The sequence below is a fragment of the Arvicanthis niloticus genome, chromosome 6 (genome assembly GCF_011762505.2).
Source record: "Arvicanthis niloticus isolate mArvNil1 chromosome 6, mArvNil1.pat.X, whole genome shotgun sequence".
Classification (NCBI taxonomy): domain Eukaryota; kingdom Metazoa; phylum Chordata; class Mammalia; order Rodentia; family Muridae; genus Arvicanthis; species Arvicanthis niloticus.
In genome coordinates, this window is record NC_047663.1 from 62,155,172 (window position 1) to 62,219,312 (window position 64,141).

The 64,141-nt window shown below is 49.7% G+C and overlaps 1 protein-coding gene across 1 annotated transcript; it reads left to right on the top strand.

Moving 5' to 3' along the window:
- Nucleotides 1–9,124: 9,124 nt before the first annotated feature.
- On the top strand, nt 9,125–53,463 carry Wnt3a (Wnt family member 3A). The gene is made up of 4 exons (XM_034506434.2): nt 9,125–9,336; nt 24,443–24,684; nt 42,988–43,253; nt 49,800–53,463. Exons 1-4 carry the CDS (start codon nt 9,266–9,268, stop codon nt 50,277–50,279), a joined length of 1,059 nt encoding a protein of 352 aa, XP_034362325.1. The 5' UTR covers nt 9,125–9,265; the 3' UTR covers nt 50,280–53,463.
- The last annotated feature ends 10,678 nt before the right edge of the window (nt 53,464–64,141 follow it).

The window sequence follows — 64,141 nt, forward strand, 5'->3', positions numbered from 1 at the left end:
CTCAAAAATATGTGGGTTTTTTTTTTCACCTTTCTTGGTGGCACAACCTTTAATCCAGCACCCAGAAGGCAAATTCAGCCTGCCCTACATAGTGAGTTCCAGGGCAGCAGAACTGTATGGTGAGACCCTTCCTCAAGAAAAAAATATGAGGTCAAGTGGAAGGTGACCAGTTCACCGGGACTTAAAGTGGTCGAGTTGCTTACAGTCCTCGTCCGAGCGCTCTGTTTTCAAATCCATCAGTCTCTCTAGCCTCCTGCTTTCCAACACGATTTCTTCTCTATACTGGTTCCTGTCATAATTTCAACGTCCAGAGGCCAGCTTGGCTGCCTGACACTAGACTTTCAGCCTCCAAAATGCTTCTAGGTAAGCCTCTTTCCTTTGATATTCTCTACAGGAAGACGGGCTAATTAATTCAAGAGGCAAGGGAAGCAGGAGAGGTATAACCCACCCTAACAAGAAGTGGAGTTGCAGAGGAATGAGCCATGTTGAGGAGATGGATTGAAGCATCTGGAGGTGCTAAGGGCTCAAGTTCAGACCACACTGTAGTGGGTGGAGCAGGGGCTACATCGGTAGACAAGAGTGGAGCCTTTCTGGGATGTAGCATGCAAATAGCAATGCTAAGGGTGAGGTGTTTTGGACGTCTATCACATGGCATTGTCCTACCTTCTGCAGATGGGATTTTTTTTTTGTCTTCCCTTGCCCCGTGTCATTATCTTTTCTTTGGCATTAGCTCTGGGCTGGAAATGCTCCTGATGACAGAGCCAGGGTTAGCCAAACACCTGTCCCACTGCAGCAAGAGCCAACACCGCCCCTGCAGATGTATCGTACACCTGCCCCGAACCAAGCTTATCTTGGCCAGGTGAGGTCCACAACTTAGTTTTTGATCTGGTCGAAACAAGCTGGGCCCCCAACTTCCGAGGCTGTGGAGACATAAGGGTCTCAAAGCTGAGCTCACATCCTGAAGGCATATCTGACTTTCTCCCCTGCCCTTGAATGACTCATCCACAGGCTAAAAATGGAGGGGTCAGGTCATGACACGTTAGCTTCCCTTAACCAAGAAAGACGATAGTCCATGGTAGTCGACTGGCCAGAGACTTTCCCTCTCCACTGTCTGCCCCTTGCCCCACCCTCCTGTTCCCTAGAAACAGAGTCCACATCATCAACCTGTACAGGAAAAACCTCTCTCCTGGGCTCCAGCTGACCTCTCTGTACCCCCGGAGGCTGGTCTGGTTTATTAATCGTGAGGCTAGGAGAACCCTGAGTGGAAGGGAGACTTTCTCAGTGTTGTAAACATACTTCCTCTTTAAGATAAGCACTTTTAGCTTCCCAATATGGGGTAGAACATACAGTGTTTGTCTTTCTGTGCCTGGCTTAATTGCTTTGTATTCCATCCACTAATCCAATTCACATCACAAAACTCACCCATTTCTATGGCTGACAGTACAGCAGGCCACATTTCGTTCACCCATCCATCAGTTGGCGGCCTCTTGGGCTTTGTGTCTTGGCCATTCTAAATGATGCTGTGGTGAGCATGAGCTTGCTGGTGCCTCTTTAGCAGATTGGCTCCATTTCGGTTGCACATTCATAGCTAGGTTAGAACAGGAGTGTCCACTGACTTAGACTTCAAGGATGGTAACACCTATATCTACCAGGGAATAACCTGCCTCAGCCACACAGAGCTTGGCACACACAGGGAGGAGTTACGGTCTCCACAGTCACGAGATGCAGCCTCCACACAAGGCAAAACCTGACTTGGGCCATGGGATTGTAGAGATTACTGAGAGGAGACACCACAAAATCTGTATGTAACTAAAGAGATCCTGCTACACTAGCGAAGGACACCCGGTCCTTTCTAAGCTGCTCCGCCCTGAGCATCTCCACGTGGTGGCAGTATTGACTGAAAAGCAGAAAGGCAGAGTTGGTCTAAAGCCTTCAACTTCCTAAAGCCTTGGAATCAGAGCGCCAAACATTGAATCTAAAGCTTCTGACCTGCTGTGACACAGCAGGATTTCTAAGAAAGTCTCAGCACTGTGATTTTTTTTTTCAATTTCCAAATTCCATTTTTTTATTATTCTGTGATGCCTCAGCTATGACCCTTTGGTTTGAGAATCATAGGATTCCAGAATTCAAGGGTTCTACCCAACCAGCTGCTTGGGCTCTCAGATCTCACAGCTGGTGCTCCAGCTTGTGCTCATCCCACCCCACCACAAGGGATGTATGTGATGCTAGCTCCACAGGCAAGCCAGAGGCTGGTGTCCTGCACCCATCACTCTGAGATTCTGTCTGGTTTTGTCTTCTGCGTAGAGATCCATGATGCCACACATCTGCACAGAGGGTCCAAGTAAAGGCATCTCACAACACTTTTGGAGAAAAAAACCTCACATGAATGCACAAAACCAGTAACAACCACCAAATTCTCCTCTCTCTCTCTCTCTCTCTCTCTCTCTATATATATATATATATATATATATATATATGTGTGTGTGTGTGTGTGTGTGTGTGTGTGTGTGTGTGTGTGTGTGTGTATATATATATTTCCCCTCACATACCTGTGATGAAGTTGAATTTATTAACTGGGCATACTGGGAGCTGAACAACCAAATGCAGAATAAACAGAACCATTTCCTTCCTCTCAGCTCTGAGGACAGACCACTCAGTCTTATGTAGTCCTTGGCAATCTCAGAATACTGCAAGTTTTCTTTCTTTATTGAAAACGTTTACCAGTTTAATTAAAGGAAACAGTTCCTAGCTTCTCTTTGACATGTTTGAATTCCAGTGTCACTACTCTTTGGAGCTTTTGAGAAAAGAGAGGGTGACTTAAATGGAAGCACAGTCAGTCGTATAACAGACTTAAGGAGAGGCTAGAGGCCACAGTATAGGTATGTTGGGGGGTGGGAATAAGTCCATACCTATTCCATATGAGACAAATTTCACCACCCTGAACATAATGGAGAGAAATTTAAAACTTATGAGTTGTTTATTTCTGGAATTTTCCTCACAGTGTTTCTGGACTTTTGACGACTGTGGGGGATTGAAACCACAGAAAGTAAAGCTTTGGATAAAGGCTGAGGGAGGAGGTGACTGTAAGTATTACTATAAGCTAAGAAAATAAGGCACTTGGATGCAAAGGCATCATGATCAAGACACCCAGAGCTATGTCAAGATGAACCTTGGTTACAGGATCTCAATGTTATCTCAAAAAACAAGAAAGAATGGAAGGAAGGAAGGAAGGGAGAAAAGAGGGTGGGCCCAAGGTAAGAAATAAACAATCTGATAGGAGAAACACACCAGGATAAGTCAGTAGGACAAGATGCTGAAGTAAGGGGCACAGTCGAGGAAGCAGACCATCCAGACAACTGGTGGACACAAAACCACAAATGGAACAGCTGTTAAGGCTGCACCTGCCCAGCACAAGGCCAGACAGGCACAAGAGTCCAGTCTGAATAAAGCATTACATAGGCTGGGAACAAATACAATGCATGCTGGGACGGGGTGTAGACTAGACATAGACCGTACAAGCATCCTCACACAGAAGGTGAAATGAGGGGACCAGCAAAGTTAGATCACCTGACTTGGAAGCCCTGCTTGCAAAGGCCCTTCAAAGGCATGCCATGTCAATGATTGCTGCGGACAAGGCTGTGGAAGTGGTAATGTTGTTGGTTCCTAGGAAGTTGCGGGGGGGGGGGGGGGGGATGGCGCCAGGGAGAAACAAAGTCGTGGAAAGAAGGTACAAGAAGGAAAAGCAGTCCCAGGTGAGCAGGAAGCTCACCGGCTGTGAAGAAAGGAACACACCATCAACAGGCTGGAACAATTTACACAGGCAGGTGTGCATAACAGAGACGGCTGCTAAGTGACTTAGCAGGAGCAAAGAACCAAGCAGGAGACCAGAGTTAAAGGTCAAGGAAGTTCATTCTTCAAGGACAGCTCCAGGAGCAGATGTGGTTGAATCATTTCTTTTCTTCCTGTCAGTCCCACACAGCCACCTAGGGCACAATCTCACCTGTTTACACTCGTGTGTTGTTTCTCAAAGTGTGTGCCAAGGCATCCCAGGGTGCACGCTTCACGAGTGGTGTAGAGCGTTCCCTGCTGTCCGAGGAGGCTGTTAGATACAGGTATGCCTCATTTTTAGTGCAGATGGCTGTAAATTCCTCTCAAAAACCTTGTCTCTGTGAGGCTGTGCTTGGAGACTATTCCTACCGTTAAAAGCAAAGATGGTACACATATCAGCCTGTGGATTCTGGGTTTGGTCTGTGAGGAACTACAGGTGTTGAAGAAATTAGCCAGGTTCAGTGGTACATGCCTTTAATCCTAGAATTCAGGAGATGGAGATAGGGAGATATCTTCAAATTAGAGGCCATCCAGTCTACCTAGCAAGTTCCAGAATTACATAAAGATACCCTGTCTCAAACAACAATAAATGAACTTAAAGTAGCCTTAAAGTAGCATGCGTGGCTGGAAAGATGGCTCGTGGTTAAGAGTAGTGGAAGCTCTTCCTGAGGACCCAGGCTCTATTCTCAGCACTTACATGGTGGCTCACAACCACTTGTAATTCCATTTCCAGGAGATCTGATACCCTCTGACTTCCTTCAGTATTCTTCCTATGGTGCGCAGACATATACACAAACAAAATACCCGTACACGTAAAATAATAAAACAAGGAGGTGTGGGGGGGCAGAGAGATAGATAGGTCAGTGATTAAGAGCACTGGCTGCTCTTCCAAAGGACCTGGGTTCAATTCTCATCATTGACATTATGGCTCACAACTGTTTGTAACTCCAGTTCTAGAGAATCTGACACCCGCACTTTCTGGCCTCTACAGAACCTGCATGTACATGGTGCACAGACATATACACACACAGACAAAATTCCCATACATGAAAAAAGTTTTAAAAACACAAAAATAAGGAGGCTCAAAAGATGACTCAGTGGTTAAGAGCATTTGCTGCCCTTGCATAGGACCTGGGTTCTGTTCACAGCACCCATGTGGTGGTTTACAAACATTTGTAACTCCAGTTCCAGGGAATCTGATACCCACTTCTAGCCTCCCTAGGTACCAAGCACAAATGTGACACACATACATACATTCAGGGAAACAATTCATATACATAAACAATTTTAAAGTAATAAAATAAAAATAAAATAAATAAAAAACCCACAGCATATGTTGGCTGTGGGTGTGGCTCAGTGTTAGAGGGCTAGCATGCAAATCCCTGAGTTTGGTCTCCATCAACACACACACACACACACACACACACACACACACACACAGTGTGCACGTGAGTCAGTATGTATTTCTTTCAGTCTATATAGATTTTTAACAAGGTAACTTCTGAATGTTGTTTGGATCTAATTTCTTAGTACCCAAAAGCCATTTCTTTTAACCTGGATACAGAGAAAACTCTGCAACTTTCTGTCTCTGAGCTCAGAGGACCCATACCTCTGTGAAAAGGTCCTGAGAAGGACTCCACAGGGTCAGCCAGGGACATTATAGGAAGGAAGGAAGGAAGGAAGGAAGGAAGGAAGGAAGGAAGGAAAAGAGGAAGGAAGGAAGGAAGGAAGGAAGGAAGGAAGGAAGGAAAAGAGGAAGGAAGGAAGGAAGGAAGGAAGGAAGGAAGGAAGGAAGGAAGGAAGCACCTGACAGGCTGCAGGACAGGGATGGAAGGGGCCGCCTCTTCTGCCCACGCAATCCCACCCTGCCTGCTTACTAAGCCCTTTTTTGGGACAAAAGTGACTTTTCCTCCAGAACCACTCATACATGGTGTTGTCTTTTCTCATCAAAACCACAGTCCTTAGAGTTCCAGCTCCAGAGTGGTTTCCACAGAAAACCTCAAACGCTCTCAGTCACCACAAACCATTTGCAGCAATGGCTCAGAGGCCTCACCCACGTCTCTGCCCATCCTAGTTCAGCTGTCTCAGATGTGCTGAGAGAAGGCCTGTGGTTAAATGGACTTGGTCTCACCTGTCAGCATCCACCACATATTCACCAGGTGCCCAACCTTGTGACAAGGGTATAGATGCTATCCCCCCTACATACATGGTTTGGAGGCACATTGACTGACAAGGGACAGCCCGTAGGAGCCAGCAGAGGGCGCTCGTGGGAGCAACCTGATCTCAAGGAGGAATCCATAGGCAATGCATGTGTTCCCAGTAAGAGACAAAATGAAGGTGTGCCTGTGCACTGCACAGCCTTCCAAAGCCTGACTGCTAGTCAGAGGGCAAGAGAGAAACACCGGGTGTGAGTGATGACACACAGCTCCTACAAAACAGAGGCAGAGGCAGAGGACAAGACCAAGGCCAGACTGAGTTAAGTAGCGAGTTCCAGGCTGAAAAAGGAAAGAAGGAGTTCCAGGCCAGAAGGAAGGAGAGGGGAAAGAGAAGTAGAAAGCAAAGGAACAAGGAATAAAAACAAACAAAAGCAGAAGGAAGGCCAGGTGGTGGTGGCCCACGCCTCTAGTCCCAGCAGTCAGGAGGCAGAAGTAGGTGGCTCTCTGAGTTTGAGACCAGCCTGGTCTACAGAGTGAGTTCGAGTTCCAGGAGAGCCAGGCAGGGCTACACAGAGAAACCCTGTCTCGAAAATCAAAACCAAACAAACAAACAAAAACAAAAATGGAAGAAAAGAAGAGAGAAAAACCCCTGAGGTTCCAGTGTAGTAAAAAAGCCCTCCACGACAATGGTGCACACTAAATGAAAAAACGCCATCTCCCAGGCTCCATGTTACTCTGCTGCCCAGGGATGAGATCCAGAAGAGGGTGGGGTCTCCCACATGGTCGTGGTTGCCTATAAATTCTGAGCAACACTGGCTCAGGGTCCTTGGGAGGGCTAGTGATCCCTCAAATATCTTCTCCCACCTGGGGAACCAAGGTTCTCTGGCTCCCCTCCTCTCCGCTCTCCCCCTCCCTTTAGCTGGCCTTACTAGGGCCAATACAACTACAGGGAATTTAGAAAGAGCTTTTTCCTGAACTGTCCTGGATGCCCCAGCACAACAGCAACTCCCACTTGCCCTGGCTTGGTTTGCTCCACTGTCCTGAAGGCACAGTGTGATGACCCAAGCCTCCAGCAAGACAGCCCACCTGCAAGCCCTGGTGGGAGGGGTGGCCTGAGACAACAGTCCCTACATGCCTCATTTGGTGGAATCTGTAAAAGTTCTATGGAGCGCAAGGACAAATATCCAGCCGGTGGGTACTATCATCACTCTCCTTTGTGTCTGGAGAGCCAGCAGTCCCTGGAGTGCTCCTCACCATGGATCTAATCCCCAGACCAGACCCACAGCACTGGGGAGGTGGAGGTGCTGGAAGCCTGCCTGCAGAGCTCAAGCCCCCATCCCATCCATAGCCCAGGCTCCCCCAGTAATTCGATAATTGGGTGGGATTTTCACTGAGAGAGAGGGAAAGTCCAAGGTAGATGAGCCAGCTCTCCTCCCTCCCTGCCTCATTCCAGAGTTCTTCCCTCTGAGAGTAGAGGTCTAGCAGTGACTCAGACTGGGGAGGGTGAACAAAGGCCAGACTTACTTACTGCACAGACTCCTAATGGTGATGCATAAGAAAAAGAATGATTCTCTCTCTGTACTTGGGTCTTCTGATGCCATCTCCAGGTGACTCCTGGAGCCAGGGTCTATAAAAACATGGATGGCATCTTCAATATCATGAGCTCCCTTTACTAATGGTAAACCACTATGAACATTGGGCAGGAGGAGGCAGGCTCTAGGGAACAGCCTGCCTCTGTTTCTCCAATCTGTACTAAGCTTACAGAAACAGCTGGGCAACTCTTGCTCTGAGAAGCAATCCTGTATGGCCCCCCCACCCCCGAAATACTGGAGACCACTTTATTCTCCCACCAAGCTACAGGTGAGTCATGACTCAAGACCACGGGCTCTAGAAGTGGACAGAGTACCATGAACCATGAACGAGCCTGAAACTTGTGTTTATAGCTCTGTGATGGTGGCTCTCTCTTCAATTCAAAATACCACAAAAATTCCTGCTGAGCTTCCTTTACAGCCTCGTGTACTGAGGACCAATCCCTGTTGGGAGGTGTCTCTTATCTGCTATGCCTTCAGGTGCTCCAGGGAGAAGCTGGAGCACATCCAAACTTGTACCTTGTCCTCAAATTACAAAACTCCCTAGGGTCTTTTCTCTGGGCTACAAAATTCTGCCAGTGGCCTCAGTTAGGAAGAATCAATGTGTCTGACTTTGGAAATTTCACTTTGCCTTCCCAATCGGCAAAATAACGTTTGCCAAAATCATCAGTCTCCCCCCCCACCCCCCCCAGTAGCCTACTACTGCCTTGAAAGCAGTGGTTCCAGAACCTGAGCCCAGGGCCTGGCACTTCCTTCCCATGAGTTTCTGTGTTCTCGTCCCTGGCTGGATATGAGGGAGAGAGTAGAGGGATCAATTCTTGGACTTAGACTCCCTAACAACTACCTGCGTACAGAGTCCGGCAGTACTCCCTGCTTCGGGAGTGGGTGTGGCTACAGACCGACTCCTGAGACAAGGTGATGGACGACAGGAGCCTCAACACTGCCAAGAGCAAGAGACAGGATGTGGCAGAATAGAAAGTGCTAGAGGCGGGCTGTATGTCTTGCCCTGAGCTCAGGGAGCCCGGGGCTGGAGATCCAGAGCCTGGTCCTCTGACCCCGATATGTTGAGACCGGGAAGAATGAAGCCCAAGTCTGAGGACTACGCAGTGCAATTCTCAGCTGGCACAGCGCGGTCCTGGAAGGCCACTAACCCCGTGCACAAGAACTCGCCATGCACACCTGGGCACATCCAACACCCTGTGCATCCCGACGCGCATTGTAGTCCAGCACATACCAGCAGTGCCCCAGCACTCCCTTCAAGAACACCGACACACCCCGCACTCTGCACACACCTTCAGCACCCCAGCGCCGGGAACTCTCCCATTCACCCTAGCACCCCGCGCACCCACGGCCACGGGAGGGGCCAGCGACGCGAGGATCCAAACCCCCAGGGCCCCGCCCGCCCCCTGCCCGCCCCGCCCCGGCCCCAGCCCCGGCGGGCGCCCCCCGCGGCGCTGCCCCGCCCCCGCCGCCCCGCGCCGCCCAGGGCCTCGGCCCGCCGCCCGGCCGCCGGCCCACCTGGCGCAGCGCCGCCCTCGGAGCCCGTGTACCGGTGCACACCCGGGAACCCCGCGCACCCCGCTGCCACAGAGGGCCCAGAGCCACTGCAGCAGCGCCACCTCCCAGGGCCGGGCCAGCCCCGGCGTCCGCGCTCTCGGGGTGGACTCCCCCTGCTGCGCGCTCAAGCCCACGATGGCTCCTCTCGGATACCTCTTAGTGCTCTGCAGCCTGAAGCAGGCGTTGGGCAGCTACCCGATCTGGTGGTGAGTGAGTCTACTTGCGTTCTCCCGGGGTCTCAATGCCACCCTAGGGCAACCGCCCCCTGGGGCAGGGCCCCCACCGTCGCTCCGCGCACTGGCTGCGGGCGGGTTGTTTTCCTTGGCTGCCACTTGGACCTGTTCGGGCCGCAGCTGGGACGCGGGTGGCGGAGCTTCCGGGGATACTGATTCCTCTGGCAGGAGGGGAGGGAGGGCAGTGAAGGTCCATGCTGTCCCTGGCGTCGAACAAGAATGGCAGAAAGCGGGTCAACACATGACACTAACGCCTAGGCGATGGTCGAAGAAAGAGGGTAAGAGGGAAGCCGCGCCAACGAAGAGGGAGATTCATCTTAGGGACCCTATTTTACACACACACACACACACACACACACACACACACACACACACTAAAACAAAGTCGGCAAGACAAGACCGAACAGCTCGGGGCAGCGCAGTTACGTAAAGACAGTCCGAGACCGGGCGGGGAGTGGCTCGGAGCCTGCGGCAAGGCGCACCGGGGCCAGCCCGGAGCCGTGCGCGCTTCCCCAATGCTTTTGCTTAGCTTCTACGAGGCTGTCGGGGTGGAAGGGTCGGTCTGCCGTCCACAGCCTATATTTGGCTGACAAGGAAACGCTGCTGCTGGAAGGGTTGAGCAGTAGGTAAAGTAAGGGATTTGAGTTTCCCCGGAGTGAGAGGCTTGGGGACCCGGTCCTGGAGAGGCTGGACAGCATCCTCCGCGCCAGACAAGGCACACTAGAAGACCTTCTCAGCGTAGGGATGGAGTGAGATTAATCCAAGGATAGGTCCTAACTCTCAGGCCCTACGTCCTCCGCACGTACCCTGAGAGAAGGAGAAATTGGGGCGACCCTTCCTGAGGGTGTGTGACACTTCCTCCCTTCATGGAGCGTAGACTTAAGGTCACGATCAGCTGCGCAGATCTCTCCTCGAACACAAGCGAGAGGATTGGGAGCGTCAAGGGACCGGCGCTCACTGCTGGTGGAGACTCAATTGGACAGAAGCCTCCCCACAAACATGCGCACCACCCCCCAGGAACACTCCGACAGCTTGCCTGGAATTATAATAATTATGCCGAGGGGAAGGGGGGACCCAGCGAGCCGAAGTACATCTAATCCGATAATCATTTTTCTCTTCGAGATGCTTCAGGAGAAGAGCTGAGAAACCTGGGGTGGGGATACAGGGCCCGCGCCGCTGTATGGAGGGTGGGCAACCGGGAGTCGCTAGGGGCTGGAGAGGCTGCTTGCTGGGCAGCGGCTGCGCAATACAGAGATCTAGCTGAGCCTCGGCTCCCGAGAGATTTTTAAGACCCGGAGGGGCACCTGTGGAGCCCTGTGGCCTCCGGGAGCGAGGATTGCGTCGGGCGCGTCTAGGAGCGCGGACACACTGAGGCGCGTCCCGGCGTCCGCGGGGAGCCAGGGGCAGCGCGTCCGAGGGAGCCCCGCGGGCTGCCCGCTGCTGCGCCAGGCTTCTAATTAGAACCCGCCGCCGCGGAATTCCTGGGCTCAAGAGGAAGCGCCTTCGCCCCCGCTCTACTCCCATAAAGAAGGGCCTTGTCGCCAACCCCCAGGCTACCCCGCCATCCTGGGACTTTAGTCCCTGAGGTCGTGGGGGGTCACTAACCGGGTCCACCCAGGCCCGCAGAAGTATAGCCTTTTCACCTGGGTTGTTAGACCCCCCCCTCGGGTGCACCCGGCATTCTCCAGGTGAGAGGGGAGGGGTGTGAAAAGTGAAAAAGCCCTTAGCCTTCCCACCCCTCCCCTCAAAGGACCGGGGCAACCCTTTGGCCCCAGAAAGTGATACGGAAGTCCACCTGGTATTCATGGGGTTGGGTGACAAGGGCCACCTCTCCGCCCATCCCCTACTCCCACTTTGTTCTCTGTAGGATTCTCACACTTAACAATTCTGCTTCCTGAGACGCAGCCCCCCTCGCTCTGGGATTCTGGCTTCCTAGGGACAAGACCTAGTTCCCCTCCTGCCCTCTCTATTCCCTCTCAGTCCCTGGTAGGCTCAAAGTGTCAGCTGGATCGCGCCCGCACAATGGAGAGCAAGGGTCTCCTAAAACTGCGGCGGCAGTGGCAGTGTCAGCAGTCGCTTGATACAGCGTGGTAGCTGGCTCTTTAATAAAGGTTGTTTTGCAGTTTCTACTTACCCAAGCTTCAAGCGTCTCCTCTTTTCTCTTTTTCTCTTGCCCACACTCTGGGCCTAGATGAGGCATAGCCCCCAGTGTGGAGGAACATCATGGCTACTGTGCTGGGTGGGTTACTGGTGAGCACCATACAGAGGCGAAACTGGGGACTCAGTGAACCTTTTCTTAAGATTTGGATTTGTTACATTCACGCTCAGCCTGCGTGCTGAATCTTTTACTTGACCTCCCAGCCAGCCTGAGCCTCCCTCCGCCTTTCTGGCCCCAGCTCTCCTTTCCTATGAAAGCGAAAGTGAACCGCAGAGAAGTTCCTCACCTGCAGGACCAAAACCAGGAAATCTCAAATCAGGAGTAATTAGGCTTTTGAAGATGGTGTGGATCTTGGGGGGGCGGGGAGGCGGGGGAGGGAGAGAGGAGAAAGTTGGTGCTTCTCTGCTTCTGGTGGAACCATGAAGGTCTACCACATCCCTAGGACCTACTCTGAGGGATGGGTGGTATATTCGATACCCCATTGCCAGTCCTGATACTACAGACCCATCCAAAGTAAGACCTCCATGAGTGTTTGTTCTGGGATCTTCGGGAGCTGGGGCAAGGGTCAGGCAAGTGGACCAAACCGCATCTCAGAGGAAGGTTCTCTTCCCTCTTTCCACTCCCTTGCCAGATTCTCTTCTCACAGAGTTATAACTGATTGGAAAGAGCTCAAGGGAAGAGAAGCAGTTCATGAGGCTAAAAGAAAGTAGGCTCCATCAGAGGACTCACACTGGAGAAACTCTGAAGATACATCTGGGGGCCCCCTCCTTCCTCTCCCTTTCTCATCTCTTGTCTAGAGATGCCAGCCTTGTGGCTCAGCCTTGTCCTTCTCCCCAGACACTGAGCTAATAGGTGGTAGGAAATTGACTTTAGTCAAACTCACAACTCCCTCTGTCCCCTCCGCAGGTTACACAGCTGTGTCCCCACCCTCACTGGCCACTTCTTGCTGTTGTCTCAGTTCTCAGCCCTACACTCACCCCATGCCCTCACTGCCACCTGGATTTCCTGTCTGTGTCCCTGTTCCTTGCTCCTTTACTTGTGGGAGAGCCAGTGTTCCAGCTCCCCTTTCTCCCTTCCTCATCAGGGTCCCTCTCCTGTGAACATGTTCCTATTGGACCACCAGCTCCTGCGTATGGGAAACACCGCAGAGCAGATGGGCCGGTGCTCAGCTCTCTCACGGATCCTCCGGAGTTCTAACAGTTTCCTCCGTGGGGTTCTCCCTGGTATCCCTGAAGCAGTGTGCTGTGTTCCCAGGGACACTTAAGGAGCTCCATTTCTTTAGGACCAACTCTAGTTCCTCTTCTCAGCACATAGGTCCCCCTGGCTTCTCACTCTTCTCTGCAGCCCTGACACCCCCCCCCCCCCCGGCCGTGCACTGCTGGGCACAGACAGCCTCCAAGGAATTAGGGCTCTTAGCGTTCTTCCCACCTCCTTGTGACCTGGTGATGGATGCCAGCAGTCAGCCTCACAGTGGGGACAAAGCCTGGTGGAACACACAGGGTAGGTGAGAGAGAGGGGGTTGGGGGGAGGATAAGAGAGACAGACTAGGGGGCGTGTGGGTATAAGGTGAAGAGATTACAGATGAGGCGATGGTCCGTGTAGAATTGCCAGGTTGCCAAGGTGAACAGGTGCATAGGCTGTTGTGTGGAGCAGATGAGGAGATGAGAGCGTACAGCTAGGCAAAGACTGAGGAAGAGCCAAGCTGAATTTCATTTCCTGGCTGGCTTCAGGGCTGCAGACGTTACTCCAGAGCTGTCATTTATGATGAGTCTTCATCCCAGTCCAGCCATTAAAGACTGTGCTCTCTCTCTCTCTCTCTCTCTCTCTCTCTCTCTCTCTCTCTCTTTCCTTCATCTTCAGGCACTTTCCCCACCCGTCCACCTCTGTCTCTCAGTTCTCTCTGTTCCCTCCTTCCTTCCCTTTCTCTCCCAGTCTTTCACTTCACTTGGTCAGTAACTAACATAAAACTCTCAAAGCAAAAGAAATCTGAACCCTACATAGCTTACCACTACTACTAGTATTGTGACTTCTGGGGCACCGGGCTAGGTGTTGTGTCCTCAGAACTGCCAATCACTCAAACTGCCATCATTAACCACAAGAGGAACATTCAAATCCAGCCCTTTCCCAAGACCAACTTGCCCAGCTCTTCCAGACTTTGATGCTCTCACCCTCCAAATGTTATGGGGGTGGGGATGTCTCCAAGGCTGGTGTCTTTCTTCCACCAGCTTTATGTCCCCTTAAAATGACTTTCTATATCAGACCCCTTTGTGGCCAGAGAGCAGAGAGTGAGTCAATTCAGTAGCACTGAGTACACTCTTAGGCAATTATGAATGTCCTGGTGACATCCCCTACTTACATTTGATCCCGTGTACAAACCTTTGGTCTGCTCAGGCAGTGGTGCATACAGCATGCCTTTAATGGCAGCATTGTGGAGGCAGAGGCAGGTGTATCTCTGCGTTTGAGGCCAGCCTGGTCTACAGAATGAGTTCCAGGACATCCAGGGCTACACAGAGAAACCCTATCAGGGAGGGGTGGCAAAACAAAAAACAAAAATCCTTTGGCCTGGAGGTTTAGACCCTTGGCAACTCACGTATCCTTCTTTTTGGTGTGGTCCGGGATTCAGGAAATAGGACTCAGATTTTTCACTTTGGCCCTCAGAATCAGAATACAATCAGTGATTTTTGATATGTGACCAGAACCTAACTGTAAAAGATCAGTCTGTGAGGAACGCAATTTCTATGTGTGGTGGCGGTGGTGGGGGGGGGGTATTGCGGCAGCTTACTGACAGTGCACCAACAAGTTAGGTTCTTCTCTGATTGGTCTGGTAGGCCTGTGTACCAGCCTGAAATCACTCATCCGCAGAGTTCTTCCTTTCTCTAGACCCTAGGTCCCCGTGTGAGGACTGCCGGCCCAGCCTTTGGCATGTTTGCATTTGCCTCTGTTCTGGGAAGGTGAAGCATTAGGCTGTTGGGCTGAGAGGGTTCAATGAGGACCATTTGGGTCTCTGACAGTCCTCTGGAGAAGAAGGCTTCGTCTTCTGCTTGGCCTCAGAGGCTGAGGCAAGCGTGTAGGGAACTGACAGGAGGCTGACCTAGGTTCAGGGTGTGAAAAAGGCCTCCTGAGGGCTTGTCCTGGTACTAGTCTTGCTATCTAGGACATGATGAGTGGCAGAATCCAAGGCTGAGGAAGGGAGCCACTTCCCTTCCCTTCTGAAGGCTGAAACCTCTAGTGGACTGTTAGCAACACAGGGGCCACATAGCCCTCCTTAGAGTCCACAAAGTCCTCAAGTCTACCATGTGCACCTGAAGGAAACATGTCTCTGTGATGAGCTGTTGATCACATACTGCATTTGTAGAGAGGTCTGGGGCTAAATCTCAGAGAGGAGGCATAGGCCCATGACCAGTGAGGCCTTAGCCATTGGACCTGTACCCAGGAGCATTCCTCCCCCTTCGGAAAGAGCGAACTTCCAACACCTATCATCATCAAAGTCAAGCGGACCCAGTCAGTATGGCAGTATGGCTTCCTTTCTCCTCCTTGGATTTGCTTTTATGCTCTTTGTTGCCAACCAATAAGATTGTGTCGAGTGGATGAACGGACAGAATCTTTCCAGTGAACAACAGACACTGTACCCAAGCATGGTGGACATGGGGACACATTTTGATATTTCTAATACCTTCCCTCATCCCACCACGTGACAACTTTCCAGCTCTGAGACCTAGAGGAACCTGGCCTCTGCCTCTACCTAGGTCTCCCTCCAGGGCTCCCCAGGTGACACCCTCGAGGTGTCTGATACATTGGCGCTTCCACATTCCTTCACCAGCAGAACGTGCCGCTGCCGCCCAGGGAGGCTGGCAAACACATGGCCGCCGGCGCGGGAGCCTCCCGCCTGCCAGGACTCGCTCAAAGTATGTGTCAGTAATCCTGCTGGCCCGGCGGGGCAGGACAGGCGCTGGCTGGGAAGGCTTCAGGCAGGGCGCTGCGCTGCCTGGAGTAAGGATTTGGGACCCCTCCCCAACTCAGAAAGTGCTGGAATCTCAAGGAGGGCTTCCATTTTCTAGGCATGCCGTCCATTTGTGGGAAGGCAGCAGAATGTTGGGGAATCTCAGGAACACAGGTATCCTGGGGACAGCTTTCCATCTGGGTGGTTCCTGGGCAGCGCCATTCGAGAGAGGACAGTGTGCTTTGTCCAGTGAGCCCCATGCCCTGGGTCTTAGGTATGAGTGTGGAAGCCTGGTGATGCCACTGAGAGGTACAGTACTCCAGAGATAAAGGCCTGAATGGGATGGATACTCCATAGATCCACAGCATACTTGCCCAGGATCCTTATCAGCAGAGACCTCTCTACCCGTGATCCTCTTTGTTCCCTCTGGGCCTGGGCAGAGCCTTGGGAACCCCACCTGCTAGGATCCAACTCAGTGCTTACTGTGCCTGACTCCATGCCAGCAGCGGACAAGAGAAGTCAGGCAAGCGAGGCACTTCCTGCACCAGATACAGATGCAGGGAGAGGTGGACAAGAGACACTCCCGGACAGGCAGGTAGCAGGAGCACAAGTATACAAGGCTTCTGTCTGTGTGTTTGTGTGCATGTGTACATGCACGCTCATGCTCGCGCGTGCGCAGTGAGGCCCTGTCCATAGGCTGTGACTCTAAGTCAGAAAAGCAATGGGGACTTGTATGTCCCACTCCTATCTTGAAGCCTCAGTTAGAATAAAGTCTACCACCTCATTGATAAATAGGGAAACTGAGGTCAGGACACTAGGAAGGGAGTCAGTACTCAAGTGAATAATAGCACTGTACCCCGGGCTTCTCACCTATGCCTGTCCAAATGCAACCGGCCTTGGCACCCCTGCCAAGTTACTTCCTCACACAGCTCCCTTCCGCCTGCCCAGAAGCTTCCATCATAAATACCAGTGGGACCCCAGCTTGCCCCTGGAGGCTTGACACCAGGTAATATGGATCCGGTGCCATGACACAAGGATGGGAAAATCCACTTGAGACCAAATAGAAACTGGGGAACCTTGGCCCGGGGAGGCCAGTGCTGGCCCAGGCTGGCCTGGCCTGCTGCCCATCTCCCAGTCCTGGACCAGCCTCCTTCCTCTGCTGCATGTCACAGCCAGCGTCTCTGCTATATCCCTGGCCAGGTGCCCGGCCTTTCAACAGGAGCAAGGAAAGGAGGAGGGAGAAAAACCATTAGTGTTTGCCGGCTGCAGGCGTGGCTCACGTGGCTGCAGCCACAGGATGAAACCCCGAGTCTAAGGATAGGGCTATGTTCCAAAACATAGCAAGCTCTAAGTAGACAGCCATGCCTACCCCTTTAAAGACAAACTATGATTAAGTAATAATAAAAATTTAACAGCATTAGTGAAAATGAAAGCAAGAGGAGTCTGAGATCTGATTGGCATAACACAGGCGTTTTTTACTGGTGTGGGTTATTCTTGTTTGACACCCCCCCACACACACACACACATGCTTTTGTAAGGATAAAAAGTTTCAGCCCTGCTTTCTGAGGCTTAGTTTAAACATCTGTATTTTTGGAACTTTTTGATGATGGCCTGTTAGTTACATGGGGTCTGAAGTGCTTAGGGTCCACTACCTAACTTTGGTTGCCAGTTCTTCTTCTGGGACCCAAGAAAAGGCTTGGGGTGGGGTGGGGTGGCCAGACCTTTCTGAGAAGTGGCAGGGAACACTGTTTTTTTTTGGGGGGGGGCGGGGGAAGGGTGTCCAGAGGACCTTACAATGTGACGTTCAATTGGACAGTTAAAATTCTAGCTGAAAGTAGAGATTGAAGGCTTCTCCCAAGAGGCTGTCCTCCACCCTGGTTGGCAGAGAGAGGGGAAGTGGAGTGAATTCCTCCGGTCGTGAATCACAAAGGCCAGGTGCAGAGAAATGGGTGCAGCGAGGGTGTGCCGCCTCCCAACTTCTCCCCAGGCCCAGGCAGGGCCCTCCTGCCCTAGCTGTTTCCATCACCCCAAGGCAGGGTTCAGACCTTACAGTGACCTCGCAACTGGAGGAGCTGGATATGGATTGGGAGTGACTGGTTACAGTGGGAGTGACTGGTTACAGGGTCTCCTATTCTTAGTGCTCTCCGGGGTAAAAGTTAAAGGTGCAGACTAAGTCAGGACAACCTGAGGGTTCTCTGTCTTTGTCTGGACACTGGTTTACACATGTCAGAAGGATGCTTTGTGAAAGGAGATAGGGGGTTGGGGAAAGGAGAGTCCCTCAGACACTCCTGAAAGCTCACAGTTGGCACTAGGGGCTTAATAAAGACTAGGTTCATTCTGGATGGGATAAAGACTGCCAGTTTGTTTGGCTGGTAGCCATCTCTAGGGTCTTGTAAGCAGGCAAGGGTGACTGGCTAACTGGCAGTGTTTGGGTTCCACTGGTCCCTATCCCTTCTCTAATACCTGATATCTCTTGGAGGTTCGGATCTGATAAGTCTTGGCCTTTAAGGGAGAGCAGTAGCCCAAGAGGCCAGTGGAATTTTAGATGTCTAGGGGAAATTATGTTCATCCTTAACTCCTAGGAGAATGGGGTGGGGAGGATAGAAAAGGCAGGTGGTAACAGCCTTCAGGGCCCATGAAGATGCTCAGCTGTCTTGCATTTGGACTCGAAGATTCCTTGTCTTTGAGTTACCTTTAGAGTTGTGGAATGTCAGACTGGAAGAGACCTCAGGTCAGCAGCTTAAAACTGCGTTTCCGACACCATGCTTTAACCCTGTCACCTATGGTTCAGCTATGGGCACTGAGGTTCCAAGAATCTCAGAGGGCAGACCAGAATAGACCAGCACAGTGGGTCAGATGAGACCTCACGGTTGGGATCCCCACTCTCATCCTCTTGATGACTCTCCCTTGACGGAAGTGGCATGGTAAGGGAGGCAAACCACTTTTGTAACACTGTCATTTAGATGCGCTGGCTGCACACGGACTCTGCTTGCTGCGTTTCTCTATATTAGACTCATTCATGAATGTTATTTTGCTTGGACTGGGGCTTACTACATTTTAAGAGTGTTATAGTACATCAGGGCCAAGTGTACGGTGGCTCAGACAGTAAATGAAGTATCTCCTACACAAGCACAAAGGCCTGTTGTGTTTGATCCTCAGGGCACACATAAAAAGCATTATCTGGTAGCGTAGTTTTGAAATGTCAGTGTCGAGGATGTAAAGACAGGCAGGCCCCTGGAGCTCACTGATAGTAAGCTCTAGGTTCCAGTGAAAGACCCTATAACAAGACACATAGTTCCTAAGGAGCAACACACAAGATTGACCCCTGGCATCCAGTGCATGTGCTCACACCTGAACAGGAATGCATAAGGGGGTGCCCTTGGGAGCCAATGTGCTGGGACCACTGTTTTTACCATAGCAACCTGAAGTCTTGACATAGACTCCACTCACAAAGTCTTGGTTTTTTTGTCCCAAGTGGCGTTGGGTTGCACCTGTCCTAGTTTGTCACATACAGGGTCTGTGAACACATCTCCCATGAGCAACTAGATCTGAGGGTGGACAGATACAGGGCTGGGATTTGAAGGGACAAACATAGCAAGAGATGATTTGCAGAAAAAAAGGTCCTGAGCAGCATCAGGAAGGGGCAGCTGTCCACAGGCTAAGCCAATGAGCTTGTGGTAGCTTGGACACAAGATGCCTGGAAGGTGGCATCTCTCAGAGTTGCCTTTTTGTTCTGGGTGTTAGGACTCAGGGAAGGGGAGAAGAACCCAATGCAGTGAGGACAGTGGTGTAGCCCTCGCTTCTTGCCAAAGCAGAGCAGATGCCACAGTTTTAAGAACTATTGCAGCTCCCAAGTGTCAGCCAGACTGGGGAAGCCACTTTTAACCCCACTCACATTGTTGGGGGTCATTTTGTGTATTCGTGGCTTGGGGCAGCTCCTGAGAATCCCTCTGTGGTCTCAGAGCCAGAAACTTGGCAAACTCCATGCTTCAGATCCAACTTCTGAAGGCACACATAAGTAGGGAAAACTTAGAACTCCAGACCTCAGTGTATGCCCCCCAAAGTCCTGGTAGGACATTCTGGGCATTGTTTTGGACCTCAGAAATCTGGGAATAGCTCAGAGTGTGAGGTGCTGCCAGATTCTGGGCTTGGAGAGGCTTCTGGGGATAGGGGATGGAAGCAGGAAGCTATGTGAGCTTGAGCGTGTAGTGTGGCTACTCAGCCTACAGCCGTAGGACCTGCTGGGTAACTGAACCCTTGAATCATACTCCTCTGAGCCTCTGGGTGCTAATGCCATGTTCATGTTCCCAATGGGACAAGGAATGGAATTCTCATTCCCAGCTCTGCTAACTGCAGCGAGACCTCACCCCTGATCACGAAATGAGGTGACCCGGCTGCTGTTACAGCCACAGTTTCTGACGTCACTGAGAGACACTCACGATGACAGATATCGTCATAGTGGGTGGGAACTGGAGAAGAAGTTACAGATGCTGTTGCTGTTTAGTGTTCTGTAGAAGTCTAGCACGCACAATAGCAGGACCTCTACAAAATCCCACCCTGCTCGCCTTCCTATAACTCAGCTGATTTGGTTTCTCATAGCTGTACTGTCTCCACTTTCCTTCTGGACTATTTCTTTTAGTTTTTAATTTTAATTACATTTTATTTATTTATTGTACATGTCCACTTGCTTTTGTGCACAGGCCACAGCAGGCTTGGGGTGGAGGTGGGGGTATCAGAGAACAGCTTCAGGAATCTGTTCTCTCTTTCCACGGTGTGGATTCTAGGGATCAAACTGAACTTTGTCAGGCTTGGCAATAGGCATCTTTATTCACTGAAATCTCTCTCCCACCCTGGAGTGTGTCTTCATGACTGTACAAAGAGCTCCTGGCACTCACCTTGTAGTCGGTGTCCCCTCATTCTGGTGTTAAGAAAAAGTAAACCAGGTGTGGCAGTACACATTTGTGATCCCCAATGACAAAGGCTGAGCCTAAAGAATCATGAGTTTGAGGCTAGCCTGGGCTACTTAGCAAGAGCTTGTTGCTTAGTAGTGATTGCCTGGCAGGGGCAAGTCTCATCAGCTGAGAAGGAGAAGGAAAAGGGAGACAGTCAGGAAATGGTAAGTTAGCCAGAAGTTTGGGAGAACACTTGAAATAGTCCTGGGGAGGGTCAGAAGTTCATTGGCTACATATGGAATTAGAGATTGAAATACATGGGACTATGTCTCAAAAACAGAAAGAAAACTAAATAAATGAATACATGTTTGACTTTGTATAGCTTTCCCTCTGTATTCTGTAGGCACAGGCTTAGCTAACGGAGAATTGAAAATGTTTGTAAAAACAGGGCATGGTGGCACACGCCTTCAATCCCAGCACTCAGGAGGAGTCAGAGACAGGTGGATCTCTGTGAGTTTGAGGCTAGCCTGGTCTACAGAGAGAGAGTTCCAGAGTGTAGTTTAGTTAGTAGAGTGCTTGTCTACACACAGAGTCCACACCTGTAATCTCAGAAGTAGAGGCAGGAGGATGAGGATTTCAAGGTCATCTTTAGCAATTTAGCAAATTGGAAGTTAGTCTGTGTCAGAAAACAAAAATGGACAAACAAACAGACAGAAAGAAAGAACTAAGCAAGCTAAAACAAAACTAGGCTGATCACCACAGCCCAACTGAAGTCCAGAAAGTTATTGAACCTCCTCCATCCTGCCTGCCCATCTCCATTGTACAGCAGCCACCCTGCTCAGTCTTCAGCATCCTGTCCACACGGCCTCTGTGCCTGGGCTTTCCTGATGGTCCAGCTCTCAGAACAAGAAATGACCTAGACTGCATTCAAGGCACTTCGGAGGCCCCTGGGTCCAGAAAATGTTCTCTTCCACCTCCCTAAATCCATGCGAGGGAGCAGGAGGGATCCTGCTGGAGCTGCCCACACCCTGGCCTCCTAGCTAGGGGAGGTGGCGAGCAGGGACCTGCCCAGAAGAGGGGAGGCAGAGAAGGCTGACTCAGCATCGCCAGAGGAAGGGGGCTGGGGAGCAGCTATGGACCTGGGAAGTCCCTTCTCTGCCTTCCTTGGGAGCCATTTCCAGCAAGGTGGGAGGGGAGCTGAGGTCTGACCACTCCACACCACTGCACAGTTTCCTCTTCAGCAGCTTCCTTCTGCAGCATCCTCTTCTTCAGCTCATCTTCCAAGCCCACATCATCAGCACCCAGGATGAGTGCTGGCTTCTGGCATCTAACAAAGGAGACCGCCTACTCTTGGGAACTGGCCACTGGCCCTAGGCAGTTCCTACTGTGAAGACAGAAATGGCCAGTTTTTCTTTTTCTGCTATTTGAGAATGGTCATGCCTTCCACTGACTCTAAGTCTCCTAGTTAACTGCATTTACAGAGTGAAGATTGTCTTCTTTATGGATGGACAGAAAGATGCTCTTACCCTCTTTCTGGGAGCTATGAATGTAGCTCAGTGGGTAGAATGGTTGCCTAGCAACTGTGAAATCCTATGTTTGATCCCTGGTACTGCAGAGGCAGACGGATCTCTGTGAATTTGAGGCTGGCCTGATCTATGTAATGAACTCCCAAACAACCAGGGCTATGTAGAGAAAACCTGTCTCAAAACAACCAAAAGAGGGGCTAGAGAGATGGCTCAATGGTTAAGAGCATTGACTGCTCTTCCAGAGGTCCTGAGTTCAAGTCCTAGCAACCTCATGGTGACTCACAACCATCTGTAATGGGATCCAATGCCCTCTTCTGGTGTGTCTGAAGACAGCAACAGTGTACTCATATACATAAAATCTTTAAAAAAGAGAGGAGGAGGAGGAGAAAAAGGAGGAGGAAGAGGAAAAAGAGGATGAGGAAGGGAGGAAGGAAGGAAGTGGGGGCATGGACATTGCCCGGACCAAGGGAAAATTTTGCTTTTCCACAGGTAGGAGAATCTTGAGATGAGTGTGGGCACAGTGGGTGATGGGGTTCAGGGGGTCTAAAGAACGGTAGAAGGAGAGCCAACTTCCTCCTGGATCCACAGGAGGAAAGCAGATGAGCATGATGAGGCATGGTGGGACCTGGGGTTTTAAGGTGGTCAGCCAAAAGTGACATAGTGACAAGGCACACAGTGGCTTTTCACCTTGGTCTCTTCCTCTCTACTTTGGGCACCTGAACAGGCCCATCCTCTCTGCCCTCCTTGAGGGCAAGGAGCACAGATCCCAGTCCACTCCATATGTAGGTGTCTCTGCTCTCAAGCCAGGACCTTGGACAGTGATTTCTTTGTCCTGCTAAGTGTCTGCTCTCCACATACTAAGAAGTGCCCATGCGGCCCATCCAGTGCCATCAGGGACACACAGACAGCCATAGTGGTCTGCACTTAGAGAGCAAAGTGCTGATTCATACTGCAGGCAGGGAAGAGGACATCTTTGAGCCAGACTGACCATGGAGGTCAGGGGCATGAAGAGGAAAGACTCACAGCTACTGAGAGTGGAAGCAGTCCCCAGCCTGCATAGGGCTGGCCTTCTTGCGAATGTGGGGGCCTATCATGGGTAGATGTGCATGGAAAAGACCTACCCAGTCAGCCCACAGGCTTTATTCATAGCAAAGAGAGGAAGGACCAAGGAGCAAAGAGCAGGCCCTGTCATGGTGTGTGCACATGGATGCACATTACACTAAGGCCAGGCATTTGGTGATATGTGATATAGGTCTCTTGGGTATTTCAGGAGATAGGAGAATCCAGCTGTATGGAGAGTAGACCCCAGGATGGATGTGCTGGGGACAGCCAATTCTGTATGCGAGGGTTCCACAGTCAACAATTTAGCCTCTGAAAAATCAAAAGTGTTTGGAAAAGCCACGTATGGCAGCACAGACCTGTAATCCCAGCACTCCAGATGCTGAGACTACACAGTGAGAACCAGGTCAGCCAGTGATACACAGTAAGACCTTGTCTCCGAGAAAGGGAAGAGGGGAGATAGATGTTGGGAGCCAGGTATAGTGGCTCATGCCTGTAATTCCAGCAATTGGATTAGCAGTTCAAGGTCAGAACTGGCTCATAGCAAGTTTGAAGCCAGTCTAGGCTACATGAGACTCTGTCTCAAAAATAAGAAAAACAGGAAAACCAACAGGAAAAAGGGGGGAGAAACTATTAGGGAAGGTGGCTTCACGTGTACGGACCGTGTGCGGGCTTCCTGCATTGGCTTTCCTTGCAGTGGAGTGTGATGCTCTAATGTCTTAGAGTCCTTGTCATCTCTGTTTGGCATGGACAGAAGGGTGTGTAGACTATGTGCAAACTTCATGCTATTTTAAACAAAAGATCCAAATAGCTGCTGTGTGCGCGTGTGCACGTGTGTGAGAGTGTGTGGTGTTTGTGTGTGTGTGTGTGCGCGCGTGTGCTCACATAAGGTGTGCATGTGTAGGCCAAAAGTTGATGTTGGATGTCTTCTGTCACTCCCCGCTTAGATTTTTGGTACAGGGTCTGTCACTGAACCCAGAACTCCCTGGATAGATTGGCTGTCTCTGCTCCCCAAGTCAGTGCTATGGCTCCAGACATATGCCAACCTGGTTTTTACATGGGTTCTAAGGATCCTATCTCAGGTCCTTACGATCTCCTGGCAGGCACTTGACCAACACCTTCCTCCCCATCCTCCTCCTCACACTTTTCAGAGGACATTTGCTTTCTCCCCCTCCCCCACACCTGAGCTGGCCAGTGCCACATGCTCTGGGATCCACTGAGACACCTCAACGGATCTTCATCCTATGTTCTTCATCAGTATCTGTATCCTTCAATGCCTTCAGAGGCCTGAGCCACAGGCTTAGGGCCCCTGGACTCGTACAGAGCAGGAATGCAGGTCTGGTTCTTATGCACAGTGAGTCCTGACAGCTTGACCATGTGATGTACATCCTGGGTACATGGTCAACAACATGCTGTCTCTAGGTGCCCTTCCTGGAGGAAGCAGCTTCAAGCCCAGAGTCTGTTTCCAGAGACGGTCTCACTCACCTCCTTGTCTTCCCACCAGGTCCTTGGCTGTGGGACCCCAGTACTCCTCCCTGAGCACTCAGCCCATCCTCTGTGCCAGCATCCCAGGCCTGGTGCCCAAGCAGCTGCGCTTCTGCAGGAACTACGTGGAGATCATGCCCAGCGTGGCTGAGGGGGTCAAGGCGGGCATCCAGGAGTGCCAGCACCAGTTCCGAGGCCGGCGTTGGAACTGCACCACCGTCAGCAACAGCCTGGCAATCTTTGGCCCTGTTCTGGACAAAGGTACCCTGGGTGGTTTAGGGTCATCTCTATATGGGCATTGTAAGGCTTTCCAAACTTCACCTGGCTGGGCTTCCTCCTCCTGACCAATGGAGGGCCTTGGAGAAGAAAGGAGAAAAAAAGAAAAAGAAAGGGAACCAGAAGCCCACAGGGTGGGAGAGGCTTGGGGTATATATGGAAAGTGGTAGCCAGCACCCCTGGGCTAGTTTGGAAAGAAGAGAACGGCAGGAGGGCTAGGTGTTAGTTAGCTGCTGGCAAAGAGCAAATTATCCTAAAGTGTAGTGGTTAAGGCAGTAATTACCATGTGTTGACCTCCTGCTGCCGGGGGTCAGAGGCTGGGCTGGCTCTGTTTCCCATCCACAGGGAGGTCCACGTGAGGCTGTCTCAGCACCAGTCGCTAGAGAGGTCTCTGTGGGGCAAAGGCTTCTTTTTGTGGTTTCTGGGACCTAGGACAGAGCAGAGAAGGAGAGAGACACAGGAGGCAGAATCAGAAAGACAGAGAAATAGAAGAGAGAGAGAGATGGGGGGGGAGGAAGGAGAGAGAACACACACCAAATGAAAGCTTTCATGCCTTGAAAGAACAAGAAGGGAAAAATCATATAATTTAAATCACTTTAGAACATACAATCTCAGCACACTTAGCACACCCACAGAATTGCGACACCACCACTCCTAATTCCAAAATATTTTCATCCTCTCAAAAGGAAACCCCAAACCCATTACGCAGTGCCCCTGGCAACCACTGGTTTGCTTCCTACCCCTGTGGTTTTCTTATTCTGGACATTTCCTCTTGGTGTAATTATGCACTCTGTGGCCCTTTGTAGCTGGCTCCTTTCACTGAGTGTGAGGTTTACAAAGTTTATCTATGTTGCCATACACATCAGTGCTTCATTCCTTTTGATGGCTGCATACTATTCCATTCCATGTTGTTTGTGTGTGTGTGTGTGTGTGTGTGTGTGTGTGTACCTTAAATTATATCAAAAAAGAATTTTATATGTAAAGGATGATACCACCTGTGGATTTCATTTTTCATTGGCATATATTTATTGTATTGGGTTTTATGAGGACATCTTTATACACATATAGAATGTATTTTGACCTGACCTAATTCTGCTGCCCAGGAGATCCGTCTCCTGTGGGACCAAAATGGAGAGGGTAGGCCAAAACCATAAGCAGTGGATGGCTGTGGTTCCTGAGCCACCCAGCCTCCGTGTTTGCTGCAGAAGTCAAAATACACTCTTGACTCTCACATCTATCCCTGTGCACCTGCTAGATGCTCCCACACTTGAGGTACAGGATGGAACAGCACCTGTGGCTTTGCAAGTCTGACTTGGAAGCATGGCAACTGACTGTCTCCAAGGAGAACAGCATTGTGGAGAAGAGGCTGGGGCTGGGCTCCTGCAGTGGTCTACCTGTGACCTTGAAGGTGTTTAAATTCTTTCTTCCAGTGAGGTCAAAACAGACAACCTCATGAGCCTTTGGGGTGGAACTCTGTTCCCTGCAGTCTGACCCCACCTGCTGACTTTCACTTCCAGCAATCTGCAGGTCAGCGTGGCTCCACCCAGTCCCATCAGCCTCCATTCTCAATCCAGCTCTTCACCTCATATAATGACATCATGCCACCAGCCCTGACCCTATGGTTCCTCTGACCCCCTTTTACCCAATGTCATGACCCACCATTGATTTTTCTTTCCTGGTGACATCCATCAATTCACTTCCAGGGGTGTCAGCGTCTCTATCTGTAAAATGGGAAAGTAATTGCAGCTTGCAGCTTTAGAGCTGTGAGTTGGGCTAATTACACAGTTGCTCCCTTCAGGAACAGCACTGGTGTATAGAGAGGAAGGCAGGGTCCCCAAGCTGGTATGGTTTACCAAGCATGGCTTATAGTATGTGCATGTGAGGTCCATCCTGTGTCTTCATGGGAATGTGATGTGTGCACATGCAACAGTAAAAAAATGCTAGTGTGTACGCATGTCTTCCTACGTGACTACATATAAGCAGCTCATGTGTATTTTGTTGTTGTTGTTGTCTGTTTGTGTTTTGTTTTGTTGCTATGGCAATGTACCTGATACTAACAATTTAAAGAGGGAAGATTGACGTTTGGCTCTTAGTTTCAGAGGGTTCAGCACATGGGTAGAGGGCTCCATTGCTTCAGGCAAGGCAGTCATGAGGTGGCTGGAATGTGTTACAAAAGGTAACTTCACTGTGTTCAAAAGGTTCCTTCACTGGAACCAAAAAGCACAGAAAGCAGCAGGAAGGAGCCAGGGATGGAAGATACCTTTCTGGGTCATGTCCCTAGTACGCTTCTACCCACTTCCCCCGACGAGGCCTGTGTCTCTTAATAACGCCATGATATCCTGACTCTGTCAATTCTGCTTGTTAGTTCAAAGCTAGGTTTCAATCACCTCAACAGTCATTCCCAGAAAACACTCCATTTCAAAGCATTAACAGTGTGTATGGTTATAGTGTATACATACACGGACACACATGGCTTCAGTGTGGGACTGCACTCACATGTGAATCTGTGTGCATGCATGGTGCAGGAGAAACTGAGAGTTCTACATCTTCATCTGAAGGCTGCTAGCAGAATACTCACTTCTAGGCAGCTAGGGCAAGGGTCTTAAATCCATGCCCACAGTGACACACCTACTCCAACAAGGCCACACCTCCTAATAGTACCACTGCCTAGGCCACGCATATTCAAACCATGACAGTTGTGGGGGCCTTTAGAAGCTGAGATCTTGAGAGACTGGCCTTTGGAGGTTCCTGCCTGTAGTCTGTGCTGCAGTGAACAAACCCAGCTCCTATAACCACAGACGGCCTCTCCAACATCTTACCTCTCTGTGATGGTCTGAAATGAGCCAAACATTGTTTCTGTTGGGTATTTTATCACAGCACTTATAACTAAGTGCACATGCTGCCACCCTCATAATGCTAAAGTGAGTCTCTCACAGGAGCAAGGAGGACACCCCATGATCCACCAACTACGTTTTAGCACCAAGGAAGGGGCAAACTTTTATATTCTGCCATAGGGGGTAGGGCTCAGTTTCTTCACCAGCACTTGTTATTGTTATGTGAGCATTTTTTTCTTGAGTTTATCAGTTATGTATGTCCTTTATAAAAAAAATCTATTCAGTTCTATCTATCTATTCAGTTCTTCTATTCATGTTTTAATAGGGTTATTTCTATTTGGTTTGGGTTTCAATTATTTATATTTTTCTTAATCATAGATTTAATTTCTCCGTGTGTGTGTGTGTGTGTGTGTGTGTGTGTGTGTGTGTGTGTGTGAATGCTTATATCTGTCTCAGTGAATATGTGAAAGTCAGACAATTAGAATCTGTTCACTCTTCCTACTGTGTGGATCCCAGGGATGGAACTCAGATTGACTTGAGTTCAATTTCCAGCACCCACGTGGCGGTTCACCACCTTCAGTAACTTCAGTCTCATGGAATCCCACTTTCTTCTCACCTCCACAACATAGACACAAAACATGCAGACATTTAAAGTATTTATTTTTTATTTTTAAAAATTTAATTTGGCCTCGGAGGCCAAACAGGGTTCAGACCCTCCTGAGCTGGGATTACTGGCAGTTGTAGCTGTCCCATATGGGTGCTGGGAACTGGACTTGGGGCCACTGCAAGAGCAGCTCGTACTCTCAACTGCTGACCTGTCTCTCCATCCTCCTGCAAGAGTCTTTAACTTTGATGACAAGTCTCCAACTCTTTCTTCGGCTTTTAAGTTCTAAGAAAACTGGGCTGAACCCAAGGTCACGGATGTTTGCTCTTTCCTTCCTCCTGAGACAGGGTTTTTCTGTGTAGCCCTGCCTGTCCTAGAACTCAGTTTTTAGACCAGGCTGGCCTCAGACTCATAGAGATCCACCTGCCTCTGCCTCCTGACTGTTGGGATTAAAGCTGTGTGCCACCATACCAGCTACAGAGCTTGCTTTTTCTGTTTTCCTGAGTCTTATAGCTTCAAGCCAGATGTGATAGCATGTGGCTTCCTTCCTATTTGGCAGTCAGAGGTCTGATCTCTATAAATTTAAGAACAGCCTGGTCTATTTAGTGACTTCCAGACCAGTCAGGGCTCACAATGATTTTATATTAAAAAAAACAAAAGTAAAGAGTCTTATAGCTTTAAATCTGACATTTAGGTCTAAGATTTTGTTTTAATTTTTTTAATTAAATTTTTATTTTATGTGTATGGATGTTTGCATACATGCATGTTTATGTACCATGTGCCTGGTACTCAGGCCAGAAGATCCCCTGGGACTGGAGTTATATAGGGTTGTTACCGTGTGGATGCTGAAAACTGAACCCAGGTGCTCTGGAGATTAAGCATTGTTTTTATCCAATGAACTATCTCTCCAGCCCTATTTGATATTTTTTTAAAGTTATTTTTACTTCTGATGTAAGAATGGGATCCAACTTAATTTTTTTTTCTTTTTCTTCTCTCTCTTTTTTTTTCTTTTTGTTTGTTTTTTCAAAATAAAGTTTCTCTGTGAAGTCCCGGCTGTCCTGGTACTCACCATGTACACCAGGCTGGACTTGAACTTAAAGAGATCCATCTATCTGCCTCTGCCTCCCACATGCTGGGGTTTAAAACATGTGCCACTGCCACCTAGCTCCACCTTCATTCTTTACTGTGTTGAAATGCAGTTATTCAAACAGCATTTGTTACGAAGCGTATTGTTCCCCCATTGAGAAGCCTTAGCTCACTCACTGGAAATCAACTGGCTCTGTATGTTTGCACTGATGTATATAAAGGCCTTCTGCTCCATTCCACTGGTCTCTGAGCATCACCATAGCAGTGCCATGCAGTTTTCCTGTCTATAGCTTTGTCATGTGTTTTTTTAACTCAAAATTGTTTTGGTATTTGAGGCTGTTTTTATTCCATATGTATGTTAGCATTCACTGGCAATGTCCTTTTTTTTAAGACTTATTTATTATTTTTTTGTGATGAATACATGTGTGTATGTTTGCCATGTGTGTCCTTGGTGCTCACAGAGATCAAAAGAGAGCCTTGGATCTGCTGGAACCAGAGTTACAGACAGTGGTGAGCTGCCATGTGGTTGCTGGAAACTGAACCCAGGTCCTCTGGAAGAGCAGCTGGTGCTCTCAACTCCTAAACCATCTCTCCAGCTCCCACTTGTATAAAAGCTTGGGGATCTTAGGGGCTGTGTGGGAGGAGGAGGAGGAGGAAGAAGAGGGATGTTGTCAAGCTAGCAGTGTTGTGTCCTGACCCCCACACATAGGCTATCTTCCTGGTCCTACTGCTTCAGTGACTTACATTGTTTTCTAAATTGTTCCCAAGCATGTCTTCCATCTTTATTTACTGTGACACTCTTCTATTTCTTTTCTTTTTAAAAATTAATTTTGTAAATAAAGAAAATATCCAATAAGAAAAAAAAAAGAATAAATCCAGAGCATTTAAAAAAAAAACATATTAATTAAGTTTATGTCCCTGTGTGTTTTTGAGTCTCACATGCATGCCTGGTGCCAAGGAGGTCAGAAGAAGGTGTCAGATCCCCTGGAACTGGAGTTACAGATAGTGGTGAAATGCCATGTGGGTGCTGGGAACTGAACCTGGGTCCTCTTGGGGAGCAACAAACCCCTCTCCCCGGTGCTAACCATCTCTTAGCCCCATCTTGCTTTTCTTACTATGTAGAGTAACTAACTCGCTTCTAACTCACAGAGGTCCTCCAACCTCTGTCATCCAATTACTGGGATTAAAGGAGTGCACACACGATGCTCCCAGCTCATCATCGTTTTTTTTTTCCATTTTGTATTGTGTTTGGGTTGTTTGTTGTTAGGAGGCAGAGCTCTATGAAGCTCTGGTGCAGTACAATTGACCAGCTGCTCTGCGACCTGGATGAAGCTGTTCATAGGCTCTGACAGGTTGTTTGCTGTGCTATTGATTCCTTGGGCTGCTTTACACACAGGATGATTTCTCCTCTTCCTCCCACTCTGGATGCTCTTCACTCCTTTCCTTGATGTCTAGGGTGAGCATTCCTATTTTCCTAACCTTAGAAGGATGGCTCTCACCCCTTTACTATAGACAGTGATAGCTGTGGGTCCATCCAAGTTTTTAATTTTGTAGATTCAGGAGTAAAAAACTCTTTATTCATGTATAAATAGATAAAAAATTAAAAATATTTTATTTTTATTTTATGCATATGGGTGTTTTGCCTGCATATACATCTGTGCACCACATTCATGCAGTGCCCACAGTGGCCAAAAAAGGGCATTGAGTCCCTGGAGCTAGTGTTAAAGATGGTTGTGAGCCACCACGTGGGTGCTGGGAATAGAACTTGGGGCCTCTGGAGGAGCAGCCAGTGCTCTTAATGGTTGAGCCATCTCTCTAGCCCTTAAAGTTAGCATTTTTAAAATTTTATTTTGTTTGTTACACATACACACAGAGACACGTGTGTGCACATTCACACATGAATGTGTGTGCATGTGAACATGTATGCAAGTGTCTTTGGAGACCATAAGGGATCATTGGATTCCCTGGAGCTGGAGTTACAGATGGTCATGAAGTGCCATGTGGGTGTTGGATCCGCTACAAGAGCAGTACACTCTTACTGGCTAAGCTATCTTTCCAGCCCTGAGAGAAGTTTGTTTTAAATAATCCATTCTTTTTGATCTTTTAGAATTATGCCAAATTTTTATGACAATTTATTATCCAAAGTTTTTTTTTAGATGGGACGTGGTGCTATACACCTTTAATCTCTGTACTTGGGAGGCAGAAACAGGTGGACCTTTGTGAGTTCCAGGCCAGTCTGGTCTACATAGCAAATTCCAGGCCAGCCAGGGCTATATAGTAAGACCTTGTCTCCAAAATAAAAAAAGTTCTCCAAATTCATGAGCACACAACTCAGTTTCATTTTATTTATCTGTTTGCTTGCTCAGAGATAGCATCTTACTATGTTGCCCTGGTTCTTATTGAATGCCCCCAATTCAATCAGTCCTCCTGCCTCAACCTTCTGAGTAGCTGAGGCCACAGGCACAGGCCACCCGTTCATCTTCCTTTCTTAAGTTTCATGGAAAACTTAACTGGAGGTGAGTAGAATTTCTCAAGGTGCTATAGCTAGCGGCAGCACCCATTTCTTGACTTCTAAGACAAACTCTCTGGGGCTAAGCACATTCTAGAAAGATCCAGAAACTGTCCAGAACCAGAGCTGGGATATGAGAGGCTCTGCAGTGGATGTGTATATGATAGCAAGCTCTCATCCCACACTGCAAATGCACACAGCCTGTTGCACGTGGTGAGCCCTCTGTGGGACAGCCTGTGTGTGCTCTTGCATATGCATTTTGCTCTGTGAATGTGTCAGATGACTGAAAAACAAGGTGCTGGTGCCTGGGAGTATCTTGGAGGGCTTCTCTGGGGAAGTGGCACTTGGGCTAGATCATGGGGGACTTTGTCCTTCCCTCTCTTTCTTTAAGCATGCCTAGACAGTATTTCCCAAGAGTTGTTTGAGAATTCTAAGACTTACCTAAGGCCAGAGTTGTGGTGCATCTGATTTACAAGTCAGGAACTGAGATAAAATGAGAGCTTATGAGCCTGACTCCAAACTATCTATGCAGACAGTAGTATGGTCACGGGGATCCTGGGAGTGAGAGGAAGAGAAGGAGCAGGGGAAGGCAGTGGAGTTCAGCAGTATGATTAAAGTGTTTCTGGCATGGCGGGAACCTGTTGGAGCCTGAGGTGCAGTGGGAGAGGAGAGAGAGCAGCTGTGCCTGAGGCTAGTGCTCCATCACATATTTTGGGGTGAGGTTAGGGGACCTGCAGAATGTTGAGGGTCTCCCAGGACACTCTTGGACAAACACAGGCTGTCTAAGAACAAAAAGCTGCCACAAGTCCTGCTCTAGAGAGCAGATAGTCGCATCAGCCTTGGGGCTGAGGGCTGTGCCTGCTCACATTCCTCTGCCTACACCCTTGCCTCCTAGAAGCCACATGCGGGACAGAGAGAGCCTAGGCTGTCTGGCCTCAGGATCCCATCCACTTTCCCGTGGCAGCTCTGGAGGATTTCCTGCCAGACAGCAGCCTGCACCCATGCACTGTCCTCCCTGCAAACATGTCTTAGGCCTCTCCATTTGCTGCTTCTTTCTTTACTCTGTTCCCTCCACTCCCCGAAATCCCCATCCTCCTCCTGCTCACGCCCCCCTCCTCCGTCCTTGTTCTCCTCTTCTGGTGGCCAGGAGAGGAAGGAGCCCTCCGTGAGCCCCCAGAAAGGCTGGCTCCAGAAGCCCTTGTGCCCCCCACCCCCTGCTGTCCGCTGGCCTCGAAGTAATCAATCTGATTGGATTAGGGTCAGGGCAACCCTAATCATGTCAAAGGTTACCCTAGGCTTTGTGGCAAGGACCACAGGGGTGCCTGGCCACCCCTGCCGAGGTGGCCTCTGTTGAACAGAGTTTAACATCTACCAGCCAGCTGTGAGGAAAGGATCCAGCCTCTTGCATGCATGTGTGCATGTATGTGAGTTTGTGTAGCCATGTGTTATAGGAAAATGTGTGTGCATGTGTTTTATATGTGCATGTGTATATACATGGCATGTGTACTTGTGACTATGAATGTGTTTGTGTGCGTGTTTGTGAATATGTCTGTCTGCATGTGTGTCTGTGCATGGGCATATTTCAGTGTGCATTTGTGTGGATGTGCCTTACATGGGTATGTGTGTGAATATATGAATGCATGTATTATGTATAAATATGTGCAGGTGTGTGCACATGTCAGTTCACACATACATTTGTGCACCTGTGTGTGCATTCATGGGTATTGATTACATATGTATGGATGTGTGAGTGGGAGTTACACGCAAATGTATGTATTTGTGTGCTCAGGTGCATTGTATATACACATGTGGGTGGCCTGCTATCTCTGCGTCAGTGTGACCATGTATGTACATGGTACACACGTATGTGCATATGTAAATGCATTGAGCATGCATGTGTGAATGGGTGCCTGTGTGTGTACAAGGCAAGTGTGTGCTCATACCTAATCCCAGACCATCTACCCTGTGTCAGCCTATCCTGAAACCCAGAGTACTACCCTGAGCATGAAGAAGCTCATGGATGCTGAGCTAGGTCCTAGAGGGCTCTGTTCTTGCACCCAAAGGTAATAGGGAGCTACCTACCTACCTACCTACCTTCCTACCTACCTACCTACCTTCCTTCCTTCCTACCTACCTACCTACCTACCTTCCTACCTACCTACCTACCTACCTACCTACCTACCTACCTACCTTCCAACCTACCTACCTACCCACCTTCCTACCTACCTTGGATCAGAAAGCATTTGAAGAATTTTGAGTACAGGATGATTATGAACAGTTTATGTCTCTTGTGGCAAGCCTCAGACACTTGGAGGCAAGCACCAGATGACTCTCTTGTATTGACCTCTGGCAAGATAAAATGGGTGGGGTGGTTGCAGGACCAGCCTGGCCAGAGGCAGGGGTCACAGGACAAAGGTCAATAAAACAGCTGCTCGGGCTAGAAGGAGACTAGTGGGAGGCTCAGAGGACATGGGGGCCCAGAGTCCAGGAAGCAGGCTCTTAAACACCATGTGGCCTTGTGAGGGGACAGCTTTCTTTCGGCTGAGTGAGACATTTGCATCTAAGACATAAAGGAACATGGCCTGGAGCCCACAGCCAAGGAAAGTGGGGGTCTCTGCCTGCCTGCATACTGGGGTGCCTATGCCTAGGAGCCCTTAGAAACTCCTGGATGGGTTCCATATGAGGAAGAACATCATCTACTCACCCTGGCAACACCCCACTGTGCTTGGGGGTGGTCTCCCCAGGTCCCTAAGGGACTTCTGGGTGCTCGCTGCTTGTACAGGAAACCCTTATTTACTGTGAAGTCATCATTTGGACCTTGCTGGCCTGGACAGCGTCTCCTGTCCGGGGCTCTTACCTCGTGTTGGGTGTGGTCCATCCCTCCCTCCAGTGACATATCTCCAGGCCAGCCATACTCTCACCATGTAGTGACTGGACTTTGTTGGGTCCCCAAGACCTCTGTCACAACTGGTGGCAGAGGTGGTCATTTATGAACATCAGACTCCCAGTACCTGCTGAATAGTTAGACCCCTGTCCTTGGTCAACCCACTGAGGAACTAACTTTCTTCCCAACTCACCCCCAGCTCTACTTGCCTTCTGGGCAGGGAACAGCTTGGCTTCTTCCCCTCCCCCAGGCAAAACCCCTTCCTGATGACTGGCCTCAGTTTCGTGGCTCCTCAGGGGGTGGTCCTCCACCTCTCTGTGTGCTCAGCCTATGGAAGGACCGACTCCAATGGGGCCAGCCTGCGAGACAGCCGGAGCCTAGGGTTCCGGAGGGACAGAAAGGGCAGCTTTTTAGGGAAGCAGAGTCCCCAAATCCAGGTTGCGACCCCTGACCCCCCCATCCGAAAGTGTTACCATTTACGATGCGTTGGGGGTGGGGGTCTCCCCTGGCTCCGGGGGCCTCTCCGGTATATCATTAACTCTCCGCTGTGGGAGGGGGGACCCCGGCCGATATCCCACTGCGCTCGGCTCGGAGCACAATGTCCCTGCGAGGACGACAAGATTAAGCACAAGGGAAAAGTGAAAATGCTGTTGGCGATTCACACGCCCTTCGGGGTGTTGAATTAAAGCGTCTGAAAGAGGATTTCCCCTCGCGCCCGACGGCGCGGCGGGCAGCGCATACTTCCAGGTTGCTATGACTGGCCGGCGATCGCCTAATCACCGGCCAGGGGGAAATTCATATAAAATATCGCTGGCCATTGTGGGGCTAACGCGGCGTGACAGTGTCGCACAAAGCCGGATTCATCAGCCCCAGCAGGTCAGCCAGGCGCCCGGCCGTGCGGGCCCGGGCGGTGTCAGGGGCCGCGGCCACGGTGGGGCACCGGCGCATTCCGCTCTCAGGTGGCTCCGGGGCCTTTTGTGCCTCCGTGTGATTACCAAATGCCACCGCGACACCCCCTCCGGGCCGCCCGGCTCCTCGAGGCCAGGAAAAGGGCCTGGGGAAGGAGGGACGGTGGGCAGCCTTGAAGGGGAGGCGCCAGGGCGGGGCCTGGGCTGCAAGCTACCAGCTGGGGCCGCTCCGATTCTCCTGTCTGCCCTCAACCTGCTGTGCTGAACACGGGTGGGGGAAGGGGTGCCCACCCACTGCATGTGTTCTGGAAGCACTTTCAGACATCAGGACGGGAATGGGATAGATGGTTTGTCTTTCCTCGACGTGACAGAAGGGTGGCGCTCCCAAGGGAGGTGATAGTCCATGAACTGCAGGCTCTGGCCAGTCTGAACAATTATGGCTATGCCATAGTTGGGGTTTCTTCCCACCAGTGGTCAGAGAGTGATCTCCCAGTTAGAGTCTGGAAATTGAGGGAACAGGGACCATCTGGAGGATGTTGCCTGACAAACTCAGCCCAGGCTCCAAACCCTAAGCCTTCTGTGGTCTCCAGGGTGGCTTGGTGGATGTAATGTGCTGCCATAGGTAAGGGTGAACTCTCTGTCTGCTGGAATTCCCTGGTTCTAGCCCTGTGCAGGATAGCTTCAACAGGGACAGAGGGTCCTAAATAAACGCATACATATGTAGCATAGGATCCTAAAGGTACATGCACCAAACTTTGGTGTACCCAATTTCATAAAAAAAAAAAAAAACATATTACTGGATTTAAAGGCCCAGATTAACATCAACGCATTAATAGTAGGCGATTTCAATAAACACATGCACACACACAGCTCATACCTGGTTCTCGAAAGTAGATACCTTGCATATTACTCATCTCGTTTCTAGTTCTGAACCTGGTGCCTAGCTCATTATGGACTCTCATATCATATTCTGGATGGATGGATGGATGGATGGATGGATGGATGGATGGATGGGTGGATGGGTGAGTGGATGGTGGATGGGTGGGTGGATGAATGATAAATGGGTAGTAGGTAGATAATGAGTAGATGATAGATGAATAGTAGACAGATAATTGAATGGGTGGTATTTGGTGGCAGATGAGCAGATGATGAATAATGAAATAGATGAAGGGAAAGAAAAGAAGCCCAGATAGTGATACTTTACTTAAACCCAGTAAGACCACAGCAAGGCTGGTTTCTAAGATTGTTTCTGGAGGGAGACTTTGCTCTCCATCTCCCAGGATCTGGGTGAAGAAACACTGGCCTCAATTCATAATCCTCCCATCTCAGCCTTCCTGGTGCTGGAGTTACAGGCCTGTGCCATGACACGTTTTGGAGTTTGCTTCTTTTATAGAACAACTTCTTCAGGTACTTCCTTTTCATCTTCACCTGTACCTGATAAATAGGCAGTCTTGGGTCTGAAGAGAGTATCTCCAGCCCCCAAAAGCTCTTAGCTCTGCCCCCAGATGAGGCAACCCCCCCTCCTTTACTGTAAGAGTTCTGGGCTCCCTCCCCCTCCTCATTTGACCAACAGCCATTTGAAAGTTCTCTGTGTTTCCTGGAGTGAGGGTATGCTGGTCATTTCTGCGGAGCCAACAGAAACTGAAAGGCGCTGTTGCTTGTGGCAGAAAACTTTGCTGTGGTGTGCCCCATCCCCATTCACTCTCTGCAAAGGAGACAGCTCTGGGTGGGTGGTTCACTCACAATGTTTGTTCTAAAACCCTATGGACTCTGGTGGAAGCAAAGGGTTTCCTCTCTGAGAAAATGCGTTTGTTCCCAAAATCCTTGAAAGTATGAGAGTCCCAAGTCTTGCCTCTGACTCCTGGGTAGACCCAGTCTTGCTGGATTAAAATCCCTGCCACCATAGGATGTCGCTTGAACATTCTATGAACATTTCTTTCTGGGTATCCTGCAGACATGCTCTCAATTATTATTAACTATCTGAAGTATAGAGAAGCATTGCAGGAGAGGTATGGGAATCTCAGGTCCCGTCCCCGCCCCACAGCCTTGCACACTGCTGTGGAACATGGTCATACTCTTCCATCAAAATTATGATGGGTCACGAAAGCCAGCCTGACTTGGATACCCAGGTCTTTGTGCCTCCATGTCCCTTGAGCTCCACATCCTTCCCTTTTTCGCTGCCAAAATATCAGCATTTGTAGGAAGAACCTTAATCTGGCTTTATCTGTCTTAATCTGCCTCCAAACTGGTAAGTAGAGACTATACATTTTTTTAGCAAGAAAACCTTGAAGACAATACAATCCTCCTTGGTAGGTAGATGGTATCTATTCACTACTAGAAATGCAAACTCCACTCACTCCTTGCCTAGTGTGTGGTGGTGATATCTTGCAGGACGCAGGACGGGTTGGAGGGGAGGGCGCTGCTTAAAACCTTCGGCTGCAGCTTGTCTTCAGCCTTCTTTTACCACAATGTTCCATTTTACGCTTATCTGGCCTGTGGGTTTGCAGCCTACAACGTTTCCCCTGGCTTCTCAAATGGAGTTTCTAGACTATCTGTAGAGGCTTCTGGGTCTCTATTTCTTCCCCAGCCTGTTGAAAGCCAACTCCAGAGCTTGCCCTGCCCTGACTTGATCAGGAGCCCCACCTCCTCATTTGACAGTAGAGGAAACTGAGGTTCAATAGAAAGAAAGGACTTTCTAGCCCGGTGACGGAACTGAGCAAGAATGAACTCCTGCAAGTTTAAGTTCTGAGTTGCTCTCTCCTTCTGAGTATCTTTCCCTTAAAGTGTGTCTACCAGCTCCAGGCTGTTTGCTTGTGTCTTGATAAGCAGGGAGCCTGAAGTCCTTGTTCTGGGCAGGGCAAGGGCAAGGCCTACAGTGCTGGCCCCTTATCTTTTAGAGCCGAGAAGGATGGGGGAGGGGCATTTGGGTGACACTTGAGCTGGATAAGGTGACCCAAGGCTGCTCTGAGACTTGGAATGTGAGGGTGCAGGCAGAGAAGTAGACTTCTGAGTCCCACCCAGGAGGAGGTAGTTCAGTGCTCCTTAGGGGCACCAGGAGGAGTGGCTTGGCTTCTTCAAAGATAAAATAGGGGCTGGAGATGTAGCTCAGGTGGAAGAGTCTGCCTGGCATGGACAAATTCCCAGGTTTCATTTCCAGAAGTACATGAAGCTAGGAATGGTAACACCATTCATGAAGCTAGTAATGTTAACACCTGGTGGAGTTCAAGGTCTTTCTAGGCTGCACAGTAAGCTCTAGGCAGGCCTGGACTGAAGGCCAGGCAGTTTCTCTCTCCATATTTGGGCTTTGGGACACAGAGTCCCAAGAGTTTATGCTCTTAGATATGACCTGCAGGAGCACGGAAAGCTTGTGTGTGCAGGAGGGGTTGAAGAAGCCGCAACTGTTTATGAAAAGTCCCACAATCCCAAGAGGGTCCCCCCAGCCCAAGAAACCCTGTGTACAGCTCCCTGTGCAGGCAAGCCTGTGAGGCTTTCAGTCTGGAATGGTTTCTAGCTAGGTGTGTAAAATCTCTGCTAGTCAACATGTCAGATTCATATCCATCTTGCTCAGAACACAGTGCTTATCATACAGGAAGCACTTGGCACACCTCTATCTGGTGTCAAGGAGAGGAAGGAGTGTCTTCTCTCAGTAAGAAACTCCTAGTCACGATTGGTGGGGGATGTAAATTAATACCGTTATAGAAATGTTTAGGGAGTCTCAAAAAAAGAAAAATGGAACTACCACATGACTCTCACTTCTGGACATATAGCCAGAGAACTCCATACTCTATCGTAAGGATATTTGCACGTCCATGTATATTGCTGCTTTATTCACTATAGCAAAGAATTGGAATTAACCTAGATGTCCATCGACAGATGAATAGATAGTGAAAATTTTGCATATATATATAAAACTGGATACTATTCATCTCTTGATTTACTTTTTTGCTGCCTTTTATAGTCAATATTATATTTCATTATCACAATATTATCATTTCAAGATCCATCCACGTGATTTGCCCTCTCAATCTGAGGTCCCTGGTCTAGACCTACAGTGGATGTCAGGGATAATACCAAAGTCTAGACTGTTGTTTTTCCTGTATATGCATACCTGTGATAAAGTATTAGATATGTTAGATACAGTCAGATTTAATGACCAATCTCCAAGCAGAACAGTTACAGCACAACTGTGCTAAATTATGCGGTCTCTGTCTCTCATTAGTGAGTTTTGTGAACCCTAGGTCCATGTGTTCTTGCAGCTGAATGATAACAAAACTAGTGTGAATTTCTTCTCTCCTCCTCCCCTCCTTCTTCCTCTTTCCCCTCCTCCCCATCCTCCCACTCCCCCTCTTCCTCCTCCTGCTCCTTCTCCTCTTTCTCCTCTTCTTTCTCCTCTTTTTCCTCTTCCTCCTCCTCTTTCTTCTCTTCCTCCTCCTCTTTCCTCCTCTTCCTCCTCTTTCTCCTCTTCCTCCTCCTCCTCTTCCTCTTTCTCCTCTTCCTCCTCTTCTTCCTCCTCTTTCTCCTCTTCCTCCTCTTTCTCCTCTTCTTCCTCCTCCTCTCCCCCTTCCCTTTCTTCTCCTCCTGCTCCTCCTCCTCCTCAGCTCCTACACGTAGATTTGTCCTTTCCAGCCTTTGCAGCTTCAGCATGTGATTTCTCCTTCCTTTTAAGTCGAGGACTTTCTCCTTTTATTCTGTGGCATTCCTTGTGCACGTCCAGATTGCCAGCGTCACAACCTCTCTTGATTTCAAAGCTGCCATTAGATAAAACAAGAATGGCTCAGCTACAAGAATTGTGACATTGCCACTGTCGGACTCCCAGGCAACTCCTGTGAGTTATATATGTAACGTGGATACTCTGCGCAAAGGGTTAGTTATGTTTGAAAAAAAGCAGCAGAGGACAGCGGGAAACTTTACCACGCTGCTCAGAACATGCAATTTAAAAACTCGATATTTCTGGAACTTTCCTTGTGTATGTGGTGCTGGGGATGGAAACTAAGGCCTCACAGATGCTAGACAAGCAGCTTTCCAAGAGCCATCTCTCTAGGACCCCAAATGTTCCATTTAATGTTTTCCAGTTTTGGCAAGCTGAAGCCTCTGATAAGGGGGATTCCCGTGTTGCCGCAAGGACCCTTCCATGGTGGACATTTCCCTTCCATCCACCTCCTGTGCACTGCTGCTTTTCACATCCTTACTAAGCCTCTCTCCCTGACTGTTCCCCATGTTTACATGAGATAGATAGCACCCCGTTGGTTTGCATCGCACCCTGACTGTTGGTACTGATCAGCAGGCTGGGTACTTCTGGGACCCTAGTGTATTACTCAGGATCCTCGAGGATGACAGAAGCAATAGAATGAATCTCTCTCTATAGAAGGGATTTATTGGAGTAGCTTACAGGCTGTGATCTGGCTAGTACAGCAGTGGCTGTGCTCCGACAGAAAGCTCAAGAATCCAATGTTGTCCACAGACTGGATGTTTCAGCTGGCCTTCAATATACACTAGAATCCCAAGAAATGGACTTCACATCAGTGAAGGAATACGCTTACCAGTGAGAGTGAGGGCAAGCAGGGCAATTTCCTTTATATAGGCTGCCACCAGCAGGTGTGACTCAGATTTAGGGAGGGTTTTCTGACCTCAAATGATCCAATCAAGAAAAAATCCCTCCCAGGGTGTGGTTCCACACATGATGATCTCATCACTCAGGAGGCAGAGGCAGGCAGATCTCTGTGTGTCCTAAGGTAGCTTGGCCTACAGCTACCTTAGTGAGTTGCAGGAAGCCAGGGCTATGTAAAGAGGTTCTGTCTTAAAACAAAAAAGCTAGATGGTGGTGACACATGCCTTTAATCCCAGCACTTGGGAGGCAGAGGCAGGCAGATCTCTGAGTTCGAGGACAACCAGAGCTACACAGAGAAACCGTTACTCGAAGCAAAAACAAACAAACCCCTCACAAGTGTACTCAGCAGGTTCCACTTTAATTCCAGATATAGTCCAGTTGACAACCAAGATAGCTATTCTTGTTGGACTTGAACTCAAGCAATCCTCCTGCCTCAGTTTTCCACATGCAGGGATTACAGGTGTGTAACATAAGTTCTGGTTTAAAAATCTTTTGTTACCTTTGTTTACTTTTAATGTTTATTAATAGTGTTAAAGATCTAATTGTCCTTTTGTTGTTCTGAGATGGGATATCATGTAGCACAGGTTAGCCTTGAGCTGTCTCAGGCTAAAGATGAACCTGAAGCTCTGCTCTTCAGCTTCTACGTCTGGAGTGATTGGGTACAGAGTGTACAGCTGTGCCCAGTTTATGTGGTGCCAGGGATGAGAACACAGGGCTCCATTCATGCTAGGCAAGCACGGTATCAACTGAGCTACACCCCCAGGCCATACACCTATTGACATAATTGTAGGTATTTTTAAGGTGCTATACAATATTTCAGTATAGGATTATATTTCTGAAATGATCCAGTCAGGGTTCTTAGCATGTCCATTGAGAACATTCAAAATCCTTTTAAAGCAATCTTTAAAAATACAATCATTTGTCCTCTGTCCTGACATGACCGTTCAGTGGCACACCAAACCCTTTAACTGAAATTTGGACTCACTGATCATCCTCCTTCACCTTCTTCCCAGGCCTGGCCTCTGTAACTAACCCATTCCGCTTCCTTCTAGGAACTGAATGCTGTTAGGTTCCACACCTGAATAAAAACACAAAGTACTTGTCTTTCTGTGCATGGCTCATTCACTTATGTCCCATGGGTCTGCCAGTGTTGCTACAAGTGACAGGGTCTCACTGTTATCTATGACTAAGTGATATTTCATGTGCACACTGCAGGGCTATCGGAACAACGCCCATACAGTGCTGGCGTAAAGCAGCACACACGAGCTGATGCTCAGAACAGCAGTTCTGGAGGGAAATCCACATGTTTACACCCAATTGTTTTTCAGCAAAATGAACATACATTTGAGGGGGGGAAAGTCTCTCTGATGAATGCTGCTGGGAAATTGGATGTCTATATCCACACAGAGAAGAGCAAAGTCAGACCCTCCTATCTTCTACACGCAAAACCCAACTCCGTGTAAGAGCTGAAACTACTGGAAGAAACGTGTAGGGCTGGGCCGGGTGATGATGCCTTTACTCCCTCAGAAGGCAGAGGCAGGCTTATCTTTGTGAGGCTGGCCTGGTGTACCTAGAGCAGCCCAGGCCAGCTAGAACTCTATAATGATCCCCTACCTCAACAACAACAACAACAACAACAACAACAACACACACACACACACACACACTTAGAAAAAACACTTGGAACACTGGTCATTTGGGCCAACATTCTTCACAAAAGATCCCCAGAAGCAGAGTGGTGAGACCCTGTGAGTACGGAGTTCTCCTTTATCAGCCCTGGTTTTTGGATTCCTGCCTTTTGGCCTGCAGCCCTCCTCACCTGGCCTCCATAACCCCTTATCTCCTTCCTCTGCAGCCACCCGGGAGTCAGCCTTTGTCCATGCCATTGCTTCTGCTGGAGTGGCCTTCGCAGTGACACGCTCCTGTGCAGAGGGATCAGCTGCCATCTGTGGGTGCAGCAGCCGCCTCCAGGGCTCCCCAGGCGAGGGCTGGAAGTGGGGCGGCTGTAGTGAGGACATTGAATTTGGAGGAATGGTCTCTCGGGAGTTTGCTGATGCCAGGGAGAACCGGCCGGATGCACGCTCTGCCATGAACCGTCACAACAATGAGGCTGGGCGCCAGGTATGTGCACAGAACCCCAGGGCTGTAGAGCAAGAACTGCTTTTTTACTGAGGTGTCCAGTGGGGCAGGACAAGGGGTGGAGGGGGGCTGCTCTTGGTGACCAGGCTGCTCTGCTTGCCTTCTATCAAGGGACATTGTGACACTGCCCAGGTGTACCGCAAGTGTCCACTGTGTTCCCAGAGGATGTCGAGCTCACCTGTGGACTTAGGGTTGCTAGAAGTAGACAGGTGGAGGGAGGCAGCTTTGGAGCATGTAGTCTCTGAGGATCCTGAGATAAGATCTCCATGAGAGGACAAGACATAAAGGGAGGAGCAGAGGGATGGAGGGTGGGTATGTATAATAGATACAGATTGAACTGAGATAGTGGGTTAGAGTGATAGAGATGATTGATACAGACTATTGAAACAGAGAGGAAGGGGTAGAGGAGGGAGGGAGGGAGGGAGGGAGGGAGAAAGAGAGAGAGAGAGAGAGAGAGAGAGAGAGAGAAGAGAGAGAGAGAGAGAGAGAGAGAGAGAGAGAGAGAGAGAGAGAGAGAGAGATATTATCCTGAGAATCTGGAAACAGAAAAGGGAACCATGCTAACAGAACACTGTTGAAGGTTCCATCCATCCCTCTGGCTGGGTTTTACCTGGATCTCAGGGGCTGACACTGGGATTTCAGGAGAAAACGAAGGTCTGAACTTTCATGCATAGACAGTGTCTCACCACAGCAGCTCATCCTCAAATACACTTAGCCTCCCTTACCGAGAGAGCCCTGCTTCCTCTCTCTGAGAACCAGTGTCTACATAGGTAGTGCTCAGCGGCATAGCAGAGCCAAGAACTGAATCGTGGACTGGAGATGGACCGCGCACCACCCAGGAATGCCTGTCGCCAGGTATCCTGAGAAACAGGCTGACTATGGAGGTGAAAACAGAGACTTCTTCACAGTGTATTTTAAAGGCATTTTAAACTAGGTATGGTGGTGCAGGCCTGTAATCCTAACACACAACAGAGGCAGGGCAGGAGAATCAGAAGTTCAAAGTCAGCTTCAATAGGTGTTTGAAGCCAGCCTTATACATAAGACCCAGTCTCAAAAATAAAGAAGAGAAAGAAAAGAAAAGAAAGGAAAAGAAAAGAAAAAGAGAAAAGATTTCATGTCTGCTGGCTCCTCTGCCCAGCTCCTGTAGCTGGTCACTTGCCTGTCCTTTGCTGTAGCAGACATTGGGAGATGTGCATTTCTGAGGACAAACTGTCACAGTGAAACTTACTTCCATACATAAGGAACATCAGACCTTTGACCTCTTCCTGAAGCCCAGCACTAGCTTAAAGGCCCTTATCCTTCAGACAAAGGACAAGATATTCTCTCTGGAAATCCCAGCTCTCCCAGAATGAACAGAGGGGATACCTAGAACAAAGCAGTAAGATCACTCTACAGTAAGTGTGTTGGAGATGACAACTGCCTCCCACCTACAGGAATTTCCAGAAAGCAACGTGGGGTGTGGGGTTAGTGGTGCAGGTCTTTAATCTTAGCAGTCCAGAGGCAGTAGCTAGTGGTTTTCTGAGTTCAAGGCCAGCCTGGCCTACCTAGAGTGTTCCAGGACAGCCAGGGCTACATAGAGAGATGCTGTCCCCACCTCCACCAAAACCAAACCAAAACAGAATTTCCAGAGAGCATGCAATAAAACAAACAAGAAACAAGACTTTGACTAGGAGTGATGTTTCAGGCCCTGGCAATCCTGGCACTTGGGGACCTGAGGCAGGAGGATTATGAGTTTGAGTCTGGGCTATATTATGACTTTGAGGCCAGCTTTGGGCATATAGAAAGACCTTGTCTAAACAAACCAAAAACAAAACAATGAAAAACCCAACCCCCCTCCCCCAAATCCAACTTTTATTTAAAAAAAAAATCAAACAGAGTTTGTGTATGAAAACTTAACAAAAACTATCAGTATCCCCAGAAAGATCACACATTTACCTGTGACACTGGAGCAATGTATCATTTTTAAGGGGGTAAAAGAGAGCTCTTGGAAATTAAAAATATGGGGCCTGCAAGATGGCACCGCAGATAAATGCACTTGCCTCTGAGGCTGACAAACTGAGTACAGTTCCCACAATCCACAGAGTAGAAGAACAAACGCCCTGTGCAAGTTGTCCTCTGTCTGTCACACTCTGACATGCACGTGAGTGTTTATATATGCACACACTAAATGAATAAACAGTGTGTGGGGAGGGTGTTTGGTTTGGGTTTGTTTCTGAGACAGGATTTCTCTATGTAGCCCTGGCTGTCCTGAAACTCACTATGTAGACCAAGTTGGTCTAGAACTCAGAGGTCTGCCTGTTTCTGCTCTGGGGCGCTGGGATTTAAAGTATGTACCACCATATCTGGCCTTTAGTGCTTTAAAAAAAATGATAACGTGCAGAGCAGTGATGGTACATATCTTTAATCCCAGCACTCAGGAGGCAAAGGCAGCCATATCTCTGAATTTGAGCCTAGCCTGGTCTACAGAGTGAGTTCCAGGACAGCCAGGGCTACACAGAGAAACTGTCTCAAAAATACAAAACAAAACAATTTTAATAATGTAAATATATAATAACAAGAACATTTCATCAGGAGTTTTGAAGGGTATGTTCATGAGAGACAAGGGAGGGCATGAGGAGGAAGCTGGCAGAGATGTAAGGCAGGATGCTCCCCTTGAGGTTTTAGACTGCACAGGCAGGACTGCAAGGATGGGAAAGAGAGATGGCTGGGGTCAAGAGCTCTTCATGCACTTTTTAGAAGAACAGCATTTGGTTCTCAGTATCTACACAGAGGGACTCACAACGGGCTGTAACTCCAGCTCTAAGACACCTGTTACCTTCTTCTGGCACCTGCACACACCTTAATACACACACACACACACACACACACACACACACACACACGCACATGCGTGTGTACATGCACACACAAAAATGTTTAATCTCCAAAAATGGGGGAAACCATCTTCCCCAAGATATATTATGAAATTCAGAGCACGAGCTAGAGAAACCTCCAAGCTTCAAAGAGACTCTTGGGGTCCCTGCAAAGGTTGAGGAGGGGTGGGGTGGGGTGGTGAGCAACAAGGGCATCGTTGGAAGCTAGAAGAAATTTGAGCCACACTTTCAGAATGCTGAGTGACATATGATTTTAATCCAAGAATTTCGTTCCCAGCTACACTGTGAAAAGATTTGCTTTTTACTACAGCAGAAAAGATCTGCCTTTAGGTAGCACCATTCCCCCAGGGTCTACCAGATGGCAAAATGGAGTTTTGAAGGATTATTTTTAAAAAGTATTTTTATTTCATTGTGTGTATTTGTGTGTGTAGGTATGTGTGTAAGTGTGTGTGTTTGTGTGTGTAGGTGTGAGTTTGAGTGTATGTTTCACAGTGTGTGTTTGAGTGTGTGAAGGTATGTGTGTGAGTGAGTGTGTGTAGGTGTGTTTTTGATTGTATGTTTCACAGTGTGTGTGTGTGTGTGTAGAAGTTAGGGGACAACTTTCAAGAGTTGTTTATTTTTTCTTTCTTTCTTTTTTCTTCCTTTGTTCCTCCCTTCCTTTCTTTTCTCTGTGTAGCCTTGCCTGTCCTGGAACTCACCCTGTAGACCGTGTTGGCCTCACACTCAGAACACCTGCCTTTGCCTCCTGAGTGCTGGGAATAATGGTGTGGGCCATCACTGCCCTGTAGGAGTTGGTTTTCTTATTCCACCATGGGCTTCCTGGGATGAAACCTGGGTAACTAGCTCAGTGGCACACTTTTACCCACTGACCTACCTTACCAGCCCGTTTTGTTTGTTTGTTTGTTTCTTTGTTTGAGACAAGGTTTCATGTCTTCCAAGCTGACTTGAGTTTTCAATGTAGCGTCTTCCAACCTCCTGCTTCTACCTCCCAAGTGCTAGGACTACAGACATGTACCACCACTTTCAGTTTATGAGACGCTGGGGATCCAGTCCAGACCTTCAAGCCCAGCATGGTAGGCAGGGACCCCACCAACTGAGCTTCATCTCCAACCCTGATGATTGGACATCTTAAAGAGGTTGTTTAGAGATGAGAAAATACAGGGTTGACCCATGACGGGTGTGTTAATCACATAACAGAAAGTTGTGTGGGAAAGGAAATGTCACCTAAGAGTAAGCTTGCTAACATAGCCAGAGCCATGGAAATGAAAGATCATGCTTCAGTTTTCAGAGCATGAAGGGGGAGGGTTTGGCTGTGTAGTGGGAGGTGAAGGGGAGTAATAATTTTCACACTTCGTGGTAAGAAAGCAACAAAAATTACCTCCCATTCAAAAATCAAGAAGCAGCAAGACAAGTGCCATGACAGCCCGAATACTGCAAGGCACTGTCTTGAATGGTCAGGAAACACACCCCACAGGCAAGCACTGGCCCAGATCCCTGTTTTAGCAGCAGGACTTAGAGGATACTGAGATTTTTGACCAAGCAAAACAAAACCAAGAGAGACTGAGAAAGAAGAGATGGCAAGAGTCTTCTCACCGCAAGCCTGGCTGCAAGAGACAGGGATGTGGGTGTTGAACTAGCTGGACAAGCCAGGCATGGTGTTATTCTACCATGCCCACGGGCCGGTTTGATCGGCAGGAAGGATAAAGAAGCAGCTGAAAGTCAGGTGAGGTGCAAACAGGTCTGAACCCAGAATGATCAGAGCATTAAGTCCATGTTGTCCAATAACAAATCCTTACAAGCCAAGGAGCTTGCTTGGATAGTTACTAGCTTTCAGGTAGTTATATTGAAAGGACACCTGGAGCCTGATGGTGGTGGCACGTGCCTTTAATCCCAGCACTCTGAGACAGAGGCAGGCTCTCTCTGTGAGTTAGAGGACAGCCTAGTCTACTACTAACTTTGTAAAGTTAGTTCCGAGACAGCCAGGGCTGTTGCCCAGAGAAACCCTGTCTTGAAAAAAACAAAACAAACAAGAAAAAATAATACACCGTTAAAATACACTTGGAGTTCTTTGAAAGACAGTCTTACAGTGTAGCTCAGACTAGCCGCCAGCTCTCAATGCCCTAGGCTTAGCATCCCCAGTGCCACTGAGAGTGTAGTCATGCTCCAGCATGCTAGCTTGCCCTTGATCCTTCATCACTCTCTCCTCCTTCTGTCTATTCTGACAGGTGAGCCGTTACCATAGGGAAGGTTGTGGCCAGTGACATGTGGATATGGCCCATGTTTCACACTGGTGGTAGCTTTACAGAGCAGGTGGGGAGCAGGCAGCCCTTGAGAGGGAAGCTTCTAGCAACCTCATAGTTTCCTGCCTCCGTTTAAAATGTTTTAACTGTCATGGTAATGAGTCATACTAGGTGCAATGAGACCTTTCAGTATGTGAACATGACGCAGCATCACCGATCAGGCTAGGGAGCATCTTTATCACCTGAAAAATTATTTCAACCAGGCATGATGGTGGGTATCTGCCATCCCAGCACTTGGAGGCGCAGGCAGGAGAACTACCACAAGTTCAAGGCTAGCCTGGGCTATATACTGAGTTCCAGACCATCCAGGGCTGCATACTGAGAATCTGTCTCAAAAAAAATTTTTTTTTTCCTGTTTGAACGTTCAAAACCTCCTACTGGTCATTTTGAAGCAGTTCTTTGTCTGCTGTGGCGGCCACTTTGGGCTATAGAATACCGACAGATATATTCCTCCCGTCCAATGATGATCTCTTCAAGTCCCTACTACCTAGAGTCACCACACTTGGGACCCAGCACCCAGCATGACAACCTTGGCCACAGCCAGATCTAAATAGTAGCTAACCCCATGGCCAACTCGTTATTTCAGTAGTGCAGGGAATGTTGAAATTAGGAATGCAGTATCTTGCATGCTCTCCTTACTATGAGGCTCAAAGTCTCCGTGTGTGCTTTGCACATACGGTGCTTGTTGGAATGTAAGAGGAAAGACACCAGGAGATGCCCAGAGCAGATGTTTACAGCCTGGGTGGGAAGGCTAGCAGCCTGGAGTAGAGGAACTGAGAGCGGTCCCTGTGGTAGAGAGGGCTTGGAATCTGAGGACAGTGGACAGGGTCACTGTAAACAGTTCAGATGGTTGTATGCCTCCTTGTCCCTACCCACTTCCCTAGAGAAAAGGAGGCAGGAGTCCCTACTTCTTGAAGCACCTGCTTCTTCCCTTTAAAGGGGTCAAGGTCTCCACTGTTTGTAGGGGAAACTGCTGGTCATCCCGGCCCCGTGAGTATAGGAACCACTCTAAGCAGCCTTCCTCAGGATTCCCAGTCTTCACACCATAGCATCTGCTCTCCACGTGGTCCCAGCATCCTCAACCTGGCCTCCCTGCTTCCTGAACTCTATCCTAGACACTCCTGCAAAGAGAATTAGCTGGGCCTACCCAGAGAAAGAAACTCCCAGGCCCCTGAGGCCTTGGTCCTGTCTGGGAAGACCCAGGTCACCATAGAAAAGGTACTGGCACTAGGTGTCCAAAGAGAGGAGTGGGGTCGGGGCTCTTTATGGAGCAGGTGGGCTGCAAAGAGCAGACCACTTTGTTGAGCTGCGCTAGGGACCATTGCAGAAAAAGGCTTATGTGCTTGCCTCCTCAGGCCATTGCCAGTCACATGCATCTCAAGTGCAAATGCCACGGACTATCTGGCAGCTGCGAAGTGAAGACCTGCTGGTGGTCGCAGCCAGACTTCCGCACCATCGGGGATTTCCTCAAGGACAAGTATGACAGCGCCTCCGAGATGGTGGTAGAGAAACACCGAGAGTCTCGCGGCTGGGTGGAGACCTTAAGACCACGGTACACGTACTTCAAGGTGCCGACAGAGCGCGACCTGGTCTACTACGAGGCCTCACCCAACTTCTGCGAGCCCAACCCTGAGACCGGCTCCTTCGGGACGCGTGACCGCACCTGCAATGTGAGCTCGCACGGCATAGACGGCTGCGACCTGTTGTGCTGCGGGCGCGGGCATAACGCTCGCACTGAGCGACGGAGGGAGAAATGCCACTGCGTTTTCCACTGGTGCTGCTACGTCAGCTGCCAGGAGTGCACACGTGTCTATGATGTGCACACCTGCAAGTAGGAGGGCTCCTAACAGAGGGAGCAGGGTTCATTCCTAGGGGCAAGGTTCCTACCTGGGGGCGGGCCTCCTACTTGGAGGGGTCTCTTACCTGGGGACCCTGTTCTTACTTGAGGGCGGGGCTCCTACCTGTAAGGGTCTCCTACCTAAGGACCCGGTTTCTGCCTTCAGCCTGGGCTCCTATTTGGGATCTGGGTTCCTTTTTAGGGGAGAAGCTCCTGTCTGGGATACGGGTTTCTGCCTGAGGGTGGGGCTCCATTTGGGGATGGAATTCCAATTTGGGCAGGAGGTCCTACCTCCTATGGCTTGGGCTCCTCTCTTGACCCGACAGGGCTCAAAGGGAGACAGGTAAGCTACTCCCTCAACTAGGTGGGGTTCATGGATGGGTGGGAGGGGCGAGATTAGGGTCCCTCCTCCCAGAGGCAATGCTCTATCTAGATAGAAGAGAGGATGCTTCAGGGTGGGCCCTATTGGGCTGGAGGATCTAGTGGGGGCTAGACTTCACCCTGCGTGGGTGGAACTTCTGGAGACCCCCTTCCGTTGGGGCAAGGCTTCACTGAAGACTCATGGGATGGAGCTCCAGGGAGGGAGGCGTTCCTGAGTGAGCCTAAGCTCTGAGCAGGCCATTTAGCTCCCACGTGGCTCCTTTCCAGTCCTGGTGTAAGGTTCAACCTCATCTGCGAGCCTCATCTGTGCAGAGCAGGATCTCTTGGCAGCATGAGCCATGGAGAAGAACTCAAGGGTGATACCAAGACCTAACCCCATGCCTGAAAACCTCTTTTAAAGCTCTGCACCCCTTCTGCCTGGGTTTTCCTCTTCTCCTTGGTAGAGCTTTCCTGAGGAAGATTTGCAGTCCCCCAGAGTTCAAGTGAACACATATGGAACAGAACAGACTCTATCCTGAGTAGAGAGGGTTCTTAAGGGATGGGGAATGCTAGGAAGGATTCTGGGACTTGACACCCTCCTACCATAGCCTGCCTCTGCCCTGACACTTAACACTCAGATCTCCCAGGAAACACAGCTCGTCTGTTCAGTGATGTCCAGGCCCCAGATGCCTCAGAGATGTTGCCTCACTTTGAACTGTATGAACATCGGGGTCATGGGGACACAGTCAAGCTTCAGAGACATGGTTGTTTCCTGGAGCCACCATGTTCAGGACCCATCTGACTCCCCAGAGCCTGCTGTTGAGGCAATGGTCACCAGATCTGTTGGCCACCAGCCTATCCCTGGGCTTCTCTAGTGTCTGTCTGGCCTGGAAGTGAGATGCTACAGGCCATCAGTCACAAGAGCTTCCTGATTGCTGCCACTGTGAATTATCCTCTCCTCCAGGCAGGGGAGGGGGTGTGGCCACATAGGCGTGTGCACCAAGAGCACGGAAGAGGAAGAGCAGCTACACACGCATGGTGACTGACTGTTTTCTGCCTGGAACTCTTCGTCTGCGGTTGTAATTTTATTTTCAATGCTGCTATATCCACCCACCACTGGATTTAGACAAAAGTGATTTTTTTTTCTTTTTTTCTTTTCTTTCTATGAAAGAAATTATTTTAGTTTATAGTATGTTTGTTTCAAGTAATGGGGGAAGTAAAAAGAGAGAAAAAACAAGTTTGTGGTTTGTACTAGATTTTCCCTTTTATTAACAATGCATTAGGTGCACATACTGATGGAGTTTGATATGGAATTCTTCGCTGATCCTCCCCCCCACACCCCCCAAGGGTAATTCACACCTCCCTGTCCTTATCACTTGTGAGTCTGCACTATGCTGAGAACCTGAAGATGCCAACTCAGACTTGGTGGGGGGGGGGGGCACAGAACCAAATAGAGACTGTCAACAAGCCTCCAGGGCGGACTGTGGGGTCAGAATTCCAAGAAAAGAGAATAGAAATAGCTAAGTCGGCCTGGAGAGATGGCTCAGCAGTTAAGAGCAGTGACTGTTCTTCCAGAGGTCCTGAGTTCAATTCCCAGCAACCACATGGTGGCTCACAACCATCTGTAATGGGATCTGATGCCTTCTTCTGGTGTGTCTGAAGAGAGCAACAGTGTACTCATATACATAAAAAATAAATAAATCTTTTTTTAAAAAAAAAAAGAAATAGCTAAGTCAGGAAAAGAGCTACTCAGTTGTAGAAAAATCTGGAACAGGGTAGATTTGAGAGCTTGAATAGAGGGGTGCTGGTGGGTGTTCAAAGTATGGGAGCTGGGGAGGCATACAGTAACTGGGATACTTTGGTAGTTCTGGTGAACAGAACAGAGTCACAGGAGAAGAGAATTAACCGAGACCCCTCACACACTGGTGATGCAGAGACGTGGAACAGGTCCTCCCTGTGACCTCACACACTCACACAGCCCACATCCCGGCATCACTGTATTTAGGATAGGCAGCCCTTGGTATTTGAGGACAGTGGCCTGCTTGCTGCTGACAGCCTTTTATGTGTGGGGTCAGTGGATCTAGGAGCACACTCAAACCCTCAGAGCCTGTCACCAGGAATATTTCAGATCCCCACACACAGGAAGCTCTGCGAGGGGGTGGTCTTTGCTCAGGAGCTGCCATACTCCCACTTGCTCTCACAGGGTGCCCAGGCCTCAGCTAAGATAGGCAGGGGTAATCATCCTGTTGGCAGAGCAATGATGAGGCAGGTGTCAGGGCATCATGAAAGTGAGGCTGGAGGTCTCTCACAAAGCCATACTTCTTTTAAGACCACATGTCTGCCTAAGCAAGCCTACCATGTCTCCGCTCCTTTCCCTGCTCCCTCATGTCCATCCCTATCTTGTCTCCACCTCTGAGTCCTATCCTGAAGTCCAGATACCAGGGCAATGAATGTCCTGTGAAGCTGAGAGCAGCAAACCCAGTCCTACCTCTCAAAAACACAAGTTGAAGCTGCGCATAGCCGTGTACTCCTTTAATCCTGGCACTTGGGAGGCAGAGGCAGGCGGATCTCTGAATTTGAGGCCAGCCTGGTCTACAGAGTGAGTTCCAGGACAGTCAGAGCTACACAAAGAAACCATCTTTGTCTCAAAACAAAACAAAACAAAAACGGGAGGGGCTGGAGAGATGACTCAAATGTTAAGAGTGCTGACTGCTCTTCCAGAGGTCCTGGGTTCAATTCCCAGCAACCACATGGTGGCTCACAGCCAGTGTAACAAGATCCGGTGCTTTCTTCTGGTGTGTCTGAATAGTGCAACAGTGTACTCAACATTCATAAAATAAATAAACCTTTAAAAAAAATGGGAAAAGCCCAAGCTGAGCACAGTCATTGCTCCTGTATCCCCTTCATCCCCTTCGGGCCCCCACCCAAGGGATTTGAAAGCCAGTTAGAAGATGGCCACAAGAAGAAGCCTAGAAAGTGTTTCACAATGTTCAAGGTCCCTTAGCTGTAGTGATTCATCGGGAACCTTAGAACTAGGAAACCCTGCTGGCCTCTAGAGGGCCAAGGGAAGGAGCTGAGATATAGTCACTGTAGACTTAGGGTAGTGAGGGTTAGGACAACCAGGAAGATCGTTAAGCATCCTCCCAACTCTCCCAGGGGACAGTAGGACCACCTGTCCCAGAGGAGGGGGAGATAACTCCCCAGGCTCTAAGACCTGGGAAGAGGCAGTGAAGTGAGAGGAGTCACAGGCAAGTGCTGTCCAGGCCCATTTGACTCAGCACTGTGTGCTGACAGCTAAGGCCAAGGCTGCTGTCACATGACATGTGAAATTGTCCACAGGCCTGGTAACAGAACACTATGTCACATCGTCTGAAACTCCGAATGTCATTTGTCAGAGCAGCCTGCCACTGGGTTTGTGGCAGGACCACTTAAGGAGGTCCTTAAACCTTCAAGGCAATCACAAGCAGGCCTAAGACCTTACTAGACTCACCCATATCCTTAAAGAAGAATTCTGAGAAGGAGCCCCCAGGTCTTGGGGCAGAAAGCTGAGTCCAGGCATGGCTCTACCGCATGCTCCAGGCATGTCTTGTCCACCAACCTGCTGGCTAAGCCTTCTTCTCTTCTATGCACTCACCCCTTCCAGGACACAGATTCAACCTGTAGCTGCTGATCCATGGTCTGAGCCAGATCAGTCCACCACGCTGAGTATACAGGCCCTCCTTGGTCACACTGTCATACCTAAACACCAATGTGCCCAGAGTCCCAGTAAGGTACAAAAGGAATAGCTAGCCTGGCCTGTAGATATAGGCCTATAATCCCAGCTACCAAAGAAGCTAAGGCAGGAGGATCACAAACTCATGACTGCCTGGGATACAGAACAAGGTGAAGATCAGCTAAAGCGATTTAGTGAGACCCTGACACCAAATGAAAAGTGATAAAGAGCCAGAGGACTTTTCTAATGTGTGAGGCCCTGGACTCCACCAAAGCCCTGAAGAAAAAAATCACAGACCGTGAGAGATGTTGACAGCTAAGTGGCCTTGGGGAAGGAGTACTATGCTGGAGCTCTCTGGCCTCTGGCCAGGTCTGTTCTGGGCTTATGGAGGAACGGATCCAGGTTGTGGACTCTCAATACCCCTTTAGCCTTCTGATTCGCCAACTCTTGGCAAGCAAGCACCCCAATGACATTTATGGCTACACATGGCTCCTTCTCATTCTCAGGGCTGCAAGTGTACGCACACCATGCCCAGACCTACTATTGGCAGGACTACCAGGGGATTCCCAGTAAGGGTCAGTGGGGGCCAGCCAGCTGCAGGTGAGCACTCCACAGGGAGGATGCCATGTCCAGGGCTGGCCAAGGCAGAAGGACAGGCGCCCATTCTCCCCTCAGGGGAGTAAGTCATCAGGCAAGGGGGGCAGGTTCAGGAAGAGTCCAATTAGCCCGCTGGGCCATCTTGGGCGCTAACAATAATAAAGCCATCAGTTCCTAGGGCAGTGATGAGAGTACTCAGTTAAGCCTGTCCGATGATGAGTAGTCCTTCTAAGTTGGCAACCTGGGCAGGAGCCACCCTAATTGGTACCTGCTGCCCTAGTGCCCAGATGAAAGGGACAGACTCGACTGGGAGGCGGCAGGGCAGTGGCAAAACCAGCATGTCATGGGGACCTGAGAAGTCAGAGTCCAATCGGTATGGGGGCCAGGCTGTCCCAAGACCCCAGCAGGATGAATGTCACATAGCTTTTGGGGATGCAGCGCCCATATGCCCAGGCAGAAGACAGACCACTTTAGAAGACCAAAGGCCCACATACCTTTGAATAATAAGGCTGGGAAGCTTGCCTAGGGAAGCATCTAGGCCTAGAGAGGAGGCAGCATTGGCCTAAGGGCACACCAGGGACTGAGGTGGCCTCTGGTGTCTGGTGTCATTTCTGAGCAGCAGTCCCCACAGGCCCAGGATGAGATACTACTGTGAAAATGGTCTTGGCTATCCACAGGAGCTATACTAGGCTGTGGTCCTCAAGGCTATGGTATGAAAAGGAAGCTTCTGGCCATATGCTTGCCCACATCATGGAAACTGAGTCTTCAAGTCCATTTTCTCAGTCCCAACCCAGAACCACAGCTGGCTGCACCCCAGCTGACCAAGAGTAGGTTTTCCTGGAGGCCAGGCCATAGTGAGAGCCTATAGTCTGTCTCTAAAGAGGGGAAACTGAGCCCCAGGACCCAGAAAGTAGGCATCCAGGGGAGGGGGTGACAGAAAACTAGAGGGTCAGTGGGGACCCACAGGGAGAGAGTTCATGAATAGAGTATCCATCCATATTCCAGGGTACATACAGACTCCCAGATAATAGCCTAGTCATGGAGGCTAGGAGATGAAACTCTGAACTCATTGCCTGGCAAGAGCAAGCACCATTGCTTTCTGAGCCTCAGTTTCCCTTATTGCAGAAGGAAGTAGGATGAGCTACAACCCCCCAGTCCTAGGGGTGGGAAGTCCTAGGCCCCACTCCAAGCTTGCAGCTGTGGGCCTCAGAAGCTGCCTCTCTGGTGAGTTTACAGCCCCTCCTGCTGCCCTGGAGAAGAAGGAAATGAGCCGGAGGCCTGTTCACAGGTAGTTGAGACAGCCCCCGAATAACCATATAAAAGGGCCGGAGGCTTGGGGCCCCACCCAGCCAGGACAAGCTTGGCCATCCCCTTACAAATCTCACACTCAGTAGCTTTGAAGTACTGGAAAGGGTGTGGCCAACCCCCACCTTGGGGCCCCATTGACCCTCCTGTTTTCTGTCACCCCCTCCCCTGGATGCCCACTTTCTGGGTCCTGGGGCTCAGTTTCCTCTCTTTAGAGACAGACTGGAGGCTGTCACCATGGCCTGGCCTCCAGGAAAGCCTACTCTTGGTCAGCTGGGGTGCAGCCAGCTGTGGTTCTCACACCTGGCTTGGGACTGAGAAAATGGACCTGAAGACTCACTTTCCATGAATAACTGGTCATGATGTGGGCAAGCATATGGCCAGAAGCTGGAGTCCCCAATCCAAGCAGTCTTGGCAGTAGGATCTGGCATTGCCTCTTCAAGGACAAATAGGCAGCCAGGAGAAAATTCTGAGAAGTCCCTAGGACCTTCCTGAAAGCTGACCACCCACTGTTGGGGTGAGAGAAAACTAAAATGTAGGGGTACCACAGCCCTGGAACTTCTCCTATACCTGCCATGTTACATAGGTGATGCCTGGTTTGCTGGATGGGTCCCAGTTGACCTGCTGTCTGTGAAGTTCTGCTGCTGTGTGGCTGAGGTAATCGATAGCTGGGCCAACTCTGAGTCCTAGCAAGCATGGCCCAGCCATAATGATCTACCTTGAAGAAACTTTGGGACACGCTACTGCCCTGGAGTCCAGCAAGTGGCCTGGGACAGACTCTTCTCCCTCTGGCTCTACCCTGCAGCATGCCACAGGCCCCAGGTCCCACCTCTCTCCACCAGTCGCTCACCTTCTCCCACAGCTAGTCTCCCAAATTTCTCTTCAGAAACTCTTTCTGGGGAGTACCCAGAAACAACACACTCTGAGACAATTATAACATTTTAGGGTCATCTTCCTCTCTAAGGACCTCTGACTTCCAGAGCCAGAGTAGAAACCAGGTATACCCAGTTAATGCCCCTGCAGCCCTAAGGGGTCTTACTGGAGTCCAGTATTAGAGAGAGGTATGAGTCCTGTATAGCCCAGCTGTCTAGTGTCTTCATAGACTTGAGTTGAACTATCTTCTCAATTCTACTCTTGGGCCATGTGGTAAAGCTTCCAGAAAGGTGCTGCTTCTGCCCTCTGATGTTTGTTAATTTGGAGATGCCATACAGATGCCAAGACAAGTAGTGGCCAGGACAGCAAGAAAGCCCTGGAAAGGGCCCCCAATTCTAGGAGCTTGGGAGCTGCCTATCCTTCCTGCCCTGCCCTGCTCTGCCTGGTCGGGCAGCTGGGATGGAGCTGCAAGCTGTCAGAAGGTGCTAATTGTTGTTTAGCTCTAAGCCGGCTCCTTGCTCTGGTCTTTTTTCCACCCTCTCTCTTTTTTATTTGAGCGTCTAGAACTCATGGTAAATAGTCATTTGGCTCTCAGAGCCCTGCAAATTGGTGTTTATGGTGTGAAGATGAGGAGGACCCAGGACTAGTCCACCAAAACACAGGCCAGTGAAGAGGGAGGAGAGAGGGAAGGAGGCATAGGCCCAGAAGGGACTGGGCACCCTCTGAGTCCCATCTAGGCCCAGCTCTGCTGCTTGATCCAGGAGAGCTTCCAGGAAGAGGCTCCTCCTTCATCCTTAGCAGTGGGGAGACTGGAAGTTGCAGGAACTGGAGCAAAACCCATATTTAGCATTCAGGAGGCACCAAAGGATAAGAGGAGAGGAATAGAAGGAGGGAAGGAAGGAAGAGAGGAAGGTGAGGAGGGAGGAAAGGAGGGAGGGAGGGCGAGAGGGAGACAGAGAAGAATCCATGTACATAGGCCCTTCTTACCCAGTGGCCTCACAGATTTGAGACAGGAATGTATGGCTTCTGTATGATGCTTGTGGGGCAGAGGGTGTGGAAGGCAGGTGCCAGAGGCATTCCAAGCCCGAGCAGATGGCTGGGAGGGCTTCTCGGGAGAAGGGGACTTCCCCAGTTGTTCGCCTCTCAGTGCGGAGAGCAGGCAGGCCTGTGCAGAACCCTCAGACTCCTTGGCAGTGGTGTCTCAGCAGCCTCCCTTCACCCCAAGCTCCTCAGCTCCCTCTACTGCAGGAAGCCCAGGATGCTCCCAGTCTCACTCTGTCCCTTCTCCATTCCTGGCACAAACTTGAGACACTCTGCCACCCCACAGTGCCAGGTTTTATAAAGCAAGCTGGCTTTTAACCAGCCCACCAGACACACAGCACTGGAGGGGTGAGTCCCAAAGCTCTAAGAAGGCCATTTGACGTCTGTAGCTTGGAGTAGACACTGGGGATTACACATGTTTCTTCCCCGACTGTTTTTATTGTCCAGGTCTGGGTTGGGGCAATAAAGTGAAGTGCCAGCTTGCACCTCGGGGACCAGGGACTAATCTTGTGGGAGTCATGACCTGGGCAACATTCCATATGTCATAGACCTGATCCTATGTCTCCTCTGCTCAAGGATATTCCATGGTTCCCGGTGTCCACCAGGTGAAGTTTAATTCCTTAAGACTATGTACCTCACAATCGAGTCCTTTAAAAGAGTCCTGGTCTCTGGAGTGAGAGACTGAGAGGCTGTCCTACACAGGAGCTCTGTACATACATTGCTCTTCTGACTGCAATGGACCCCCACCTGTATCCTTCAATCCCTCAGATGCTCTCTGACCTCCATACTAGCCTTCTCACCAGTTCTAAAAGAAGTCTCAGGTCCCTAGCCTTTTCTCTCCCAGATCCTATACTTTCAATGGGTCCTTCTGACTCTGGAACTGGTTGCAATTCTTTGACCTCCCCTGGCCACATTCAGGAGCCCATCACTGTCTCTGGGGACACTGGAAGTACCAGTTTGACCTCAGGAACCTGTATGGCAATAAATCGGGGGAAGAGTAGATTCTGATGTCACTGTAACCTTGATCATTCCTGGGGCTTCGAACCATACACAGCTGAACCAAGGGTCTGAACTTCCAAGTGACCCATCTGCCAGAGGAGCCTACATCTGTGAGATCAGGAAGGGGCTGCCTCGGAACTGAGGCCTTGCCAGGTCCTTCCTGTAGTATGATGGAAGGTTGTTTGACAGATGCAATGGGTGAACCGTGCACAATCCAAGCATGACAGGGGCAAGTCCACAGCACAGGTGGAGAAGGGGCACATGAGGACTGGGAAGGTAGGAAGGGTGCAGGAGAGGACCTTGCAGGTGAGGATGATGCAGTGAAGATGCTTCAGGAGAGGACCCTGAGGGTGGGCAGGCCGTTGGAGAAAGTGTAGACGAGGAGATGTCAATAGGAAGGATGCAAGCAAGAAAGGCACAGGAGAAGATGGAGAAGCTGAAAAAGGCACAGGTAGGAAAGGTGCATGGTAGGATGTTTAAGCAGAGATGGTGCAGTGGTGAGGGTGCAGGTGGAGGAGATTCAGATGAGGATGGTACAGGCAGGACCCTGTATATGCTACCAGGCAGGTGGTCCAGAACGAAGCCTGGCCGTGGACTATGAGACACACACACACTGGGAATGGTACACATGAGGAACTGAAAGTGCAGGCTTTTGGAGACCTTGCCCTCCCTGTAAAAAAAAAAAAAAAAAAAAAAAAAAAAGAGTTTGTACCCCTTCTCCAGTCCTTCTCCTGTGCTTTAGCCACAGGCAAGTCTTGTGCATTCTGCCCGACCAACCCTGCACTCTGCCGAACCTGAGGCAACAGTAGGAAGGCCACTGTCCTTTCTAACCTGTACCCTGAACCAACTAGTTCAGAACCAAAGGCCTCTGATACTTGAGTAGCCCTGGTTGGAGAGGCCTCTAAACCCCACCACAGTCCTGGCCTACCATTTCCTGAGGTCAGGGGTCTTCCACGGGCCCACTGCAGTCCCGGTCAACTTGAGCTTCATACCCAGCACTCGAACCAGCAACACAGCAAGTTCGGCCAGCCAACATCCTTCCCAGCTATAGTGTGGCCCATACACTAGCTTCTGCTACTTGAGAATCTTTTCCAGTCTTTCCCTTCAGTTTAGGAATCATTTTCTGCAGGACAGAACCCTGAGAGAGATGCTGACATCATTAGGTCTCCTTGCACAGGCTCACCCTTCTGCTCTGGCTACCCCTAACCCACAGCCCAGCTCTGCCAGGGTCCAGGCCTGGCTGGCAGCTCACAGACTACCCAGACCAATGTGTTGGCTCCAGGCAGGCAGGCACCCTGAAGATTCTAGTAGCATCCTTTGTCAGCTCTCAGCTGGTTACTGGCCTGTGCCTTTCCCTCTGCCTCCTTTAGCTCTTCTTTCCCTCACTGTCACCACACTCAGGGATCATGGGACCCTCTGCTCTTTGAACTGCAGCTCTGTGCAGGTAGCACAGCCTCCTCCTTCCCTTCCTTCCTGTGCTTGCTTCCCTCATATATGTGGCTGTCCATCCCTGCCTCTGCAATAGGCTCTGGGAGGCTCTGACTACTGCTCTCTGACAGTCCTAACTAGTGTGAGCTGGAACACAGTGGCCAACACAAGGAAATGCTGGAAACCCCTCTCGTGATAGCGATGGCAGGTGTGGAGGCTCAGTTGAGCCTGAAGGAGGAGGGCAGAGTAGTGATGGTCTAAGGGCCACATCCAGCATCTGGTCCCTAATGGTGGGAGTGAGGATCTGTCTGGTTTCCTCAGAGCCAGAGTGGGGATACTGAGGCAACTGGAATATTAGATTGGGGATTCCTTAAGACCCCCAACATGTGAGCAAGATGTTGCTGTCAAGGCTACTGGACAGCTCCAGGCTCTAGAGACCACCTGGGGAGACATAGAAGGGGCAGCCCCTGGCACAATCCAGACTTTACCACGGACCCAGCCTGGGGCACAGGTGTTAGGGGTGGGGCTCATGTTGGCGGGAGTGCTGGCTGCAGATGCCTCAGCTGGGCTTTTTAATTAACCTCTGCTGGCTGCTCCGAAGGGCCCCAATTAAGTGCAGAATGCAATGGCAGAGTGGGGTCAAAGAGAGGAGCTGGTTTTAATTAAAGTGCAGTGGCCTGGGCAGGAGCGCCCCCGCCTGACCGCCTCCTCAACAGGTCCTGCTCAGCTCAAAGGCAGTCACGTGATGGGTAGATGACAGAGAACTCTGCAGCCCTAGCTGGCTGAGATCCCACCAGATAACAGCAGGACCAAGAGCTGCCTTGTCTAGTCTGTGTGGCCACTGCCAGGCAGCCCCTCTCTGAGCCACTTTGTCCTGTCTGACCTCTTCTCATTTGTCACCTGACCTGGAATAGCCATCTGCTACCCTCTCAATAAGCAGGTCCCTGGTATCATAAGCTTCTGTGGTATGTCTACTTCAGAAGCAGCAAAAAGAATAAAACAAACAATTACATCAAATGTGCCCGGGCAATGGGATTAAGCAAGCTGGGCGGGGAGGTGGAGGGCAGCGGAGAGCTGCTTAACCTGGTAGAGGAGCAGACAGTAGCAGGAAGGGGAGGGAGCTCACCTGGACAGGTAAGGGCCTGGAAAAAGCCAGAGCAGAATCTGGACAGGGCTGAGTTGCTGAGGTACCAGCAAGGCCAAAGCCTGCAAGCAAAATTAAGAGGGAAAGCCAGACTTTTCTCCAAATGGCCAGAAGCCTACTGAGGACTCTCGGCATAAGTAGCTTTCCAGGAAATGTAAGAAAAAACCATGGGAGAGGGCTGGTGAGATACCACCAAGCCTGGAACCCACACAGTAAAAAAGACAGCTGACTTCTCCAACTCATCCTTTGATGTCTGCACACACATGCTTGCATATGCTTATACACATGCATGTACCTGCACACACACACACACACACACACACAGAGAGAGAGAGAGAGAGAGAGAGAGAGAGAGAGAGATTGAGAGACAGAGAGACAGAGACAGAGAGAGATAGAGACAGAGAGACAGACAAAGAGAGACACAGAGACACACAGAGAGAAACAGAAACACCAGGGGGATAAGGGTCTTTGTGCTTCACTTGGGAAGAGCAGGGGTTTCATGGGTTTCTTGTGAGGAGAAACACTTGCTAGGCATCTTAGCCTTCTAGAAACCTCACTGGCTAGGAAGACAGGATGTCTTCCAGCATCTTGACCCAAGCACAGGTCTTGAGCATCAGTATGTTCTGATGCAATTGGCCCTAATCCTGCCTCTGAGAGCACTCAGGCTGGGGGCTATCAGGCAGGTATGCGTGTCCTGCACAACGGCCTCCCATATTTCTTCCAACAGCTTTGAATAACTGCAGCTGTGGGCCAACATTCTCCACGCCTGGCTTCCTCCAGACATGGGACTTTGGGGAGTGATGAATGAGGGATGAAGAATGTTGAGGGGGGGCTTCTCCAGGGCCACTGTGAGTCCCTCTCATCTTCTTGACTCAGGCTCCCACAACCCAGCCCTGCCAAACCTGAGTGCCCAAGTACCAGTTACCAAAAACCTCCATGCCAGGGATGCTCCTTTGGTTCTGTTGGGGTTCCAGGTAGGATTCCCCCAAAAGAAATCTGCTTTGGTCCCTGCACTAGTCACCAGCATAACAGCCCATATTCTGAGTGGCACTCCCAGCTAATGAGTAATGCCCAGAGGAGCAAGCTAGGTGGTTATCTCTGGGTGATCTGCTACTCTGTGGCTTCTGTGAATAGGGGACACATGGAAAAGGAAGAAGTATGCTACCGAGACACCCCAAGGCCTTGATTCCAAAGACAGGATATTGGGGAAACAGGCATGATTGTCGTTTTTAAGCCTTGAGGTTTGCAGGTAACTGTCAGTAAGCAGTGGGAATCAGACAAGACAAGCTGTGGTTTGGATGAATCCCCAGAATTCGTGGACTGGAAACCTACCCCGTCGAATCATACTCTGACGGTGTTTGAAGGCAGTACATTAGGGAGGTAATTTGGGTTTGGAGACGTCATGAGGATAGAGACCCATGGCAGCATGAGCTACTTTATCAGGTGAGGAAGAGCGAGACCTGTGTTATTTACTCTGTGTCTCTTGGATGCCCTGAAGGTGGCTCTGAGGAACCTCAGGCCCTATATTAAGTTGCTGTCTTTGTGAGATCTGAGGCAGTGTTCTGACTTCTGGAGGACATCTGACCTAGAAATAGACTAGGGGTCCTTTCTCACTCTAGGCTCCTGAAATCTCAGAAGTCTGTCTTGGTTGGCTAGCCCTGGTCCACCCAGAAGGCAAATCAAATATACAGAGCTGGAGGTTGTGGTGCATGCCTGTAACCAGGAGTTCAAAAGCCATCCTTGGCTACATAGTACATTCTGAACTAGCCTACATTATGCAAGACAGCATTTCTCTGTGTGGGTTTTCTCTATGTAGCCCTGGCCATTCTGGAGCAGGTTTGCCTCAAACTGTAAGATTCACTTGTCTCTGCCTCAAGTGCTAGATTAAGTGCCACCACAGCCCTGCACATGAGACCATCTTAAACAAACAAATTAAATCACTGCAGGTAAAGGACAGTTTGGGATCATGGGAAAGAAACAGAGTCAGCTTAAGGACAAGTAACTCAAGGACAAGAAAGAAACCCTTGTGAACAACAGAACCAAAGTGAGGCTTGGAGGACAGGGTCCTGAGATGCAGAGCAGAGTTTAAGAGATGTTTTAAATCTTTCTTGACTGTGGGTTACATTAATATATACATATCCCAAAGTTCACTGGATTGCACACTTAATATACAGTAATATATGTTACAGGTACATGCATACATCTCCTTATGAGGAAATAAGCACACTGTCCCTCCCTGTGTAAAAGAACCCTCCATAGGGACTCAGGTTATAGCTCCTCCCCTGTAGTTACCTGGAAAGCTTCACTTGTCCCCTGGCCTCAGTTTTTTCCTTCAGAGGACAGTTGGCTCTAGGACTCTAGGAAGATTGAATGCCCCCAACTGGACAGGAGTTAGAAGGAA

Coding starts and splice junctions, on each gene's coding strand:
- Wnt3a (XM_034506434.2), top strand. CDS start 9,266: ATGGCTCCTCTCGGATACCTCTTAGTGCTCTGCAGCCTGAAGCAGGCG. Junction 9,337..24,442: donor GGCAGCTACCCGATCTGGTG/GTGAGTGAGTCT, acceptor TCTTCCCACCAG/GTCCTTGGCTGTGGGACCCC. Junction 43,254..49,799: donor ACAATGAGGCTGGGCGCCAG/GTATGTGCACAG, acceptor TTGCCTCCTCAG/GCCATTGCCAGTCACATGCA.